At 33.7% G+C, this 72,089-nt stretch overlaps 6 protein-coding genes and 1 pseudogene across 7 annotated transcripts; 3 read left to right on the top strand and 4 right to left on the bottom strand.

The window, feature by feature from the left end:
- Window positions 1-7,388: 7,388 nt before the first annotated feature.
- Window positions 7,389-10,890, top strand: LOC125592698. The gene is made up of 3 exons (XM_048768061.1): window positions 7,389-7,712; window positions 7,764-8,033; window positions 8,200-10,890. Exons 1-3 carry the CDS (start codon window positions 7,389-7,391, stop codon window positions 10,888-10,890), a joined length of 3,285 nt encoding a protein of 1,094 aa, XP_048624018.1.
- A 1,492-nt stretch (window positions 10,891-12,382) lies between these two features.
- On the bottom strand, window positions 12,383-17,376 carry LOC125592697 (annotated as a pseudogene).
- Window positions 17,377-20,217: 2,841 nt separating this feature from the next.
- Window positions 20,218-21,050, top strand: LOC106399406 (protein GLUTAMINE DUMPER 3-like). The gene has a single exon (XM_013839894.3). It carries the CDS (start codon window positions 20,322-20,324, stop codon window positions 20,763-20,765), a length of 444 nt encoding a protein of 147 aa, XP_013695348.1. The 5' UTR covers window positions 20,218-20,321; the 3' UTR covers window positions 20,766-21,050.
- Window positions 21,051-28,359: 7,309 nt separating this feature from the next.
- LOC106399551 (probable receptor-like serine/threonine-protein kinase At5g57670) lies at window positions 28,360-31,703 on the top strand. The gene is made up of 10 exons (XM_013840023.3): window positions 28,360-28,854; window positions 28,932-29,050; window positions 29,363-29,481; window positions 29,583-29,704; window positions 29,789-30,088; window positions 30,214-30,468; window positions 30,565-30,722; window positions 30,831-31,046; window positions 31,147-31,296; window positions 31,405-31,703. The coding sequence occupies exons 1-10, from the start codon at window positions 28,713-28,715 to the stop codon at window positions 31,555-31,557; spliced, it is 1,734 nt and encodes a 577-aa protein (XP_013695477.2). The 5' UTR covers window positions 28,360-28,712; the 3' UTR covers window positions 31,558-31,703.
- Window positions 31,704-38,117: 6,414 nt separating this feature from the next.
- LOC106401454 (zinc finger protein CONSTANS-LIKE 5-like) lies at window positions 38,118-39,680 on the bottom strand. The gene is made up of 2 exons (XM_048768833.1): window positions 38,823-39,680; window positions 38,118-38,740 (listed from the first exon to the last, which is right to left on the bottom strand). Exons 1-2 carry the CDS (start codon window positions 39,543-39,545, stop codon window positions 38,717-38,719), a joined length of 747 nt encoding a protein of 248 aa, XP_048624790.1. The 5' UTR covers window positions 39,546-39,680; the 3' UTR covers window positions 38,118-38,716.
- A 16,214-nt stretch (window positions 39,681-55,894) lies between these two features.
- On the bottom strand, window positions 55,895-59,663 carry LOC106397956. Its single transcript, XM_048768060.1, has 4 exons — window positions 59,560-59,663; window positions 57,082-57,187; window positions 56,700-57,031; window positions 55,895-56,591 (listed from the first exon to the last, which is right to left on the bottom strand). Exons 1-4 carry the CDS (start codon window positions 59,661-59,663, stop codon window positions 55,895-55,897), a joined length of 1,239 nt encoding a protein of 412 aa, XP_048624017.1.
- Window positions 59,664-63,689: 4,026 nt separating this feature from the next.
- Window positions 63,690-65,082, bottom strand: LOC106401589. Of its 2 annotated transcripts, XM_048768831.1 has the most exons (4): window positions 64,992-65,082; window positions 64,219-64,311; window positions 63,993-64,131; window positions 63,690-63,928 (listed from the first exon to the last, which is right to left on the bottom strand). In XM_048768831.1, exons 2-4 carry the CDS (start codon window positions 64,287-64,289, stop codon window positions 63,818-63,820), a joined length of 321 nt encoding a protein of 106 aa, XP_048624788.1. In that variant the 5' UTR covers window positions 64,290-64,311; window positions 64,992-65,082; the 3' UTR covers window positions 63,690-63,817. The 2 variants fall into 2 exon arrangements, with proteins under 2 accessions (XP_048624788.1, XP_048624787.1); XM_048768830.1 differs by having other exon boundaries at window positions 64,219-65,077.
- Between the last annotated feature and the right edge of the window lie 7,007 nt (window positions 65,083-72,089).

The raw sequence follows: 72,089 nt of genomic DNA, 5'->3' as shown, positions 1-72,089 counted from the left end.
TCATGCTATCTATCGTGGTGAACTATGATTTGAAATTAGAACAGCTTGATGTGAAAACAGCTTTTCCACATGGAGTTCTTGATGAAGAAATCTATATGGAACAACCAGAGGAATTTATAGAAAGGGGAAAAGAGGGAATGGTGTGCCTTCTAAAGAAATCCCTATACGGACTTAAACAGTCCCCAAGACAGTGGAACCAAAAGTTTAATGAGTTCATGAAGTCTCAGGGATTTACACGCTGTTCTAAGGATCCGTGTGTCTACACTAAAGGTACGACTGTGGAGAATATGATCTACTTATTACTCTATGTTGATGATATGCTCGTGGCAGCTAAAGACATTGGAAAAATAAACAGTCTTAAGAAGAATTTGAACAAGATGTTTGAGATGAAATATCTTGGACCAGCATCCAGAATTCTTGGAATGGATATCAGAAGAGATAGAAAGAATGGAGAGCTAAAACTTTCACAGGAAAAATACATCAAGCAAGTTCTAAGAACATTCAACATGGAAAAGAGTAAAGCAGTCGTGACACCTAGCAACCCTCTGTTTAAACTAAGAAGTCTAAGACCTGAAGAGACAGAAACAGAGAGAGATGCGATGGATACAGTTCCCTATGCAAGCGCAGTAGGGAGCTTGATGTACGCAATGGTCGGCTCAAGACCAGATTTGGGATATAACATAGGAGTGGTGAGTAGGTTCATGGCAAATCCAGGAAGTAGTCACTGGGAAGCTGTAAAATGGATCCTAAAATATTTAAATGGTGCTTCTAATGTGTGTATAACGTTTACTAAATCAGAGGAGTTTGATATAGAAGGTTTTTCAGATTCGGACTACTCTGCGTACTTAGACAAAAGAAGATCCGTGTCAGCTTATGTGTTCAGAGTTGGTGACAATACGGCCAGTTGGAGATCATGTCTACAACAAGTAGTTGCCCTATCTACTACTGAAGCAGAGTACATGCACCTAGCTGAAGCTACTAAAGAAGGCATCTGGCTAAAGGCTATATGCGAAGAACTAGGATTCAAAACAGATGCATTCAAACTAAATTGTGACTCACAGAGTGCAATATGCTTTGCAAAGAACAGTGTGCATCATGACAGAACTAAACACATTGCAAGGATATATCATTTCATACGAGACATTGTGGAGGAGGGTTCAGTCAAGGTTCAAAAGTTCACACTACAGAGAATGCAGCAGATATGTTGACAAAAAGTTTACCTGGAAAGAGTTTCAAGAAGTGTCTCGGACTTCTCAAGGTAATCCGGTAGTCAGCTTGAAGCATCCCGAGGTTCCTAGTTAGTTGATTGAAGGACCTCGCAAAAGGGATATAAACAGATACAAAGGTTGATCAGTATCGGTAAGAGGAAATCAACACAAATCCCGTTTTGAATGGTCAAATTTGAAAGAGGCTTAATCTACGGTTTCAGAAGATTAACAGATTATTAATGGCGATTACGGATTCAGACGGAGTTAACAGTTTTATAAGTGATCTGAGCGGTCAAGTTCGAAACTTAACAGTAAACTGATGGTTTACTACAAAGAAGCTTACCTTGCGAATCTGAAGGATTTTAGGAGCACGAAGGTCTTGAAGTCTTTATCAGCTGCAGAGGAAACAAAGACATTAAGATACTTCGTGAGTTATTAAATCACAGATAAGGAAACTAAAAGGAGTCTAGATTATTACCTATTGATTGTATGATAGCAGGGGGCTTCTGATGAGGACACACGAAAGGGGGATTAGTCGACGAATCTCGTTTCCTTTCGCAATGCCTTCAGGGAACAGAAGCAAAGTCATCTTGTTGGAAAAGACAATCAGGCACATGTAAGGGTATCTACAGTGAAGCTGATCAGTTATCGGTCACCGGAGGTGACTGTTGGAAGTCGCGAATCTAAGGAAAAGAGCCAGCTGAAACAGTTCACATCACCGGTTGCATGAGTGATGAGAAGCTCAGGAAAGAAAGAGTAAGTACTCAGAAGAGTTATAGAGGCGAATCGGTAGAGATTCACCGGTGATAAGTTCCGTTTTGAGAGAGAGAGAGAGAGAGACAGGGAGTCGGCGAAGAAAGAGACTGAGGAGGTTTCGCGAAGACTCGGACAGAGACAAAGGTGGAGTTTGTCGGGCTGTTGTCTCTATTCCTCTCTTCAGTGGGCCTAAGCCTAAAGCCCATAACAAAGAGGTTGAGTGTATCGGGCCTGCAGAGTTAACAAGAGCTCGAGCCCATGACGTCTAGGGCATTACGCTTTACACCTGAGTATAAAACAGGAGCTTGTTTTTACTTGGAGACGACGGAATCAGATAGAAGATTGTGATGATCAGGTGGTTACAGATTGTCTTGGTTGAGAGATCGTTTGAGCATACCTGATAAGTGGAGCAGTCGGTATAAGAACTAAGAGTGTTAGTTCTTGGTCTTGCTACGGTCTTGTAGTAGCTTGACTATCATCTCTTGTACTACTATCTTTATACTTGAGATAGTGAATTGGAAGCGTAGTTCTTCCCCCAGACGTACCGCAAGGGAACTAGGTAACCAAAGCTTTGTGTCTTGTCTCCTATACAACAAACAAACAAATCGTATCAAGGTCAGTTGATCAAGCATTAGCTAAACAAATCTAGCTAAGGAACTAAGGTTTAAGACAATCAATACAATCTAAAACCTTACAGAGAAAGCTAAAGTGAGCTTTGATAAAACCAAACAAGATGTCAAAAAAAAAAAGATAAGTTTTTTTTTTTTGTCACTAAATATGGTAGCTAACGCTTTCGATTTCTTCACGCTAATAAATCTCAAATACTTTTTGTATAAACTGATATATATATATATATATATATATATTGAATAATTAAAGAAAATTACCAATAGAAAAGTTAAAAAATAACAAAAATTAAACTTACCTTTATATTGTACACTTTTATTATTTGACTCTTTTTAATGTGTTTTAACTTTTATCCTCCTCTCTTTTAGATTACTTGTGCGTTAGAAAAAAATTCCGTAGTTTTGGAAGTGTGTCAACAACTATTCACTTATAGCTAGCTGTAGTCCGTAGATTAACCGATTAACAAAGAAACACAACTTCTTACATTTTATATGTACGTGTAAATTATAATACATGTGGGGGTCAAAATTAAGTTGTTCCAGAAAGATTGATATCAAATTATTAAGACGTGGGACTATATTTCTTGTAAGAAAACAATCAAAATTATTCATGTCTCCCAAATAATTGTACTTTCATCTCTGAAAAGAAGGACACACTTTTCATCTTTTTGTTTTCTATTGATAAACAATATATTACTACATGATAACATATTCGCATGCAAGGAATGAATCTTCTTATACTAACGTTTATTCATTAAATGGTTTTAACATTTTGCAACACTACCATTTTTATCGATTGTAAAATGGCGAATGCAAATGTTGGTCTCAAATGTATCATCGTAGTTGAAGAGTTAACGTACAACTGATTTTAATTATTTTTAAAACTTCATTTGCACAAAAAGAAATTATAGTTTTGCGGCTAACAAAAATTACAAAACCTAGATAGGCAACATCAATTGTAAAATGACTAAAGAGGATTAGATTTTCTGCTATCAATTTGCTTACTATTGACTCTGCATAAGTGATTTCATTTTGTACCTCTATAAAATTGTGTTTTCGTTTTCGTTTCTGTTTCATTGATATGAGTTTTATTTTTTCTTTTAACTTCTTATGTGAATTCAGTGAATTGCATAAGTATCAATTTAAAAAGATGGATATATGTAAAAATTAGTTTCACTCTAGATACATATCTAAGAATCAAAAATTTGAAGAAAATCACCTACAAACTCTATTCACAGATTAGTGTTCAAATCTAATATATCAACCTGTTATATAATATAAGTGCAGACTCGAAATATAAATGTTTGTCTAGTATATGTTCACAACTTCGGTCTAAAATCATATAATTCTAAGAACAACAAAACAAATTATTTATTTTATTATCTTACGCTTTTGAAGTTTAGTTACTTAAGCGTATATCGATAAAAATATATATAAAACTTTACCATTCTAGTATATGTAAACTATGCATAAACTAATAACTGTTTGATTTATTAAATGATAAACCAGAAAAATTATAATAAATAGTTTAAATCTCTCATTCTTACAATTATAATAGCTAGTTAGGATATTAGGGAGAAACAAATATTAGACGAATGATCAAATCTTTCATTATTCGAACAAACTCAAAAGGAGGTGTTTAGAATCCTTTCATGATCTCCAATATATTAAAAAAAAAAAAGCATTACAACATTTGATGTATCTACGTGTTATCACCACAATGATTATTATAATCTTTAGAGAAATATGTTGGTCCATCTAAATATTTAATAATTTTTTTACTAAACTAACCATAAATTAATTATTGATGTCTCAATAATTTCCTTGAATAAAAATTACGGAATTGCCTAATGAGGCTAGATTATATATAAAAATTAATAATTTTGGATAATAAAGGTTTGATACAAATTAGTGTATTTTCTATCATTTTTAACTTTAAATTATTAAAATAAATTAAATAACAACAGTAACCATATAATAAAATTTTATATTTTTCCGTATGTGTTATATTTTGAATATTTTAAAAAGTCTCACATAGAAACTTTTATGATCCATGATTTAATTTTTTTTTATGACAAGATACAAATAATTACAAAATCGTGTAAGTAGGAAGTCTAACTTAATAAATATTAATATTAATATATATATATTTACATGTTTATGTTAATATATTTTAAATTAAACTATATACCATAGAAAATACATAAATATTTTAATTTTGAAATTTTCTTTGAACTTTTTTTTTTGATAAAAGCTTTGAACAAATACTGACAACTTAATATTTAAATTTTAAAAATTTTACTGATTTTTTTTTAAAAAAATTGTAAATTACTAAAACTTTTAAACATCGCACAATGAAATTTTTGTTATCAGTGATTTAAAAATTTTATTATAAAAAGATACAAATCATCAAAAAAACTAATGAGTAGAACGCATCATTTAACCCTCATATATCTATGTATATATTATTTAAATTTATTATATACAAATATAAAATAGAAAAATTAATTGTTTGGATTAATAACATTTATTTACGTATTCATTAATTATCTACGTAATAGTTACTGACTTTTTAATTACCCAATATATATAAATATATAAATTTATATATTATTTTATAATATATAAAAGAACATAATACGTGAAAATAATTTATATATACAATATTCATCATGCGCAAGGCGCGAGTCTTAACTAGTATTTCATTAAAAGCTTATTAGGAATAAAAATCAAGATTAAAATATTTAATCTGAATGAAATAATATGTATATATATATATATATATATAATTTTTCCAATATTAAAAATCACTTTGATTTGAAGAACTGTATTTTTCGGATTGTCAGGATCATATAATATATTAGAAACCACCTACTTAAAAAACAATTTGTATACATAAAAGTATATACATTAGAGTAAGCACATAAATCAAAATCAATACATTTTGTTTATTTACAGTCATATTTTTGGTAAATAAATCAGAAAAATATATTTATTTTATATGGTATATAATTAAACTTTAGTGATATTGACATATATATTGTATATTTTAATATAAATATTTATTACTAAAACTTCTTACTCATATGATTTCATTAACATTTGTATATTTGCTGTAACAAAAATTTAAAATGTTAATCACAAAACTTTTAATGTGAGATTTATCAATACAAATTTTAAAATTAAAATATTAAGATCTCAATAATATTTCATTGCAAATTTTGAAATTAGCATTGTTATATATTTTTATATGGTATATAATTTAATTTTAAATGATATTAATATATATATAATATGAATATCTATTAATGAGACTTCATATTCATATGATTTATGATCATTTTTATCTTGATTGAAAAAAAAATTAAACCTTTGATCACAAATTTTCGTTGTGAATTTTTTCCATTTTTAGTAATTTATAGTCGTTTTACAAAATCTAAAATATAACATATAAGAAAATATTTTTTTTAGTTATATGCTTAATGTGATTATTTAATTTTTTTAGTAATATAAAATTAAATTAAAAAAAGAGAGAGAATACAAAAGTTGTTATCAAATATGTATTATTTATAATCGTGCGGATTTCGAAGATTTTCTAGGCCTGGGGAAGCATGGAAAATCCCCAACACCACAACTGATCACGCTAGTTGATAAAAGAGTTCGCAAATGAACTTAGTTATATGTTATTTTATAATTGTGAATCCTCTTAAACACTGTTATGATTGGCATAATACACCCATCGAATCCAGAACCTATGGGTTTTATTCGCATATACAATTAGTAGTGAAAATAATCCCAATAGATTAATGAAGGAGTGGGATTTGGTTGGAACCTTACTGATCTTGACTTAGCCCATGTGAAGATTGAAGCAGACTTATCTAAGCCACTGCTAGAATTGATAGAATTGAGAAGAACCAATGGTAATATTATGTCAGTGGAAGTCACTTACCCTTGGGTTCCTCCGACATGCTCCAACTGTCGGGAACTTGGTCACATCATGAAAGATTGCCTCCACGCAAACCCAACTTGGATAGAAAAGGAGAAATCCGCACCTACTGTCCCTGAGGTTCCTAAAGATGTAGACAAAAACAACAACTCAAAAGATGCAGCAGTTAGCGATAACTCCGGAACTGATGAGGCAGCAATAAAGACCCTTACTAGTGCTACTGAGCCCCCACTTGCTGATCCGGTAGACTTGTCGTTTGAGAAAGACCTTCAAGAAATTCTATCCCCTTCTCTCCCATCCACTTCCCACCCAGCAATCTCTCCTGACCCATTCCTCCCCTCCACATCTAATCCACCTGAACCTTCTGACTCTGTTCCCTTTGTAACCATCTCCTCCAACCCTGACCGCAGAACCATCCCTTTCAAACCAAAATCCTCCTTAAAGAGACCATCCCCCTTATCTCCTCCTGCCCTAACCATTTTCAATCCCTTCGCTTTGCTCGATGCCCCCCACAACAAATCCATCAAACTCACTGAAACTTCAGATCCTTCCAACCTCTCGAAATTCCCTTTCTCAGCTTTCTCCCCCTCCCCCACTAAAGTCTCCCCTCCTCCTATCCTTCCTTCATTACCCCTCCCTCTGCTTTTATCTTCTACTGCTGATGAGCTTTCCCTTCCTTTCGAGGAAGCCTCTCATCAATTCCTATGAGTGCTAAAGCATTTTTTTTGGAATGTCTGTGGCCTAAATGACCCGGATAAGCACCAACCTGTAAATAATTGGATAGCTAGTCATCAAGTATTTTTTGGAGCTCTCTTGGAGACTCATATCAAAGAAGTGCAATTGAACCACGTAATGTCGAAGGTCTGTAAGGATTGGAGCTTTACCTCAAACCATGCTTCTGATCCAGATGGACGCATTATCATTATTTGGAAAAACCCTACGTCTGTCTCTATTCTCCACCAATCTAGACAGTCTCTAACCTGCGAGGTCAACATTGCTGGAACCATAAAATTCATATTTACAGCCATCTACCCTGCAAACCTTGCATCAGACCGTGCGGATCTTTGGGTAGATCTTCTTTCTATCCAACAGCTCCATCAGTTAGACATCTGCCCTTGGGTCGTTGGAGGCGACTTCAATCAGATCACCCACTTTGCTGAACACTCTAGCCCAACTGTGAACCATCTTGACCCTCCCATGACTGAATTCTGAAACACTCTAACCCAGCTTGGCCTCTTTGACTTACGCTACCTCGGCCCCCTCTTCACCTGGTCCAACAAATGTCCTAACTACCCTGTAGCCAAGAAACTTGACCGTTTCCTTGTCAACCACCCGTGGATTGCTTCCCACCCTCACAGCCAAGCAAATTTCCTAGCCCCTGAAGTCTCAGATCATAGCCCAGCTATCCTTGACCTTGCTGTGGACCTTCCTAGAGCAGGAACCAAACCCTTCAAGTTCTATAACTTCCTAACCAAACACCCAGATTTCTGCCAATTGGTTGGTCCGGAATGGAATCAACTCGGAGGAGCAGGATTGGATCTTTCTCATCTCTGTTGGAAACTTAAGCAAATAAAAAGAGTGTTAAAAAAAAATAAATAGAGATAACTTTTCCAATATTCAAGAGAGAGTGAGAGAAACTAACTTGTTGCTTCAAACTGTGCAGGTGAAAGCTCTAACAGACCCGACCAGTGCCAACTTTCAGGAAGAGATAACAGTCATGGCAAAGCTAGTCTTCTTACGATCCATAGAGGAGAGCTATTTCCGGCAAAGGTCTCGCATTTGTTGGTTAAAAGAGGGTGATCACAACACTTCTTTCTTCCACCGCCTTACTCAAGTCCGCAACTCCAATAATTCCATCCGCTCATTCTGCCTAGCCAATGGAGACATCATTTTGGACCCTATAGCGATGGGCCAAATCGCTATATCTCACTTCGAAAACATCCTTGCTCCCCCATTCCTTCCTATCACTACTTCTTCCCCGCTCTGGATACAGAACCTAACTGACTACCGTTGCCCCCAAGAGCTTCACAACTCCTTAATCTCCTTCCCGGTAGCAGAAGACATTACTTCAACTTTATTCAAAATCAACCCCAACAAATCCTCGGGCCCTGATGGACTCACTTCGGGGTTTTTCAAAGCAGCATGGCCAATTGTGGGGATTGATGTTCTGTCTGGGATCAGCTCTTTCTTCCGCACATGTCACTTACCACCAGCCTCTAACGCCACCATCCTCTCTCTCCTACCTAAACATTTGGGTGCCTCTGCCATTGGAGACTATCGACCTATCTCCTGCTGCAACACCATCTACAAACTCATCTCCAAGCTCTGGGTGAAGCGCCTCAAGCCCCTTCTTCCCAACATGATCCTCCCCAACCAGACTGCATTTGTTCAGGTTCGCTTGCTAGTGGAGAACACGGTATTAGCCTCGGAGATAGTCCATGGTTACCACAGAGATAAAGGTCCGAGTAGAATTACCTTGAAGGTGGATATTGCCAAAGCATTTGATACAGTCAACTGGAGATTCATTTTCAGCTGCCTTCAGGGGATGGGGTTACCGCAAACTCTTATCCAGTGGATCCAAGTGTGTATCTCTACTCCTAGCTTTATGATTGGCTTCAACGGGACAGTTCAAGGCTACTTCAAAAGCAATAGAGGACTCAGGCAGGGAGATCCTTTATCGCCATACCTATTTGTCATTGCAATGAATTGTCTATCACTTATGTTAGATAAAGCTGCTGAAGAAGGTAAATTTGGCTATCACCATGCTTGTAAAGACACAAAACTAACGCACCTGTGCTTCGCCGACGACCTTCTTATCTTTTGCGACGGCTCTCTCCAGTCTGTTAAGAATGTGCTTGAAGTCCTAGAAGCTTTCAAGCAGGCATCAGGGCTAACGGTAAGCATTACCAAAACATGCTTCTTCACAACCGGTGTCCACCAGGCTGAAATCGAACAAATTGAAGAGGAGTGTGGGCTTTCTAGAGGGATGTTGCCTGTTCGCTACTTGGGCGTCCCTCTCTGCACAAGGAAACTGTCATTAGCTAACTGCGAGCCCCTTATTCAACAGGTCAAGAACAAAATTAATAGCTGGACTGCAAAAACACTATCTTTTGCGGGAAGGTTATTACTGATCAATACAGTGATAGCAGGAATATCGAATTTCTGGTGCTCAACATTCACAATCCCTAAGAAGTGCATAGAAATCATAAATTCTCTGTGTGGGGCTTACCTTTGGAAAGGATCATCGGAAGGCTCTCACTCTGCAAGAGTATCTTGGGAAACGGTCACACTGTCAAAAGATGAAGGAGGGCTTGGGATCAGGAACTTGGTGTGGTGGAATAAAGCTTGCTCCATCAAGCTGTTGTGGGTACTATTCTTCAGAGCGGGTTCCATTTGGGTGGCCTGGTTCATTCAAAATGTTCTCTCAGGTGATCTGAGCAACCTGTGGACACTAAGAGAAAAGCAAACTCATTCCTCATCCACCAAAAATATCCTAAGAGTAAGAGATTATGTCTATAATTGGATCAAAATTGTACCTGGCAGTGGGAAGAATTGTCGGTTCTGGTCAGATAATTGGAGTCCCTATGGCAACCTGCGACAATACTTTGGTTTGGCGCCTACTACTAGCCTCGGTATCAGAGCATCTGCCACCCTCCATGATCTCTTCCAGCAAGGTAGGTGGCTTCTTCCTCAACCCCGATCAGAAGCCCAACTTAACCTCCACATTCACCTCTCTACTATCACCCTCTCAGAAGTGAATGATGAATACACTTGGTCTCCCCTTGGCTCGCCGCTATCAACTTTCTCAACAGGTCAGGTTTATAATGAGATCAGGCCCCATCAACAAAGGGTCCTTTGGCATGCTTCTATCTGGTCATCCAGAGGTATACCTAGACATAACTTTCTCGCCTGGCTCATTACTTTGAATCGCTGCCCCACGAAAGACAGGATGCAAAACTGGGGGATCCCAACAGACCCAGCTTGTATTCTATGTAATAGCGCTTCAGAATCAAGAAACCACCTGTTTTTTGAATGCTCCTACTCGTGGAATCTATGGTCGGGTCTGGCAAGAAAGACAAACTGGACGCCTTCTAGGAATTGGGATACTGGTCTATGCAGCCTACAGGCATCCTCCCTCCCAAAATTCCATCGATCACTCATCCTCATCGCATGGAAAGCCTCCATATACCTCCTCTGGACTGAACGCAACAACCGTCTCCATCGGCAGCAGTTTCGGTCAACTGCGTCTCTCGAAAGGCAAGCCGACTTGCTCATCAGAAACCGCATCTCAGGCTTCCGAGATGAAAACCCCCGACTCTCCTCCTCAATGCTCCGGCTTTGGTTTGATCGATGATCATCTCTCGGTGACTCTCTGTTTTTCTCTGTCACTAACTGCCTCTTCATTTTCGGTTCAATTGCAATTCGAATAGGGCTAGGTCCATAGGTCCTTTTTGGTTAGTATCTTTATGTATTGGGTTCAAACCCAAAACAATTGCTTTAAAGGCCATTTAGTTTATAAAAGTAAAGTCTTTTCTCAAAAAAAAAAAACATTGTTTGCTTTGTAAGTTTTTAATATATAAATGTTCCATTATATAGACACATATTAAATATAAGTGGACTCATTAAATATAACTATTATATCTTAAATCTCTATCATTGATGGTAAAATTAAATAAAAAGAACAATAGTGCGGAAATGAGGACGTAACGCAAGTGATTGGAATAGACAAAACATTTTAAGTGATTGGAGATGGAATTATCGTTCTCCTTGACGTGTACCTCTGAGTGGAAGCTGACGCTGAGAAATGGACCCTTTAGTCAATTATCTATTCAAATATTTCCAACAAATCATTATTCTGTTACATATTTATTCATACGAATAGTACGAAATTTCGCACGGCGACAAGAATAAACACAACAAACATTCCTTTCAAATTCACTGCCAGGAAACCTCGAGAAGATGTATGGCTTGGAATAAATTTTCCACGTAACAAATAAAATAGCACTTATTTTCAGAATTTAAAGAAATATAGTATCATAATAGAGGAATGATTTACCGTAAAAATAATATATAGAAAATAGTTTGTAGTTTTTTCTCGAGCAAAAACAGATACTACTTTGAGTGAATTTGGGTGATCAAAATGTTCTTTTTTTTTTTAGCAACGATCAAAATGTTCTGTTGTTCACAATCACATGGTTTCCGCTATATGTGGGAATGTGAGTGAATTTGCTGTGAATAACATCAAAATATAGAAAATCCAAAAATGCTTGCAACTACAGATTTGTCATTTGAATGATTTATATAGGACGAATTTGATTTTTTAAAATGTGAAAATAAAAGATTACTGGTGATTATGCTGGTTTAGATAGATAAGTTTTAATGTGAGTAGCGGAAAATAATTTCCTGTCAAAATTTTAAAATTTTCTACTGTTAGTTGGTACTAGTTGCTAATTCTGTTTGGGTACCGGAAAAATGTAGTCAGTTATTTTTAACTATAGTATCAGACAGTAAACACACAAAGTTTAACATTTTTTCTTAAAATATACATTATTATGATGTCTTAAAACGAGTTGAGTAAAACTTGAACGGTAGCTTTTAACATTTTTTAGAACCGAAACAAGCTGATGATGTGGAAGATATGAACATCTTAAAGACAGAGTTGTGTTGTTTTCAGTTGTTCTAATCGTTTTCTCAATTTGTTTGACTAAACAGGAAAATGCAAATGATAGGAACTTGACCAAATAAAGTAGGTCTGGGCGTTCGGGTATCCGTTGGCGTTCGGATCGGGTTTTTTGGATTTTGGTTCTCTTTTATAACACTTCTTAGGTCCCATTCTACTAAATTTACAATTACGGGTTGGGTTTGGATATAACACATCGGGTTTAGGTCGGTTTTGCATCACATCATAGAACCCATAAAGTAATCATATATCATTCGGATTCGGGTTATATCGGATCGGTTCGGATATGCCCGAAATAAAATCTAAAATTTAAAAGTAAAACATAAGAAATATATATTTATTTATATATAATTAAGTATTTAAGGTAATTATTTAAATTTTAAATACTTATTGTTAGATAACATATCAAAATAAATATGAAATTGAATATTTGAAGTATATATTCATGTTTCATATAATTATATTGTATATTATTTTGGACACTCGTATTGGTTTCTTAGGATATTTTTCGGATTTTTCGGTTTTTTTGGTTTTTTGGGTTACCCGTTCGGGTTTGGTTAATAACACTTCGGGTTCGGATATGTTTTGTACCACCTTACAAGATCCATTCGCATTTTTTTTACATTTCGGACCGGATACGGATCGGGTTTTTCGTTTCGGGTTCGATTCGGATTTCGGGTTATGGATATTATGTGCATGTCTAAAATAAATTTTGATCCAAATAGACTGTGCAACAATGTGGGGGACCCTTTTAGTTTTCTCACAATATTTTTCAAGTTATATATTTAGTTAGCATTGATGAGATAGTTGACCCCTGAGGGATATGGTTTGATATATGTTGTTTCCAGCTTTCTCCGTTTGGTTTTGCACTTTCCCTTTTTAATGTGTATATACCTATATATTGTATTCCTTTAATTACACTAAAATAATATTTAAACGTAATTTTTTTTAACGTCTGATTAATTATGTTATTACAGCGATGAGAAATATTACATAAACGATTTTACAGCCGGCAATTCTACCATCATATGAGAATGCACGTCTGACTGCATCACTTCGAGCCATCCTATGAGATCCATGTTCGATGATACGCCATGCACCATGTTGAAGACCTCTTGTAACTATTTTTTTCCATAATCTGCATAATTTGCGTTTTCTGGGATTTGAGCCCCAGACCTTCCGGTGTAAAAGCATTAATGAACTCTTAGTCAAACTATTGGAATAAGGGGGCTTCGAGGTCGTAAAATTTGGTATGGTCTTTTTTCCTTTTTAATATTAGGTATGTTCTTGTTAGAGTGATCATTCTGCTACATAAGATTTTCTTAATCATAAAACCGATAGTCACTTGTTGAAGCATACAATGGTGTTGGGTGAGCTGCCATATGCGTTTTTCATCAACAAAGTTTTTCGTTCTACGTGATCTATGGTAACAAAAAAATACAATTGGGGAAATTGGATGGTTATCCGATAAGTAAATACATTTTAAATTAGGTTTGAATTCTAGTTCTTGGAAATTACAAAAATAGTTTAATGAGGTTTTAATTCAATTTTACATCATCTTTGTTAGATTATATCGATTTGATTTATAAATTTAAAACAGTTTCGTTCATTCATTCTGTTTTTAGGATTAAATTGATCTGGCTTGAAGTAAACAATTTAAAATGTTTCAATCATAACAGTTGAATAAAATAAACTGAGGCTTGCGTTTTATGTTGATATTTATTAAATAGGGTAAATTTGATGAATGACTATATTGGAGAAAATATTAGATTTGTAGTAAGAAGGCAGGGAGAGATAGGAAGAAAAAGAAAAGGAGGGAAGTTGGTGAAATATTTGTTTTTTTAATTACTGGATCAAAATTCCCTATTAAATATACTAGATTATTTTTCTGCGCTACGCGCGGATAATATACTTTTAATTTTTTCATATTTTATCACATGTAAATTATCATCTTAATTTAAGATTAATTGTGTTTATTTGATCAATTGCAACTTACTATTTTTACTTTCATGGTAAATCTTTTGTATAAATGAGGAAATTTAGTTTTAAAATTCTATTTCTCGTTTTAAATTTTTATTTATATTAATCTCAAATAAGTTTCTATTATATGAAATGAAAAAGAGTAACCTGACTTTCACAGTAAAATTAGGAAGATAGTTTGAATTACTTTTCTTTTATTATGTTTGGCAAACTTTACTTCTGTATAAGATTTGAAACATTTTAGGGATCAAAATTTCATATAAGTAAAACACATCAGAACAAAAAAAATTTGTTTAATAATGCACCGGCATTTATTATTATTGTTTTACGTAAATTTTATAAAATCGATGATTGATAACCGTTTTAGAACTGAAACCGTTTAAAATTTGTCTATGCATTATTAAATCGTAAAAATATTAAATTATAAAATAATATTAATATTTATTGGAAGTGAAGTAATAATACTATTATTAGTGACCAATAATTTAAATATAGAAAAATTATTGATAAGTACTTTGATATTTCTTAGAAAAATTATTTATTCACCGACCAATAAAAGTCTGCGAGCTCATATTCAGTAGTTGAAAAAAAAAGAAACAAAATAATAAGAATTCGCCAAATTATATTATGTTTTTAAAATAAAAAAAAAGTAAAAAAAAAAAAATAGTACAAATTTTTTTTAACCATTGTTAACGCAGTTATCAAAACAATAAACCCTAAATCCTAAACATTAAACCGTAAAAACTAAATCTTAAATTTTTGGGTAAATTCTAAACCCTTGGGTAAACCCTTAATCTTTGGGTAAACCCTAAATCTTTGGGTAAACTCTAAACCCTTGGGTAAACCCTAAACTATAGGGTAAATCCTAAACCCTAGGGTTTAGGGCTAAGATTTAGAGTTTTAATGACGGCGTTTAGGATTTAGTGTTTAGGATTTATTGTTTAATGTTTATGATTTAGAGTTTATGATTTACCCAATGGTTTAGGGTTTAATGGTTAGACTTTAGGATTTAGTGTAATTTTATTGACAGCGTTAATAATGTTTTAAAAAAAACTCATTCTTTGTAGCTAGTACTATTTTTTTAATTTATTTTTTACTTTTTTTTATTTTAAAAGCACAATATAACTTAACAAAATTTTGTTATTTTGCTTTTTCTAAAAAAATTAAATATGATATGACATGCTATAATTGGCTGGTGAATCTACGCCTTCTGGGGTAAACCAAAAAAAAAAAGTTTTCTTAGAATGCGTAGATGTTGTTTTTGTAAATTTGTTCTAATATAATTTTGATAACATTATATTAAATAAGTCTTATTTGGCGTTGGACTTCTGTAAATTGAAACACAATTATGGATAAACTGTTTTCTAATTAAATACAACGCATAATAGTGTATGAACCAAAATTTCTTTTGAAAAAATAAATTTAAATATATGGAAGGAATAAACATTAGAAGCTCCAATTAGACATGAACATCCTTTTTTAGAATTTTTGGAGAAACAAATGTATGTTATGATTTCCGAAAGAATTTTAATTTTAGCTTTTACCCCAAATTTGATATCATTATTTAAATTTATCTTTAAGAGATAACCATTTTCATAAATACTTTAAATTTCCAAAAACTAAAACTGACATTATAAATCATTTAAAAATGTTTAAAATCATTTATAAAATATTTATAAAGGTTCATAAATTCAAACCCAATCCATAAATAATCTACTAAGGCAACATAAAACAAAAACTGATAATATACTTTTATCAGCCGTGACCATGACTGGAGCAACATCATGACCATGACTCTTTCTCTCTGTATCTTCAACAGTGCTCTGAAATCGTTTATCCTCAAAGATGATGTTATTGTCATCAGAAACATAGCTTGTGTGTGAACTCGATGATGCCAAGCTTGACTGTTTCTTGAGCTGAACATCTTCTGAACAGCTATCGTTGACATCATCTTTAATTGGCTGCTGCTTCGCTCTGCCTACTTTAGCAAAGGAATCACTCTGCCTCATCTCCAATGAGTTATCTCGAGAATGACCTCTCTTCCATGAAGCATTTTCTGATTGTTCATCAACATTTTTCTTAGAAAGCTCTGCCCTGGTAGTAGATTGATCTTCTTCTTCCCTATAAATGCTTCTTGGCATTTCTTCTTTAACAAAACCTCCGCTTTGCACTTTGAGCTACTATGTCTATGTGAAGGTTCGTTTCTTATATTATCATAAGAGGATGAGTTTGGCGACTCTGTGGAACTCTGCATCGTCATCCTCATCCTTTCTTTACTTGAAAGCTCAGCAGCTGCACGTGCAGCAAAACTCACTCTTTCAGCAGATTCATCAGCTGCATGTGCAGCAGTCGTAGCATCAGAAAATTTTGTTTCGTATGGAGATGAATCCACATAACCTGGATGAGGGTATGTGCTCTCTGCCACCATTCTTATCTCATGTATAAAAGAAGAAACGATTTGTTACATCTAACGCTTCAACACAGATAGAACAAACATTAAACAAAAAGTTTTTTTTTATGAAAAAAAACTAACCAGAAGGTCTTGGATCTTGACGATAGTGATCAGTAGAAGCAGTGCGGCTGGAAGATATTCTGCCAGTTTCATAAAAGTTCTGCTCCACGTTAGCAGTAGATGGAGCTTGAAACTCTTGAGGTTCATTGTTTGGATTCTTGAAGAATATGAGTTTATTCCACTCACGGACTGAGAGGAACTTGCTCCACTCTGCTCAAAGAAATTGAAAATGCCATTGAGGAAACTTATACTAAAGAAACAGACTGGTGAAGCTTAGGCTATGAAATGAAGATGTAGTTACTGACCATCAATACAGTCTCCTTTGGATCTGGCTCAACCAAAGATTCTGGTTCCCATGTTACATTATGCTCCGTAGCAATTTCTTTCAAAATTTTGTTCTTCGTTGGACCATCAGGAGCTTTAACCGACAGTTTATCCACCAACTAAGCATACATAGAGAGAGAGAGAATCATCATCATCATCATCAAGAATGATGCCTCTCTCCTACGAACATCAGAGAAAAGAAAACAACAACACAAGCAACCAAAACTCACCAAACGGCTCACACAAGAATCTGTCTGCAACCCAACAGCAGCTGAAACAAAATCTTTGCCATACTTAGCAGAGAAATGCTTAACGACATCAGCTAACTCTGCGACATCAGGAAATTATAAGCTTCTGGGTATATAAAGAAGGTGGAAAAAAGGAGCTGAAACGAAACCATAAAGAAGGAGTATTGATGGATCGATTAAAACTCAGTCGAAATGGTTTAGGGGGAGAAGCCGAAGTGGCAGAGGAGAAGAGAGAAGACGAAGTGGTAGAGGAGGCGAGAAGAGACACGCGACTTCAGCTCCGCATCGTAGACCTATGTCTAATTATTAGATGATCTAAAAGCCCAATACCAAATCAAAAGAAGCCCACACGCATAAGTCAATTCAGGAAAAAATTTAAGCCCAGCCCGAAAACAAAATGTTCTGATTGGAGGATTATTTATGCTGACGTGGACAGGCTAGAATTAGATATTATCCCCCTTTTAGTATTGTGATACTTTTATTTTGTTAAAGAAAAAATATCTACAAAAAATACATGTGAGTGTTTGATCTTTAGACAAGGTCTAATCCGTATTTCGTTTGATTGTGTTTTTCTATTCCCTTTTCTGTAGAATCATGCATATATGTTATCAATGTATAGATAGTTCAGAGGATCACTAGTTATCTATCATCGATAAAAAATTTCCCCTTCTAATTAGAATCTATCTTCATGCCTCGTTGATTTTAAGCTGCTTAAAAAGTGCGACTATTTATAGCATAACATACTACTACGCAGATATTAGCATACAGTCATGCCATAGTTTATTCGAGGTTGCTTCAGTGGATTCGACACTATCTAAATGGTTGGTTGCTATTTATCTATTACATAACAGTGCTTAGGTGTTATAATTAGTGATTACATATATTACAATTCCCTTGTTGTTGGGTATGGGTCTGACCTCCCAAAAGGTTCACATGATGATTGTCCTGACACATGATCAAAACAGATGAGCTCGTCTCGTCGACTCGCGAGCCAGTAGTCGACTCGACTTCGGACTACTTTTAGCCGGTAGAACGAACGACCGAAAGTCTTCGGCTCGACGACTCGGTTCAACGGCCCGACACCTCGGCCCAATCGTCGAGAATGCCCGTTACGTCAAGTCGAATTAGGTCAATAGAAGACCGTCTATAAAAGAAGGAAGAGAGACAACGATGAAGTGATCCGCAAATCACCACACACTTACTTTCGGCTAGAAACTAGGGTTTTACATCTTATTCTCGCCGACTTGTATTCTCCGGCAAACCAGCTTTTGCCGGTTCATTTCCTTGTTTTCCCCTTCTTGTAATACGACTGAGCGTTCACTTGATCTAATAAAACACGTCTTTGTCTTGATCCACTGACGATAACTCGTCCTTTTCTCTTTACTAGTTTATCGACGGTCTCGGTTCAAACAATTGTTTATCTTTAAAAAAATGATTGATACTAAGATATTTTCGGAAAACATCCACTAATTAAGCTGAAAAGCAGTAAGGAATACTGATTAAGAAACACACCACCTTAATTTGGGTCCCAACTAATCACCTAACTAACTAACCAACGCAAACTCATACCTAGACGGCTCGCTATATACACATGCATAACCTTATCTATACGCATAAAATTAGAATCTCTGCATACACTTTAGGTGTCACATGGATATTTCTTATTGGATACGAATGTAAATACAAAGAAGTCACTAATTTGATGTCATAATTTTATATATTAATTGTTGATGTGAATTTTTCTTATAATCATATCTTTTCATAACTCTAGAAAAAGATAAATTAACAATTAACATGTGATATATTTCAAGCATGTAAGTAAATTTAGAAACTGAGGAAATAGCTGTATGTTTTAGAAACTGACAAACTGTAAATGAATTTAAAATCTCTACAACCGCAAATGTTACAGAAAAAATTACTACTCGATTAAGAGTGTTTGCTGATACATCAAATATAAATCTCCATTAATAGCAAAACTTATTTTATCTAAACTTCTTGAGTTCATATAAAATTTTGTTGATGTTTATACATTCTTTTACATCGCCTCAATTACTTTAGCAAACGGGACAGAAGAATACAAAGCATAGTTATGACGTCACGACTCCACACAATCATCATAAACGTAAACGGAATTCGTTTTTTTTTTTTCTTTTTCACATCAAAGCATCTCCAACCCATTTCTTTTTTTAATACTTAATAAAGAAACTGTAAATAGAAATAGAGAAGTGTTTTTGCCAAATATATTATCTACTAAATAATGCTATATTTTCTTCTACTGTATAACAATGCTAATTTTTATCTTTAAACATAGAAGAAAAAATAACATTATTTTAGTATAAAAAATATAGCAGTCCTCTATTATAAAAAAAAAATACATTGGAACAAAAGTCTATTTCTATTTTATGATTTTTATTATAAAACAATAAAGATTGAAAACAATAAAGATGGATGGGAGAGTGGTCTTCCAAAACACTCAAAATGAAAAGAAAAAAAACTAATGAACCAAAAAGAATCCAATACGCAAAATAATAAAATGGATTATACGTTACACACAATCCACAACGTTAACTCCCTTGCTCTCTCTTTAGTAAGGGTTATTGGTTGTTGTATTTTAATGGATTTGAAAATCCAAACTAAATTTAGTGTTATTGGTTCTATGATTTTCAAATATGTATTAAAATCATGTGTTATTAGTTTAATGATTCATAAATTCTATATCAAATCAAATGTTATTCAATCGTACGGATTTACTAATATATTTGATTTAATAATAGATTTGTTTGGATTTTTTAGTTAAAAATACAAAGACTCAAATCCGAGGAAAAACCTCCGGATTTGCATATTTTACTTGGATTTATAAATACTATATGGATTTCTAAATCAATTAAAATATATAAAACAAAAACAACTTTCGTCTTCTATAAATCCTTTCGTCACATTTCTCCTCCTCTAACCAAAACATTTTCTATTAGGTAAAAAAAAAAAATCTCAAAACCACTTATTTTGAAGTTCTTTCTTTCTCTTTCTCTCGGTGTAAGAAAATGGAAGGGAGACAATATTACGCTCCAAGAGAAAACGTAGACGGGAACAGAACAGCCATGGGAGGACCTCACTCGCCGTGGCATTCACCGGTTCCTTATCTCTTCGGTGGTTTAGCTGCGATGCTTGGTCTCATCGCCTTTGCTCTTCTAATCCTCGCTTGCTCTTATTGGCGTCTCTCCGGTTATCTCGACGGTGAGGAAAACCAGAGCAGGGATAGAGATCTTGAAGCTGGAGATGCGAAACCTGAGAAGGAGGTGAAGGCTGTAGCTTTGCCAGAGAAGTTCTTGGTGATTATGGCCGGAGACGTGAACCCCACTTACTTGGCGACGCCGGTAGAAAAAAGCTGTACGTGTGACGATGATGAAAATGAAGATGGTGATGACGTGGAGGGTAATGATCAGGTGGTGCGGCAGAGTAGTGAAAGTAACGGTGCGACACATTGAGAAACAGAGTATGTAAAAGGACAAACAGAGGATCATCTATTTTGAACAGTTCTGAAGAACCTGTATGCATCTGACCCGGTTGCTTCTGTTAACCGGGTCAGGCCAGAGCTCTGCATGATGAGTCTGGCAAATGGAATTGGGTTGTATTCTGATTAACAATGTTTATTTAATCTAAGCTTTTGCATCATTAATTTGTTTAGCCTTTTTATTTGTAAGTTATTATGGAAAATTCCGGAAAATGTAAAATTCCTGAGACTCAAATTTCAATGGAACATTTATTTTATATGTTTGTGATTTTTCTAACTACAAATGTAAAAATAAAATAAAATTGTGACAATATGATAAAAAAGTGTACTGTTATGGTCAAGTCTACTTCATGTTTTTCCGTGGGATTAATGTGACAAGTGGTTCGGCTGAGTCTTCAGGTTAGAAAATTGAAGGCAACACCAAAAACACGTGTGAAGATAGACTGAAGTAAATTCTCATAGGTGTCTCTGATGCGGCGAGGTGAAGCAGTTAGCTTCAAGCCTTCAATCAATGGCCTTTAGAGCGAGTGCATTAATGAACCCCCGGTTGGAGTTCACAATTTGATTTTTTTATTATTTTTTTATTTATCTTTCGTTTGATTTTTTTTTTTTTTAAACTGACCAATAGTGGACCGCCACGTGGCGTGGACCCCGCTAAACAGTAACGATCTGGGTTCATGCGGAAGGAGCGTGGCAAGACGAGTTCACCAGCTTTTATTATTATAATTTTTTTTTTTTGGGATGTGTGAGAACTTCCCTTTTAAACCTTTGATGCTTATGCTTTTACTAATTACTAGTTGTGTAACTTATTTCATTTTTAGCATATTTCTATATGTTAATTATAAGGATATTTATAGGTTTTGAGAAAGACGTTAATATCCCTGGGTTTTTTTTTTCCTATGACATCTTATCTTGTAGTCTTAGCTCCCCGGCTAGGTTTCTACTTTCTTTTACTTCCTAGCTATGCCTTTTTTAAATGTCCATTGATTTGCAATTTCAAATCCCGTATGTATTACGAATAAACCAGAGAAATAGTTTGATTTATATACGCACACCGATTTATTACTTAATAGTAATTAATATTTTAGTTATTTAATATATAATTATTATTTTATTATTTCATAATGTGCAGAAAAATATAAAATAAGTAATAAATATAAAATATTTATTCGGCACAAGGCGCAGATCTTAACCTAAGTATGTATCTCTTTAATAATTTTAAATCTTAAACATTTTCTAAATCTGAGGCCAAAACAAAATAACAAAATAAGAATAAACTCAAAAATCAATATTTATATCGAGCAATAACCAAAATGAAAAAAACGACACAAAAATGAGAAAAATATTGAAGATAGATAGGATTGGCACGTGAACGTAAACTTCTCGTAACCATAATTAACTTTTAAATTGCTAAATCGTGATCTAAAACCGAACTGGCATAGTTTCATTGTAACCAAATAGTAGACCTAAGATTCTTCGGTCTAAACGTTAGGTTCTTATGCGATAAGTGATTTTTTTACTTAAAATATTTTAAAAAATGAGATCAGCTCATCAGTAAAAAATTATGTAATTAACAATAAAGTTTTTAAAAAATTGTTTAAGGGCAAAAAATATTAATTTGATGAAGAATATAAATTTTATTTAACTATACGATATTTCTTAATAATTTTCATATAAATTCACTTTGTGTAAGACGTATGTCTTATCCTAGTCAATATATTAAAACAGGAGCACAGAGTTGGACCAAACTTGATTCTAGGTAAAAAATTTAAAAATATTATATAATATATCTAGTACAACTACAATCTATATATTAATAACAACTTATTCTATAATTTAGTATATGGTAAGATTTTAATTAAAGGAAGATATAATCCAAGATTCGTTTATATCCAGGACATTACGTTGATTTTATTTACAAGAAACAAATCACGGTGCTTAATTAAATAAATTTTGGTTTTCTCTAACATCTTTAAACATATTACTCAAGCAATAGAAATAACAAAATTAAACTAATACTGATATATAAATAAATTTGGTTTTCTCTAATATCATTTTCTTCATTATTTTGAATAGTAAAAGTTTCATTAAAGTCTAAAATAAAAATTTGTTTAATTTTATGTAATATTTAAGAGAATATAAAATCTTTAATCAAAAGCTTTTAGAATATTATCAAATTTCTTTGGGTCTGGATCAACCTGTGTCAAGTCACATGTTAATGACAGGTTTTAAGATTCTTATTGGCTTTTATTGAATTTTTAATTAATAGATTGTCATTAAATTCAAACCGGATTATATATTATATACGGGTCATTAGGTTTACCGTCCTAAACGGCGGATCCGGATCCGGACCAACACTAAATAAAACTAAGGGGACACATATAATTATCTTTATAACCTAAATATGTGGATGATAATTCAAAAAGAGTAGTTAATATCAACTAATATTTTTTACCCAACAATCAAATCCGTGCTTTCAAAGCGCGAATCAAAATCTAGTCACGATAACTAAAATGTATTACAAACTATAATAGTGAATTATCCACACATGTTGATTAATAAAAAAGTATCATCATCACAATTGTTCCACACATGAAAATGGAACAAATTTAATTAGATTTAACTTTAAGGCCCAACACACAAAGTATCAGCAGGAAACACTACACATGTTGAGGGTGGATGTTAAATGTTACAGTGTTTCTGAACCATCTTGTAATATATCGCACTTAATTGGTTATTAGATCGTGAAAGAAGCTGCGTCTCGATACTTTGTGGCTTCGGCTGTGACAGTTGAAACTCTTGCGATTAAAGCTGCTTTTTTGGAGGCAATATCTTCTCAGTACAGTGAATTAGAATTTTTCTTAGATTGCAAAAACTTTATCACCATGATCAAGTCTAATGGATCAACATTTGAATTGCAAGGAATCCTTCACGACATTCGAGTGTTGAGTAGCTTTTTCCCTTCTGTCTTGATCTCTTTTACTCTTCTTTTGAAAATGTTGTAGCAGGTAAACTTTCGAAAACTTGACTCTCTCTAACTCTATGGGAGTGAGAAAACTCTCTCCCTTTATTAAAGTTCCCAAAAATGCCGTGGAAGAAGTTGGCTCAAATTGAGTTTCAATTGGGCCGACTCTAGTTGTATTCACTTTGTCGCTAACAATAATTTTGGATCAACATTGATCTAACCATAACTAAACTAAATTTTCAATAATCGGGTATTTCAAAACGAAACTTAAAACTAGATTCTAAGGTTTGTGGAAGAATTAGCGGATATTCTTATTATTTAATGAACCCACAAAAATTTATATATGTTTGAAATCATATTGAGAGAACTCTAACATAGTTCCTCAACTTTTTGTGATAAACATTTCAACTAGTGAACAACAAACCAGTCAACCATGACTCAATGAGTGATTTTTAATATAACTATCTTACAATATTTTTTTTTTATCTTGAAAACATTTCCAATTGTGTGAAGCATGAAATAAAAAATAGTCAATAAGTCAGTTATATTGTATACTAGTGGTATTCTTATATTGTATACTAGTGGTATTCCCGCGCTTCGCGCGGGATGTATTATATTCGGTTAAACATAAGTTTTCTTTGTATATACTTATTGGTTTAGTTATTTTATAAATTTATTGTTTATTCTTTTAAAACTTCTACTGTATATACTATTTATCATTAAGTATAATTTATGTCTTTTTAGATATGTGCTGAATTGGTCCCAAGCACTTGAAACCATCCATGAATGTTCAGTTTTCAGTTCAATTCCTATTTGTTTTTCTCGGTTTTTTGTTTTTTTTTTGTTCTAGAAAATAGGAACAATTCAGTTATTTATGAAACTTTCTTTAGTTTTGGTTTCATTATTTTAGTCTTTGGTTAAGTTCAGTTCGGGTACCAATCGTAAGAACCAACTAATTTCCAATAAACTTTTGGTTCCAAATCGGTTCTGATTTTTGGTTAATTTTAGATAATTCGCGTAAAAATCCACATAAATTTGGGATTTAATATCGGATAATCCACATAAATTTTAATATTGAAACAAAAATTATTTGGATAATTCTTTTATTTCGGGGAACACAAATAATTTTAAATATTTTGGATAAATAAATATTCGGATATTTCATATTTTAGTAATATTATTTTTTGGTAATTTTAAAACTAGATATAATTTATATTTTAAGTACTCATTCGGTTCTTTGTTCGGTTCTAACACGATTTTAATTTTTCAGTTTCAGAAATATATGAACCGCTCGGTTATTTGTGAAATTTTTCAGATTCATTTTATTTGTCGACTTAGATTCGTTTTTTTTTCTTAATTAATATGCCGAGGCATAGTTGAAACCATAGTGATAGCGCATGTTTTTTTTTTTTTTTTTTTGCACATTTTTATTGTATTTATTTGTTGCACATGTTCACTGGTGGCACATGTTTTTCTATTTCATATTTTCGGGTATTTGGTTTATGAATAATATTTTAATTTTTTGGTAATTTTATAACTAAATAGAATTACTATTTTAGGTTCTTATTTGGTTCTATGATACGATTTCGATTTTTCATCTTCAAAAATATATTAACCGCTCGATTGTTTATGAATTTCTGTTTAGTTTTGGATTGTCTTTTTTGTTGCATTCAATTCGATTTTCAGTTCTTAATTTATATGCACGCATAGTTGAAAAGTAAGTGGTGTCACATATTTTGTTATTTTTTGTTTGCATAATTTTTTATTGTAATTTTTTATTTGTTGCGTAATATTGTTATGCAAATAGTGTGTGTTGAGAGGCACGCAACTTAACCCTCTTTGTAAATATCTTTTGAAAAATTATGTGTGATTGTGTTTTTTTTGTGTTGTGCCCTCATTTTGAGAGTGAATGTTTATGATATCTGGGAAGCCGTGTTATGGAAATTGTTTTATGGGGTTGATGTTATTGCATGTGATACTTCATACTTGCCATGGTCCATGAATCGCGAGTCACCATAGAGCCTCCTGAAATTACCAACCATCCATCTCACCTTCTTTGCATTTACCTTTCATCTACCAAGAGCATGTCAACACCCATGAGTTCACCTTCTTTCTTCGCATTCCAAGCCTCCCCAACAGGAGCAATCGCACATCGACTGGTTTAGGACAACGTTCGGCTTTCAATTCAGTTAGAAGTAAGTCACTGTGGCCACTGAAGATAGCTGAACTGCTGAGAGAGGATGTGAATTTTTATTTTTTTGATAAGAAGAGAGAATGTGAAATGATTTGATGGGATTTGTGATTTTTAGTGAATCCAACTATGGTATTTATAGTTATAGGTGTAGTTTTCAAACGTTTCCATGGCGGTGTGAGTGAACTAATGAATGCGAGAGAGTGGAGGTAGTGATGAGAACGACATTAATGAGATCATTATAGTGGTTGACTGAATTAAGGGGGAATGCGTTATGTAAACCAACAGTTTTTGTTGGATAATTTGTTCCGACCATACATGATCGAAGAAGAAAGACTTTCGGGCTGAGATTCTGGAATAATGATAGGACCAAACAAATAAATCAAATGCAACATGAGAGTTTCATAAGTAGACAACCCATTTTTCAGAAACAAAAAGTGAGAAAACAACACCACGTGTCACATTTTGGAATAGCCTTCGTTAAGGTGTCATATTGTGGAGCATTTCAGTCAACTTTATTAGTATAGATATAAATTAATGACAGAAGAAAATAGATGGGGGGGGGTGTCAATTAGAATTTATTAAAATGAATTAAATGATACTATTAATAGAGTAGATGCTACATTTTCAATTAAAAGATGGTTTATTTGTGTAAAAAATTTAAAATATTCCAATGCCATAGAACGATCAGGCCGAAGGACAATCCAAAAATGATTTAGCCCCAAAATATCAAGTATTAAATCGTTAAAATTATATTTTAATGTTGGCCTAACTATATGACCCTGAGTTTGAGAGATCAAATACACGTGTGTGTGATGTGTACGGAGGTTAGTGTTGTGTAGTATAAGTCAAACAAAGCCAAGTAATCTCGTGTCCATAATTTCACATGTAATTATATGATTCAACGTCTTGTTTGTTGATAGTACCTTTTGGTTCATTTCTATTATTACCATTTAATTCATTTTTGCATACTACATATTATTATAGTGTTGTACTTGTAGTTGGGGCTTGACTGGTTTAAACGCAACGGTTGCGGTTGCGGTTGCGGGAGTTTGCGGATGCGAGTGGTTGCGGTTTCTAGCGGCTTTAAGAGATTTGTACGACTGGTTCTGTGGTTAGAAATTTGTGCGTTTGCGGGATACTTATGACTGGCTAACAGCCAAATACAGAAGCGGTTAAATAATAAATTAACAATATTTATATTTTATATAATTATAAAATATCAAAAATCATAATATTATAATAAATATAAAAATTATATTTAGAAAGTTATAGTTTTAATTTTTTAAAAATTATAGAAAATATTTTTATTTTAAGTTTTTATAATATTAATTAAAGTATAATAGATAAATTTTAGTATTTTTATAATTTCAATTTAAAATTTTTATTGAATATTTTTTATTTTTGTATTTATATTGTTTTAAGAAAAAATTATCCTCCCGCAAACGCAAACGCTAGCTGGAACCAGCTTTTGAATTTATGAGGTTTATAGCGGTTTGAAACGGTTTGGAACGGTTTGAAGCGGTTTGGAGCGGTTTGAAGCGGTTTGGAGCGGTTTGAGCGATTGTTGCCAAACGCCAACAACCGCTACCAACCGCAAAAGCTGCGTTTGCGGGTGGTAGCGGGAAAACCAGTCATACCTTAATGTCTTCTCAAAGTCTATTTCATTGTAAAAAGTTAAATATATATCTTCCCTCTTTTGGATTGCCTTCTATGGCTCACACTTTCCTCTACCAACTCTTTGAAAACAATTTTTCATTTCACTTTTTTCGCTACCTATTTTTTAATCATTGATCCCAAACTACCATCTAATCATCCTTTATATGATTTATAAACAAGCTCAGCTGATATAATAAGGTAACGGCCAAAGAGCAACAATGGCTTTGTCAGGAAGACAGAATCAATAGCATGAGATGAGACCACTGAGAACCAAGAACAAGAAACATCCTTTTGCCACTTCACCTTTGCTTACATCACAAATCATCCAACCACATTCACTTCAGAGTCCATCATTGTCTCTAATAATCTACATATTGTTTATATAATACATATTATTAAAGCATATATATGTTTTTAGCTTTAGACTAGAATTAATTTGATTGGTGACTTACCCTAACGGTATAGTTTAGATTAACATTTTGTTGATTTTTCTGACCTATAAATTTTTTTTCCAAGTTTGTAAACCGTTTATGATATTTTAGTTTATTTTATGCTTTGTTCAAAACATTTAATTTCTCTTAATATATTAATTAATGGCTTCTTAAGAAATACTCTAACAAGCCACTCTTATTATATCAATCACATTCATGACTGAACTCTAAACTATTTTGAAAACAACTAGACAAGCATCATATCAAATTTTAACTCCAAATTACTATTTTTTGAACAAACTCCAAATTAAGAATCTAAATTAAAATACAGAAAATGACCCACTAAAATAAATTATTTTTAACCCTCAACCCTAATTAAACTTTCCTTTTTAGCATCTTTTATGCCAATAAATAACTAAATATAAGTTGATTAAAATATCATTGGGCTTATTGCGCTTTATGCTTCTTCGTCAAGACTCATATAGACAGCTAATGATTATCTCATGCAATGATCATCCCTTTTCCACACTCTTTATTAATCTCGAAACGACTCTGTTTTTCTTACTATCTCCTCAAGAAAGAAAAACATTTTGTTCTTCTTCAAGTGTATAAAAGAATTATTGTGTTCTCAAATATTCCAACCTTTACTAGAGTGAGACAACGTAACAAATACAAATGATAACTTCTTCAGAAGAGGGTAGTAACAAGATCCTTGTGGCAATCTCGTTGGATCGCGACGAGAGCCAAAACGCTCTATCTTGGGCCATCAATGTTCTTGCTAAACCAAATGATACAATTGTTGCTCTTCATCTTCTTGGTAAGTGTGTATATACCTGATTTCCTCTGTTTTTTTTTCACCTCCTAATAACTTGTAAACTATTGTCCTTGTTGCAGTTGGTGAAGAGCCAAAAAAGATTCCGATGAAAAAGAAGAAGAGGATTCAGATTCGCCGTGCCAAAGCTCATGTTATCTCCATGCTTGGAGAGTTCGCTTACACTTGTTGCCAAAACCAAGTACGACCAAATTTTATTTATTTTCCTTATTTGGCGCATAAAAGGATTTTAAACCGAAACAAACCGGATTTGGATAGACTTACCATAAACAAAACCCGGATTACGTTATAATTTTCAAAATTCAGAGAACTGAAACTTCAAATCCTTTAGAAAATTTATAAAGTTAAAAACATCGGTTTTGAACAACGTTAATTACTTAATTATGATATCACAACGTTAGCAATATATATTACAAACGGGTATATTAATTCTTCTTCTTTTTCTGGTCAAAACAAACTGGTCAAATCAAAATTTATTTTTCCTAATTAATAGGTGAACTTGGAAGCCAAGGTAGGGTTTTGCTCAAAAATCGGAAGAGGACTAATCAATGAAGTCAAGTCAATTTCTGCTCACTATCTTGTTCTTTCCCGACCAACCAGTCACGCATTCAGGTAATGAACCGGACATTTTCCGGTTAAGTTTAGAAACTCATGGTTCCAATTCACAACCTTGTAGTTGTAGTAATAACTCGTTTCTGTTTTTCTTGATTTAGGATATGGAATGAGATCACAAGGTATGTCTCGGACTTTGCTCCGTCAAGTTGCTCTATTGTTTTTGTCGGAAACCAAAGAAAACAGCATAAAGATTGCTACTCTGACTCTGATATTTCTCGAGGTTAGATTATAATAATATATGGTTTATGTTTGGTACTAAGATTTATTCATAGGATGCAAAGACTAACAACTGTGTTATTATCAGACATAAAGAGTGAGAAGTATTCACCGCGCAGCGTACTAAGCATTCTATCAAGAGATCTGATTAGCTCCTCAGGCGATGATGCTTCAAGTTTCAGCAGTTCAATGGTTTCTTCTAGCGTCGCTTCTCCTTCAGACAAACCCAAACATAGGCCGATGTCTCCCTATAGATTAATATCTTCACTTATCATGAACTCTCCTTTGAGGAAATGGAGAAGAAACGAGATTAAGAACAACCCTAAACCTCTAATTCAATGCTTTACTTACAACGAGATCTCTAAAGCCACAAAAGATTTTGATCAAGGTGCATATTTAAGGGACCAAAAAATTTAAAATTTTTGGAGCAAATGTATCAAACCCATGACAAAAGAGGTTGAAACTTTTTTTTTTAGTAAAATAACATAATCTATGTTTTTGGCTGAATTGTAGAGAACATAGTAGGTATAGGAGGATACTCTGAAGTGTACAGAGGAGATCTATGTGATGGGAGAAGAATCGCAGTGAAGAGATTAACGAAAGAGAGTGGTGACATGATCAAGGAAAAAGAGTTCCTTACGGAACTCGGCATCATAAGTCATGTCTCTCATCCCAACACTGCCCTTCTCTTAGGTTGTTGTGTTGAGAGAGGTCTCTATCTTGTCTTCAGGTTCTCTGAGAACGGAAACTTGTACTCCGCCTTACACGGTAATCTAACTTCATATAAATTTCATGTTGCAATTAAATTATCATCATATTCTAAAGACAATATTAGTTTTAACATTGAATAATTAATCGGAACAGAGAAGGAAAACGGGTCGTTGGATTGGCCTATACGGTACAAGATTGCAGTTGGAGTTGCTAGAGGGCTTCATTATCTTCACAAACGCTGCAACCATCGGATCATTCACCGTGATATCAAATCTTCCAACGTTTTACTTGGACCTGATTTTGAACCGCAGGTGAGCTTTCTTGTCATGCAAGCAACTCGGTTTTGGTATATATATATATGTGTGTGTGTGTGTGTGTGTGTGTGTGTGTGAAAACTGGATGTGATTATGGTTGAGCAGATAACTGATTTTGGATTGGCGAAATGGCTGCCTAACAAATGGACTCACCATGCGGTTATACCTGTTGAAGGAACGTTCGGTTATCTAGCACCAGAGTCCTTAATGCAAGGAACCGTAGACGAGAAAACTGATATCTACGCATTTGGTATTCTCCTTCTTGAAATCATAAGTGGACGAAGACCGGTGAATCCCTCTCATAATCACATTCTCTTATGGGTATGATTCTACTCATACTTACTTACTTGCCTTAGAAGACAAGAAACATAACTCTCTCGTTGACTTACAGATTTCATCGTTGACTTTTTATCACTAACAGGCCAAGCCGGCGTTGGAGACATGTAACACAAGAGAGTTGGTTGATCCGAAACTGCAAGAAAAGTATGATGATCAGCAGATGAATAGGCTTGTCCTTACAGCTTCACATTGTGTCCAACAATCACCGATATTACGACCAACCATGACTCAGGTTGGTTACATGCATATTTAATATCAAATCTTATATATTAGGGGCCAAACGATCCAAAAAGTGGATTTAAATGGATTTGGATTTGTGATTTTGTATCGTGTAATTAAGGTATTAGAATTGCTCACAAATGGGAACGAGGCTGAGGTTGCAAAGAGCTGGAGAATGCCTAAGGATATGACTAATGGCGATGAGAATAATAATGAATGGGATGACTACTCTATGTTACTCGGATATGATGTTCCTTTGGATTCTTCCATTTAATATTTGTTTTTTTTTAATCTAATAGTATCTACTATCTCTCTTCATAGATTTTTTTCTTCTGTTAATTCTTTGTATCATTATGAAAATTGAGGGGATCATCCATCATGTACCAAATTTCACAACTAATAGAAATAAATTACTAATCATATACCTTCTTAAGTTTGAATAATAGAATAACCATTTGATGTTAAAAAAACTAATTAAATATGAAAAACCATTATATTTTATTTTCCTTTTTGAAGAAATTTTAGTAACAGAATTACACACAAAACTTAGAAAATACTCTATTTTCACTTTTTAATATAAAGAACTAAAGCAACTCCAAATACAAGGACTAAAGAGTACTATAAAATCAATTAACAGTTAGCCAAAACGAATCCCAACACCTTTCTTTAGAAAAAAATCTCTTTTAGATTAAGAAAATATCATATTACATTTGTTATGTGTGTATAGAATAAGATACATGATTTTTTTGTCGTTATCGGAAACAAGTGATTTGATAAAAGAAAATAAAAGCAGTGGCACTTTAATCCAATAAGAAAAGAAAGCAATAGCATGGATCTAAACAGAGACAGTTTTCTGGGTGGGATTTGTAACATAAAATTCAATAAGAAAAGAAAGCTATGTATGGACGTAAATAGTGACAGTTTCCTTGGTGGAATTTTTTTTGTTTTTTTCTGTTGGTAATCTCGTTGATGGAATTTGTAATAACATGTATATAATCAGGACCCGCCCAATCTAAATTATTGACTAAAGCAAAAATAAATTTTGGCGCTCCATGTACTTCAAACCAAGCACTTTTAACTCGGTTAAACAGCACACAACCACTAGGGTACATGCAATTTTTGGTATTTGTGATGCCTATATATGTATAGTATAATTTGGCGCCTAAAATTTATTTTTTTCCAGCTTTAGATCAGGGCTGGCACTGTATATAATAATGACATAGTTTGATACATTAGTTTAGATTAAATATAACTATATATTTTTAGCAAAAAAAAAATATAATTATATTGGCATTGAAGCCAAAAGATAGTTTGGCTTTTTCTTGTCCTGATTTCTACTTTCAAGTAAAATTCTTAACAGAAATAAGCTAGACATGTGAAAACAATTTCGCCAGGGTATGCTAATTCACTTTATTAGCCTTTTGCATTAACAGTATGTTCATCAAGTGGAAGATGGGAACTGTTAGGATATGGGATACGGTGCAGAAGTGGACCACGAGACAAGCACTTGGGCCGGCGATGCACGTGGTTAGGGTGTGGTCGGACCCTCCACTTGTCCCCTCTTCGACCACGCCATGTCGAACCCTCTTTGGGCCACGCAGGTCCCACTTTCAAGGAGCCAACAAATAATTATCTTTTTCATCCCAATTTACTGGTTCAACTGTTACCAAGTTTTTTCCCTTTAAACGTGTGACATTGTGCGTCTTTATTACTTCTTCTTTTTTGTATAATACTGGTGGGAGTTTACATGATTTAAAGATTGCTTGGTTTGACAAAAGAAAAGTTTTCCAAAACTCATGAGTCATGAATATAAAGTTATTATTACTTATTTGTTAATATTTTATATACATGTCATCTGAAATATGAGTCTGAATGGCAATATGCAAGACAACTGCGGTGCAGTCATAATAATAACAAAAATATATATATCCATAGGTATATATATAAAGAAATTTTTGTTACTACTAACTACGGTGCAGTGCGGCTTATAACATTCAGAGTCTATATATAAGTATTTTGTTATAGAGAATATAGTGTCGCCAATCTTGTAAAGTAAATAATCGATAAAAATTTATGAACTTTCAATATGATTGAGATGTAAATTCATTCGAATCTCGCTAAATATAGTGAGATATTCAGATTGCATTTTCAAAAGTAACTGTGTAACCACAGCTTTCTTAGAGAGACTTCAGCTGAATAATAATTTCATTTATATTGCCATGGTCCTATAATTCGAAATTGACTGTTTACAAATATTAATATTTTATGTCAACCCATTCTATATTAATACATGCGCTGTTGTTTACTTCGTTTCACTTATCTCAGGTATAATATAAGGGCACGTCCAACGGAAGATTATAATGGGGTTATTAAAGCCAAAAAATATAAAAATAATGATAAAACAGAAAGAAAAGTAAGAGGCAATTCTAAAAATAGACCTGTAAAAAGCGACTCTAATACTCATTTTGCCACTTGTCAATCTTTAACTGGTTTGCTTTTTTAAACTAAAAAAAAGTTTGACAAAAAAGTTATAGATGAATAAAATTATTATTATTATTATTATTAGGATTAGAAACTGTCTTTTAGATGTTGCCTGTTGAGGATGCTTTTTGTACATTGTCCACGTAGTTTAACAAAGATGATTGATCTAAGAGTACCTCCGACAATGAGTACGAAGAGGGATTTTAAGTATTTAAAAAAAATAAGAGAGAAGACAAAAAGTTTTAAACTTAGAGGTTTTTAGAACCTATTAATAACTCCAAGCAAAATACACATATCATCATGTAAAAAAAAAATTAGTGTTTTTATTGACTTAAAAAAAATATATAATTTACTAACTATAATAGTAATATTCTTGTTCTTTTAGAAACTTATATGGTTTCTCATTGTTGGAGTTGCTATAAGACAACTACAATGAAATATACATTTACACAGGAGTTATAAGAGCATCTGCATTGAAGGTTCAATGCAGAAGTTCACACTTTTCCCAAAAAAAAAAAATTAAAATACTCTCTTTTTTGTGAACTCAACTCTTGCAGGTTCAGTGGAATGAACCTGGTTCATCACTGTAGCGCGGACCCCACGCTACGTGGTGGCCCGCTATTGGTCTGTTTAATTTTTTTTTTTTTTTTAAATCAAACGAAAAAGTAAAAAAAAAGTAATAAAAAATTAAAATTATGAACCCCATTCAAGGTTCATTGGTGCTGATGCCCTAAGAGCTATCATGAAGACTTAAACATGTGTGAACAAAACCAGATTGAAACTGAATTGGAACTAATAAGCTTAATTAATATATAAGCATAAGATTAATATATAATAGACAATGAGTTTGGTAGAATTCACCTAACAAGCTTAATCCAAGATTAGTTGTGGGAAAACCCACCGTACTTACCCAATTTATTCGTGACACTCAACATCAAACTTTTAATTATTTGATTTCTGTTTGCTTTAGTTATATGTATTGTCATAACTTTGTTCTAATGCACTATTATTAACGTTATTATGATTTTATATATGTGGCTCCAAAGCCAAAGCATTTCCTACCCACTACTTGCATATCTTAAGCTGACTTCCTATAAAAATATCATGCCTAAAATGCCCATTGCATCAAGGTCTCTAACCCCACTTGGACGGCACATGTCTCATTCAACTATTGTAATCCAGATTACTAATCATGGGTATTTTCACTTTCACGAAACTTGATATAGATTTTATAGATGTAACTATCTGCTTACAAGAATGCAAGTGTACATGTAGTTAGCAAATTCATTATGATATGTATACAGAAGTCATAAACTAATTGCAAGGAAGCTACGACATAACTTTTAAACTATGAAAACTCAAATTAATGATGCAACATCATATGAGACGTATAAAATCATTATACTAACTGAAAATATCGACTACTTCGCATTTTAATAGAATCAAATATATAATCACTGTTGGAGATAGCACAAATCAGAAAATCACCGATCACTTACGACAAAACATCATAGTTCCAACTGACTTTGACTTTATCTGACAATAATGAATAATCACGTTATTGCATAGAGATAAGATTGGCTCTACAGAAACTCAAAAGGCAAAGTCTATGAAGTTTCGGACAAAACCATTAACTGCATTTTTCACCACTTTTCTACCCATTCCCGAAAAATCGAACTTTTTCGCCCGACTCTTATCACTCTGCGAAAGTTCCAGAGATATTGGAATATGCAATATGTAGCACTAGTATATACGAATCTCAAATTATTGTAGTTAACTCAACGGGAGAAGACAACATATATCTTTGAACTGTATAGACTGGATCGTCCGTTTTACATATACGTAAAGATTGCATGAAAGGCAACGTAAATAATTAAGCTAACCAAGATTGTATTATGTACAAGTCTTATCGACCTCCAAATTCCGGTTATCGTTATATTTATTGGCAAATCTCCAAAATAGCACATTTCTAAGTTTATGTCACGAAAATAGCCCTCAAAAACTAAAATGACCAAAATAGCATTTTATCTTTTGAAAAATTTAAATTATTTTTATTTTTCAAAATTTGAAATTTTATCCCAAAACCCCACTCCTCAACTCTAAACCCTAAAACCTAAACTCTAAACCCTAAACCCTAAACTCTAAACTCTAAACCCTAAATCCTAAACCCTAAATCATAAATCTTAAACCCCACCCCTTAACTCTAAACTCTAAACCCTAAACCCCACCCATAAACTCTAAACCCTAAACCATAATCTCTAAACCCTAAACCCTAAACCCTAAATCCTAAACCCACCCCTTAACTCTAAACCCTAATGTCTAAATTAATTTACCATTGGGGTATAAGTGTATATTTATCTCTTTTGATAAAACATTAAGTGCTATTTTGGTCATTTTTATTCTTATAGGCTATATTTGTGACAAAAACTTTTTTAGTGTTATCCTAGTCATTTTCTCTATATTTAATTTAATTTAATTATAAAATAAAATACTTAATAAACCACGTCGTGGTGGCCTATTGGTTTACACTAGAGGAGGATTTGCCATGTTGGTCCAGACCAGGGATCGACTCTCTTCTAGTCGAAATTATTAGCTCCACATGTGGCCACGCGGATATGGGTCCATGCTTACGGTCCATTTGAATATCCGGAAGAGGATCCATCCGTGGGTTGCACCTCCCACCCGGGGGTGAGGTATGTGTCTTTAATATATCCGGATTTAACCCTTTTAGTTTACAAAAAAAAAATACATAATAAGGATTTGAGGTACAGGTAAACAATTAAAAAGCCAAACTCCACCTAATCTCCGTTAACAAATATAGCGACAAGACAAGAGAAAAGTGCCAATGTCGACCCCAACAAGTTAGGTCGTGCCAAATACGGCCTGAACAATTGATCAGTGCCAAATACAACTTCAACTCAATTATAATTCGAAAAAACTACCCAAACTTCTTAAAATGTGCTTAAATCTACATTGACTCTAACAGAAGTTAGTCAATCGTTAACAAGATAAAACGACATCGTTTTGATATACGAGGAAATGTGTCAATTTCGACCCCAACACTCTCAGTCGTGCCAAATAGAACCCGAACAAATGGTCAATGCCAAAACCGACCTCAACTTAATTATAATTTAAGAAAACCTACATGAACTTCTTAAAACGTGCATAAATCTACATTGACTCCAACAGAAGTTAGTCCACCGTTAACAAGATACGGCGACGTCGCTTTGATATATATATATATTTTTAAAAGAAAAAAATATGTTCATTCCGGGACTCAAACCGTGTTGTGGTACCCTTTTAAAGAGGCACACTAACAACTAGATAAAAATAACTTTTTGAAATATTATTAAAATTTTAAAATTATATAAACTAGTATTCTTCTTCATCTTATCAATTTAAAATTTTGGTGATATTTGTTTCTGATTTATATAAATACATTAACATATTTTTTATTTATCATATATGTGATAAACTTATATCTTACTAAAATATAAATAATAAAATATTTATTATTATACGATCTTAAATATACTTAAAACTTTGAATTTATTTATAAACTTTTCTTATATAAGTTACTTTTTTAAACTTAAGTGGACATTTTTTTTATTTGTCAAGGTTAATATTATATATTTTTGATATTTTGTTCAAAAATGTTAAGAGGCTTTTTACCTTTCTTTCACTAAGATATCTTGTACAAAATATTATACATATTAAACAATAACTAAAATATATAAAAGCAATCACCAATGTTTTAAATTGGATAAGATGAAGAAGAATAGTAGTTTATATAATGGAGAATTTCAATTTTTAATAATATTTCAAAAAGTTACTTTAGTTTAGTTGTTAGCGTCCCCCTTTAAAAGGGTATCCCGACCCGGTTTTGAGTTTCGGAATGAACATATTTAATATATATATAAAAGACGTCGTCTTATCTTGTTAGTTGTTGATAACTTCTGTTAGAGTTAATGTAGATTTAGACATATTTTAAGAAGTTTAGATAGTTTTTCTTAAATTATAATTGAGTTGAGGTCGTTTTTGGCACTGACCATTTGTTTGGGTCTTATTTGGCACGACTGAAATTGTTGGGGTCGAAATTGACACTTTTCAAAACGACGTCGTTTTATCTTGTTAACAGTTAACTAATTTCTGTTAAAGTCAATGTAGATTTAGGCACGTTTTAAGAAGTTAATATACTTTTCACAAAAAAAAAAGAAGTTAAAATAGTTTTTTTGAATTATAATTTGAATTGAGATCGCATTTGACACTAAATAATTGTTCGAATCGTATTCGACACGACCAGAATTGTTAGAGTCGAAATTGACATTTTTCCCACGAGACAACATCGGCCAATAGAGAAATTCTAATTACCAAATTATATTATTTTATAAAACTTTTGCTACAGCATTCATAAACGGAGAGGAAAGTTACGGTCTTACAGTGGCAGTGAGAGAGACGGTAAAATAAAAAGTAAACCGACGAAGCTGTAGAAAGGATAAATTGTTTGTCTAGGGTAAGAGGCTCACTATATGATAAGACAATACAATACACCAAACGGTAAAATCGACGGTAGAAGGAAGGGGAGTTTCCAGGTGATGATTCGTTAAGACTTCCAACGTAGATTAGAATCAGAACGTTGGTACGACGCCGTACTGTGCGGCTGAAGCGTAAACATGGCTCAAGAAAACGTTGTCGTTTTCAGTCTCTGTACGTTTCGCGAACCGGCCTTTGATCCTTGGCCGTGACTCCGCGTAAGCTTTCCTTGAAGCGTAACGGATCGTCTTCTCGAACTTCCTGTTCTTTCGCTTCTCTCTGTACCTTAAAACCCTAGCCTCCCTGTTCATGGAGCTCGCTTGATCGCCGGTGGTCGCCGTCGAGGCCGTGATCGTGGTGGTGCTCCGGTTAAACGGAATCGAGATTTCCGACGAGGTGTTTCCGTCGGGAACCACGCCTTATTCCAGAGACGAAGTCGAAACCTGAAAGCAAAGATCGAAGTTAAGTGCAAGTTTCAGACTTTAAGCAAGTTTCAGAGGAGTTTAACGGAGGGGAGCTGCTTACACTGTGGCTGATTGATTGAGTTGGGTAGGTGAAAGCAGAGAGCTTTGATCTGCAGAAATCTATGTCGAAGCAGTGATCGTTTTTACTTAACGGAAGAGGCTCTGTTTTTGTCTGAACGGGGACAAGGCTGTCTGCTCCTGCGTTGTTATGCGGCTGCTGATGATTGAAGGAGTTTGGGTACTCGAAGTCGATGAGTCGATCGAAATCAGAAAACATGAACTCAGAAGATTTCATTTCGGTTTTTGCCGGTTCGCTGAAGTCGTTAGGAAGCAGCAACGGGCACAAACCGAGTTCGTCGGAGTTACCCATCACCGGAACGGCGGTTAAATCCACGGTGGCAGACGACCCGAGGGCCCCAAACGTCGAAGCTGAGATTTTGGCGACGGCGGTTTCAGCTGAGTCGAAGAACGACTCGACGGGGACGCGTTCATGGCGGCTAGCGAGTGGGTTAGCGGAGTGGATGTCGGAGTCGCAGGTGACGCAGAGAGAGGCGGCGTCGGCTTTGCAGGTGACGGCGGCGGGAGCTTGTTCGCAGACTTCGCAGAGAAACACGCGCTCGTGGCGCGTGTAGGAGTGGATTCGTGTGTCGCAAGTGAGGCATAAGAAAGCTGAGTCAACTCGGCAGAACACGGCGGCGGATACTGATTGACAAGCGTCACAGGAACGCGCCGCCGCGCCCCACTCGCCGGAGATTGATTTGATGTTCTCTAAGCCGAATCCCATTAACTTCTCTCTCTAATATTCTTTTCGTTCTTTCTTTCACGAGAAAAAAAATCTCTCTTTGAAGTTTTTGGAACTCAAGCTTTGAGAATGTGTGAGAGAATTGGGTATTTGATTTGCTTGGATGATTTGTCATGTCCAGTCAGACAGAGCAGCCACAGTATGTCTTAACGAATTGTTACTTGACACGTGGGTTAATCTCATCCACATGAAAATACGTTTTAATTTTAATTAAGAGAAAAAAACAAAAACAGCACTAAATCAAGTTTTTGTTGCCAAATTAGCACTCAAGGTCAAAAGTCACAAAAATAACACTTAATGTTTTATCAAAAGTCACAAACTTAGGGTTTAGAGTTAAATGGTGGAGTTTAGGGTTTAGCGGTTAGGGTTTAGAGTTTAGGGTTTAGGGTTTAGAGTTTAGGGTTTAGGGTTTAGAGTTTAGAGTTTAGAGTTTAGGGTTTAGGGTTTAGGGTTTAGGGTTTAGGGTTTAGAGTTTAGAGTTTAGGGTTTAGGGTTTAGAGTTGAGAAATGAGGTTTTGGGGATAAGATTTCAAATTTTGAAAAATAAAAAAATTAAAATTTTCAAAGGATAAACTTAGAAATGTGCTATTTTGGTCATTTTAGTTTTTGAGTGCTATTTTTGTGATATAAACTTAAAAAAGTGCTATTTTGGAGATTTGCCCTTTAATTAATAACTTAATTTTTGTTTCCTTACGCATGAGAAATCGTATAAACGAAAATTATAGGCTGAATAATGCAACTCAGAAAAGGAAGAAATTGTGCTAAACATTTTCGTTTTTGTTAATCTTAAATTCTAAATCGTTAACTTCAGATTAAAAACCAACAGTTTTTTACTTTTGGTTACCGATTGAACTAACCGTGGTTGTGTTGTTGTAGTGATAACTGATAAGTTAATTCTTTTTTTTTTTTTTAACCACAATAACTTTATTAACTAAACTGTAAAAGGTGAGTACAAGTACTGAATCAACCAAACAGGAGGAAAATCAAAGAATTGATATAAACTATTATGATCCCTACTATGTCTTGACATAGCATTTGCAGCTTGATTCTTCTCTCGGTTTACATACTCCAATGAACATTCAGGTAACAAAGTCATCCAATGCCTTATGTCGCACAAGTAATTCCCCAGATCAATATGTTCTTTAACTTGATTAATGATAAGACAAAGTTCCTGATTATCACCTTCAAACCACACTCTTCTCCAGCCACGAGCCCATATTTGTTGTAAAGCAAAAATAAAGCTCATGGCCTCACCTATAAGAGATGATTGAACTTTCCCAATTTTAGCATTTCCGGCTCCCAAGAACACTCCATTATGATCTCTTACTATCCATCCAATACCTTCCTCCATACTGTCAGATCGTGAACTATAATCGAAATTGCATTTTACCCAGTTAGCCAGGGGCGGTTCCCATTTCGCTGATCTAATACCATTACCTCTCCTTTGCTGACCAGTTTGAGTGACATTTCTATACCATTCAATATTCGAATCCATTGCTCTTCTAATATCTTCAGTGGGATGAACATTTCTTTTGTTGAAAATGAATTCATTTCTTGACTTCCAAATCATCCACAGAATCCAGAAGACCAATAATTTATTTTGCTCCACATCCGGTAAAGACTCCATTATACTAAACAAAAGTCGAACATTATCTTCCAAGTTATTTGAAAAAAGTTGAACTGAGATTATACCTGAACATCTCCATATAGCTGTGGCATGAGGACAAAGGAAAAGAACATGATTAATGGATTCCTCTTCTATACAACATCTCTGACATGTAGGATCAATATTAATCCCACGAGTACACAGATTTGTATAAGTAGCTAAAGCACCTGATATCACTCTCCATAGAAACTGTTTTATCTTTGGCAAAATGTTCAACTTCCAAATTTTCCTTTTTATTTCTAAAGAGCCTGCAGGTCTTAAGATCTCTTCACCCTCATAATAATAATGAGTAGCAGCCCAATAACCCGACTTTACCGTATACTTCATATCTTTTGTAAAATGCCATATTAACTGGTCTTCTGGAGCAAATCGTGATAGCTTGATCTTTACCACTTGTTCCACATCAATGGGCTGTAGATAGAGTTGCAGTTTCTGAAGATTCCATGTTGATGTGTCCCGATCAATAAACTCTTCCACTTTCATGTTTCGATTGTATGAAACTTGTACTGCACGTCTAGGCGGGATAACCGGTATCCAGTGATCCATCCAAACATTGGTCTTGCTTCCATCACCAATCATAGTGCGAAGTCCTTTTCGAAGTAATTCCTTTCCTACTTGAATTGATTTCCAGCCATAAGAGGCTTGCGTAGTATTCGACGACTGAATGAAAGTCGACGAATGATGATATCTTCCCTTATAAATTCTACTCAAAAGGGAATTTGGATTATGCCAAATCCGCCATGCTTGCTTTGCAAGTAAAGCCTTGTTAAAACTATATAAATCTCGAAAACCCATACCTCCTTCTTTTTTGGGTAAACATAGCCTTTTCCAAGAAATCCAAGAGATCTTCCTTCGTTCCTCACCCTTTCCCCACCAAAATTCTGATAGAATTGCATTGATTTCATCACAAGTAGTCTTAGGAAGAAGAAAACAGCTCATAGGGTATACTGGTTTAGCCTGCAAAACCGATTTAATCAACACTTCCTTACCTGCCTGCGAAAGTGATTGATTATACCATTGAGATGTCACAGATTTGATATGAGAAACAATGCCTTCAAAATCTTTTACTTTGCTTTTTCCAAATTGTTCCGGAAGACCTAGATATTTTCCTCCTCCACCCACAACATTAATATTCAGAATCTGTTGAATTTGTGACCTCTGCTGATCCACTCTCATACCAAATATTATCGAAGATTTCTCCAAATTTACCTTTTGGCCAGATACTCTTTCATATGAATCTAAAATTTCTGTCATGCATGTTGCGTTGTTCTGATTAGCTCGACAAAAAAAGAGTGAATCATCAGCAAATAACAAGTGAGAAACCTTTGGACAACGTCGAGCTAACTTCATTCCTTGAAATTTATCACCTTCCTGAGCTTGATCAATCATTTGGCTTAGAGCTTCAGCACAGAGTAGAAATAAGTATGGGGATAACGTGTCACCTTGTCTGATACCTCTAGTAGGCTTTATCTCACCAAACGGAGCTCCATTTATCAAGACAAAATAGCTTACAGATGTTACACACGTCATAATCCATGAAATACAAATCGGATGAAACTCAAGTTTTCTCAAAATATTCTCAAGAAATTTCCATTCAACACGATCATAAGCTTTGCTAATATCTGTCTTAATAGCCATATACTGCTCAGAGCAATCCTTTTTTGATTTCAAAGCACTAATTAATTCGTGAGCCACCAAGATATTATCCGATATCTGCCTACCAGGAACAAATGCAGCTTGTGATTCAGAGATAACCACTTCCAAGCACTTCTGTAGACGCAAGCCCAACACTTTTGATATTAATTTATAAGCCACCGTACAAAGACTTATAGGACGGTAATCTCCCATTGTAGCAGCCTCTGAGAATTTCGGGATTAAACAAATGTTAGTGTGATTAATCCCTGTCTCCATGACTCCTGTCTCAAAGAAACTCTTTATCATTTTGCAAACATCCATCCCTATTGAGTCCCAAAATTGATGATAAAACGCAGCAGTAAATCCATCAGGACCAGGTGCTCTGTCCAAACCAATTAAATCCAATGCCTCTTTTATTTCTTTATCAGTAACTGGAGCAATCAGTCTATCATTCATTTCCCTTGTTACCTTAGGCTGAATATTAGGCAAAACATCATCCAAAGAAGTTGTAGGATTAAAGGAAAACATATTCTGAAAATAATCCTCAGCAACCTTTGCAATGGTCTCCTCCTGAGTATGAACAACCCCATTCATATCTCGTATTTTACAGATTTTATTTTTGCTTTTCTTCATCTTTGTAAGACCATGATAGAATGGTGTGTTACGATCTCCCAGATTTAACCATCTATTCCTACTTTTCAGCTTCCAATATTCTTCTTCTTCTCGATATGCTTTATTAAGATTTCCTCGGAGTTCATGAATGTATTCAATAGAAACAGAGCTATCTGTCATTGCTTGATCCAGTACACCTCTGATCTCCTTAATGCGAATGGCTGAATTAGTCTGATGCCTCCTTTTCCACCTAACTATCTCTCCACGACAGTGACCAAGCTTTTGATTCCATCCTCTAATAAATTCTGTTTGATCCCAGGCATTAGAAACTGTGTCAATAAAATTCGGATCATCAAACAATCTTTTATCATAACAAAAGAAACCCTTCTTTCTTCTCTGTTTGTAGTCAATTGTAACAATCATGGGTCTATGATCTGATTCAACCAAGAGGAGTTTACCATTACTCTGTCCAAACAACATTCAATAATATCATGTCTTCTACGGCCAACCCAACTGAACTGATTCCCTATGTGCTTCAAGTCCTTCATATCACAAATATGTAGCATAGTGTTAAAACTCTGGAAGCTTGATAATGCCCTTATACGACCTCCCTTCTTTTCTTCAGGTTTAGTAATCTCATTACAATCACCACACAACATCCATGGACCTAAACGAGAAGTAGCAATCCTTTGTAATTTTTCCCATAATAAATGTCTATGCTTAGGTATAGGATGACCATAAACACAGGACAAATAAAACTGAAAACATTGATATTCAATATGCAAATCTACAAGTCTTTCATCACTAGAAATGCAGGAAACAGAAACAAAGGACTTCCAAAATACAGCTAATCCACCACTAAGACCCATAGGTGGTACAAGGATCATATGATCATAACCGAGATACACTCCTATATCTCTTACATAATCATTTTGTTGCTTAGTTTCAATCAGGAACAACAAGTCGGGGAGATACAACCTTTGCATCTCCTTTAGACGTCGAACTGTCAGGCGTTGCCCCAAGCCTCGACAGTTCCACACCTCAACTCTCATGGAACCTCTGGTGGAACCGGGCCCACCGCGCCTCTGTCTATTATAACCACATTCTCCATCTCATTATCACTCACATAATCTGCTTGAAGCTTCTTCAATCCATTGCATTCCGCAGATATCTTCAGCGTTCCAACTGGATACTTATCAACCACTTCTCTACCATTTCGAGATCGCTTGGACGACACGCTTCCCATCTGGTCATTCTCCAAAGAGACATGTATCTCATCTGGTCGTACCTCCTTCTCACGTGCTGAAGCCATTGGAGTCTTCTCAACTCCCCAGCGGTCCCTCATCATACAAGGACCTACCGGACCCATACGAAACTCTGAGTCCCATCTCTCTTCCATCTCCAGAATGATATGATCTTCATCCTCATCAGTCAGCATGACACCCTTACCCCTATTCATAGCATCCTTATCTCCAGTACTCTGTAGAGCCTTATCACCACCAAACTTACGCTTCCTAGATGATCGCTCCACACCCATAGGCGTATCATACTCCGCATGGACCACATCCATAGGAACCTGAGCCCAAATATGCTCCAACAGCTCCATATTCGATCCATAAGGGTTAATCACCGGTAGGATCGCATTGCCTTCCTGATCTTCATGACCACCGGCTTCATTCACCTCCAGGTTTTCCTGCTGAACCTCAGGATGCTCTTCATGTTGCATTTCATCTCCATCATCACCTTGATCATCATTATGATCATCCCCACCCTGGCCTTCTTCCACCATCGGTAAACACTCACCCGAGTCATGAGTAAGCATACCACAGTCCTCGCAGAAGCCCCTTAGCCTCTCATATCGAAACTTAAGGAGCGTATTGATTCCCGGAGAGAATTGAAAGTTTCTCTAAAACCGGAGTGGTTTTGAGACATCCCAATTGAGTTGGATCCTCACAAACTCCACATCACCAGAGGTCTCTGGTTTGAAGTCCACCAACATGACTTCACCAATCCTGTCTCCAACATTCCGAATCAAATCAGAAGTCAGAAGCTCCAATGGAATACCCCTTATCTGAACCCACAAGGGAATATGATTCAGTTGAGCATCTCCAAAATCCGGATTCCAGTGGGTGAGGATCAGCATTCGCTCATTGTAGGCCCAAGGACCTCGACTTAACACCGATTGAAGCAACTCCTCAGAAGGGAAAACAAATTGGAACTTCTTCTTCTCCACAATACGACCGGAGATCACACCAGATAGCCCCCACATACGAGGGAGAGACGTCAACATATACCTTAAGTTTTGCTTGCGCAAAATTGTTGGACGGCCCATCAACGAGAACTGGGTAGCGCGCCTAGCCTCAGCGCAAACATCAAGCGAAAGTGCCACCGGCTCATCATCAACACCCAGGGTAAGATCCTGGATTGCCCGTCGCAGATTATCAGCCATGCTTAAGAGAGAGGAATCAAATCGAATTAAGAAGAGGATCTGAGAAAGAGAGTTCGTATTATGATCTTTTCCAATAATCGGAAAGAAGTATTTATACTGAACCCCTAAACAATCATCATAGTGGGATAGTCCCACTACGGACATGGAAGACTCTTGTAACGGAACCGCCGAGAACCACCCCATTATTGAGTCAATCATGGAAGAAACTGCACGTAGAGGGGCAGTTTCTGAAAGGAAACCTTCGGAAAAACATACCCGACAGATCGCACTCAAGATCGCCAAAATTGCCATTGATAAGTTAATTCTAATTACCGTTTCAACCCAAATAAAAATGTCAAATACATATGTCTACATATATTATATGCAGAAAAAATTCTACAAATTAAGAATGTTGGGACTTTGGTATTTTATTAATTTATAGAGTTATTAATTTACAAAAAAAAAATCATTTTTAGATTTTTCTATTTTAAGATATATTTTTATAAAATAAAAAATATATTTGATTTTAGTGTATATACATTAATTAACTTTTTGAAATGTGTCTCTTACATTAGTTTTATTCTATCATTTGGTATACATAATATATATCTCATATACTTTAAATGCGGGTTTAGATATAATTTTACTAAATCTCATCAAAATATATTAAGTATTAAGAAATATAATGGTGATTCCATTATGAATGTAAAACAAACAATAAACTGGTTTGTTTATACTTATATAAAATGTATATACATATAAATTATTAATTTATAATTTTAATGTGATCATATATTTACATAGGTTTTTCTAAAAAAATATTATCTTATTATTTTATCGATTTGTGTCAAATTTTGAACCAATCCAACTTGGGACCAGAAAAATTTATTAATTTATGATGTTTATTAATTTATAGAGTTTCTACTGTATTATATATATAATAAAAGATCTATAAATTAATGATATTGGAACTATGATAATTTCTTAATTTATAGAGTTTCTACTGTATTATATATATAATAAAAGATCTATAAATTAATGATATTGGGACTATGATAATTTCTTAATTTATAGAGTTATTAATTTAAGAAAAAATTTCCTTTTTACATTTCTAGTTTTGCAATATAGTTTCTTAAAAGGTTGAAAGTATTTTATTTCACAATATTATATATATTATTTAAACTTAACAGATTTGAATTTATTTTATTTTAATTAGATTGTTAAATATATTTATGTATGTTAAATATGTATTATAGAATACAAATGAGTTATATAAATAATTAGATAAAGTAACATCAAAATATTGAAATGAAAAAATAAAATTAGAGATGAAATTCATTTTGAATACAAATAAACAATAAAATCCTTTATATATATATATATATATCTACATATATGGTAATTATTAATTTATAATTTTAATGGGACCATATATTTAGTTAAAAGTTTTGAAAAATATTATTATTTTATTGAATAATGTCATATTTTACAATGGCCCAGTTTAGAATCAGAGAAATTTATTAATTTATCGAGTATTAATTTATAGAGTTTCTAATATATATATATATATTTTATGTTACGTGTATACTATTGATAAAAATTGTGACAAACAACTTTCAAATAATGTATCAAAAGTTTTTCAATTCACAAAAATATATAATCCAGTGTCTATGTAGGACATAAGTAAATAAGTAATTTAAAGACTATAATCATAGGCTCGTAGCATTTGTTATCTTCTCCACTCCCCAACATTCACCAGATCATATTTTTCTTTTCACCAGCTCATTTTCTTTCACCAACTCCTATTTGTTTCAAAATTAAACTCATACATGAATTTTCATTAAAAACTCATATATGAAATATAGTAAATGGCAAATATATAAAAGATATGTATATATAATGCTTATCTGCTTCTTCTTATTGATGTTTCCGACTGTATACTTATCTATAGTGATAACTCCGTAGTTGTGAATCGTCTTCTTTAATAGATTCGAGGGGATACTATTGGAAATTTGAGAGACGGAAAAGGGACACGATGGTCGGTGTGTTTTAGCTTTCTTTATCATGCCGACCATGAAAGCAAAGTTCATTTTTTCCTTTCTAATTTCAGAAAGCAAAATATATCTTTGCTCAAGATTATGGTTTCAGTTTTAGTAATGAAGTTTCGGTAATATGTTATTACTCCCTCCGTTTTATATTAAGTGTCATTGTAGAAAAAAAATTTCGTTGCAAAATAAGTGTTGTTTTAGCTTTTCGATGCAGAATTTATTGATTTTATTCTGCAGATTATTTTTCTATTGGTTGAAATACGAGTAAGTGTATGGATAATAGTGTTTTTATATAGAAAACATACAAAATTAAATTATTTCTTAATTGGGTACAAAAGTCTCAGAGGACACTTATTTAGAAACATAATGAGTATTAATTAAGCAAGATCCGTTTGTACTGTATCATAAAGCAGCTTGTTCGATATTCAATTCTCATAATACCTTATTTTGCATGGACAACTACCGTATATATTTTTAGCAAAAAAAAACTACCGTATCTACATTCTGAAAAAAAATCGTATAAAGTATAAACTATGACGATCACTGCCTAAAATTAGTTTGAAAAGAAACAATAACAATAATGAAATATACAGATTGGATTAAAACAGGCCGGATAAATCAATAATCTTAAGTGATGTACTATACTTTACAATGTGTTCTTTTAAATCGGTTGCATACTACAGAGTACAGACTACACATATCCAAAACAAATATGATTATTAAGATTTTTATCTGACAGGTCGATGACATATCTTCACACGTATCTTTTGAAGGGGTTGCTTACATTTACAATGATATCTATCTTTATGGCATCTTCCGACATAAGATAAATGCAAAAAGTTTTGCTGTTTTTGGCACTGAATGCCTGTACATTACTCGATTTGACCCCATCTCCATATTTTATTTAAAACCATTTGGCCATTTTCAATGAAAGTATCTTATAGTTTTTTTCATTAAAAATACAAAAAACTCTTAAAAAGAAAAGAGCGATAAAAAACGGTTTATTAAAGAAGAAATTCCACTCTAGATGGTGCCTATCACCATGTTGGCTTATGGCTCCGGAAAAGTTCAACACCTTTGCTGGCTTTGTGTACTACCTTGTGCAAGTTAATATTAACCCTCTAGATGACAAAAAAAGAAGAAGAAACTCCACTAATTCATTTTTGAAACCCAAATAACACATGCATCTTTTGCAATGGTTTTTTTTATGATCAAAGCAATGGTTTAATGTACAAAAATAAATAAAATACAACATTAAAACTTATTGTTGAGAAACTTAGACAACCTTTCACTATTGTGGATGCTCTTACTATTCAAAAAGTTTATACGTGCTCTCTATAATATATATATATATGTATGTTTGTGTGTGTTGATCAATTTGGATATATACAAAATTATATAATGTATATATATTTAGAACATTACATAATTATATATTTAGAATTTAGCTATCGTCGGTCACAGTTTGGACCACCAATATTTTGGAAAGGATTCAACCACAATTCGAAGATGTATATATCGCATATATCAATAATTCAATATTAAAGTATACTCTGTTTCGTAATAAGTATCATTCTAACATTTTTTTGTTACACAAAAAATGTCATTTTACAATTCCAATGCAAATTATACATATTTTCAGCTGAAAATTAATTGCAAACTAAATTAATTTTATAAATAATTTTATTTATCTCAAATATTATTAGTCAGAAAGGTGTAATTAATAACAACTTACATATATTTCAATAATTTTCTTAATTTGTGTGAAAAATGTCATTGTGACACTTATTCAGAAACAGAAGAAATATAATTTTGAAACAGTTTTATAAACAACATATCAGTTGATGTAAAAAACATCGGTTGGGCGTTAATGGTGTCAGAATCAACGTACGCGGTAATTGGATTATTTAGCTAATCACACGATTGAATCATTTAATAATGAAATTAAGATGCGGAATTGTCAGAATCAATATAAGCAGTGGTAAGTAAAATATGTTAGATATGTTGTTAGCGAAATGGGTCTTGTACTCTTGTTTAAATAAAAAAAATTAGTCACTTCCGATCCATCCGGTTTAGAAAGTAGAACCGCGTCTTGGCATCAGAACCATCAACATCGAACAAGTTAATTTATAGTCCCTAAACCCTTTGATTCACGTCACCTTGCGTCTCAATTCATGCAGAAAGCGTCACGCCTTGCGTCGGCTAAAATACACGTATTCCACGTTTATAGTATATGATAAACAGTTGAAATTTCTGTATGAAAAGCAGTTACTTGTTTCAATGAACCTTAATTTGATTTACAACAGATCCTTATATATTCTGAAGTTTAAATTAGTATAGGTCGCAATGTCAGATGCCCACCCAAACATATGATACAATTACATCCAAAGTCTAGCAAAACAAACCATACAATCACATGCATTTGTAATTAAGTTTGTAACGCATGCATTTGTAACAAAGCTTTTAGGGTCCCCTATTTTTTTTAGTACCATGGTTGTATTGCCAAGTTTAACTCGGATCTAGATGTTGTGTGAGCCTTCACAAAAAAGTATACTAAACATAAATTCAAAAAGATTAAAATATTAATTTCTAACTAGTAATGCTAGCCGTTTATAGACGTAATAAATCTCAATATTCTTTATATATATTGATAATGATTTCATGAATGAAAAGCTAACAAATTGATAAACAAAATGTGTTAACCCAAAGGAAAAATGATTAGCGAAATGTTTTTTTTTTTGAAGAAATGATTAGCGAAATGTTTCTGTAAGATAGTATACAATCTTAACAAGTATCGTAGGTTTTAACTATAAGCAATCGTTGACACATACACACATAAATTCTTGACCATAACTTGGGCGAGCTATGCCATGTAAGTAAGAAATGAATTGCAAATCGACGAACAACGTAGATAGCGGTCATTTTAAGCTGTTTTCGTTTATAAAGCGATAGAGAAATAATTAAATGAGCCCATTTTTGTTATGAATGATTGCTCGTTTTGACTGTTGACTGTAGCGTGGTCCGATGGAAATAAATTTTCATAGCGGTCCACACACAGCGCTCAATTATTGTCAAACGTGGAAATAAGTACTAGTATAAAAACACTTTGGTAGAGTCTAATCAGAGCCGTGCGAGCAATAGCTGCCCAAAGCGATAGAAAAATACATGTTTTTATGAATCTAAAATTATAAAAGCTACTGTGGTTTAGTTTAGCAGAACCATAGAACACATCATTTTTCATCTAAAATGTAACAAAACCATAGAACAAATCATTTACCCGGATTTTAGGGAAAACAATTGTTTCCATATTTTGTTTGGTTTCTTAAAAAACCATGCATGTTTTCATTCTAATATATGTTTTTGGCTTTTTGGTTACCCATAAAACTATTAATGAGACTATGTTAAATAGTTTTTTTATATAATATCTAACTAGATCATGATCCGCACGACCGTGCGGATTTTCTTTAATAATAAAATATTTTAGATTATGAAATACAATATATCAATAAATTAATATAATTTGGTGTTATATATTATCTAATTTATAATAATATTATTATTATAAAATCTATATTTTATTTTTGTAACAAAATTTATTTTGAAAACATTATTATGTAACAATACTGATTTACATAATTTTTGTTTTATTCTAAATTTGAAACATATGTGGAAACTAAATTAAGTTGAACCTACATAATAGAGAATTTGGTATATAATTATTAATTAAACCAATTTAGTATAGATGTTTAAATAATAAACCAAATTGTTTTTTTTAACTTAGGAGAATACACAGACGTTAATAATAGTAGAGCAAAATCTTATACATACGATATGAATAAAGATCAAATGTTTCATCTATGAAAGAAGGTGTAAATTATTTGTATTACATAGTAAAAACATTTAAAGGTGAGACTTCTAAGTGGTCTAAATTAAAAAAAAAAATCACATATGAAATAAATCATAATTTTCGTGCTAAATAGATAACAATTTTTATTTTTAAATTAGAAATAGAAATGAATATTTATTTTTTAAAAATCCTTTAAAATACTTCTTAAATTTAATTTTGAAAATTAAATCAATTTTTTAAAATTGTTATTATCATTAAAATATTATTAAAAGTATTTTATATAATTATTAAAAAATTACGATCAAAACTAAACTAAAATTTAGTTTCTAATTATACTTTGTGATAATTAAAATTTTAATTAACTAATTTCGAAAATATATTTTAAAAAGATTCTAAAAGATATTTGAAAGATTTTGTTAGACATTTCTTTAAGATATTTATTAGTATTTGAAATAAAAATAAAGATATTAAAATATATTAAAATTAAGTTATGTAAATTTAATAATTTTTTCAAGGATGGTCCAAATAAAAAAACTCACGCATTAAATAAGTCATGACTTCTATTTTAATAGTATAGATTAAGCGAAATAAAACATAAGAAATGCTTTTAAAATTTTTAAATATACATGCCCTTAAGCCAAGCTACAAAAAGAAATTGATGCCCTGGATCAATGTTTATTTTTTCCTCATGTGAGCATGGCTCTGAGTCTAATTAGTCTGATTCTACCAAAATATATAGTGGTAACTTTTGTTTGTTACTGTTTTTTTCTTAAAGAAAAGGTCTCGTTTGTTACTATTATAAGCTTTGGATTGGTCGATTGATGTGAAGTTTTAAACCATAGATCTAAAATATTTAAAAAATAGCAGGTGATCTTTTTTTTTGGAGAGAACTTAGAACTTTTAAATTCATCTCACACTTTAGGACCAATCAAAATGACACATAGATTATTAATTAAAAAATATTAAATTAAATAAAAAATAGCTACAAAAAATAAAAACGCTAATTTTAACGACGCTAACATTTTCAGCTAAACCCTAAACCCTAAATCTTAAATTCTAAAACCTATACCCTAAATTCTAAACCCAAATCCAAACCCCTAAACCCAAACTTTATACCCTAAACCTTAATCCTAGACCCTAAACCCAAATAATGTACCCTAAACCCAAAAACTAGACTATAAACCTAAACTCTATACCCTAAAGCCAAGTCCTAGACCCTAAAACCAAACCGTAAACCTTAAACACAAACCCTATAGCATCTAAGTTTGGAGTTTGGGTTTAGGGTTTACCGTTTGGGTTTTAGGTCTAGGATTTGGGTTTAGGGTATGGGTTTTGGGTTTAGGATTTACGGTTTTGGGTTTAGGATTTACGGTTTGGGTTTAGGATTTACCGTTTGGGTCAAGGTTTACGGTTTGGGTTTAGGGTCTAAGACTTGGGTTTAGGGTATAGGGTTTAGGTTTATAGTCTATTTTTGGGTTTAAGGTATATAATTTGGGTTTAGGGTATAGGGTTTGGATTTGGGTTTAGAATTTAGGGTATATGGTTTAGAATTTAAGATTTAGGGTTTAGGGTTTCGCTGGAAGCGTTAGCGTCGTTAAAATTAGCGCTTTTTATTTTTGTAGCTATTTTTTATTTAATTTAATGTTTTTTAATTAATAATCTATGTGTCACTTTGATTGGTCATAAAAGGGTGGGGTGAATTTAAAGGTTCACCCTAGGGGGTGAACCTAAGTTTTGTTCTTTTTTTTTTGTCAACAGCAGGTGATCTATTATCTAGGTCTGAGATTTCGGATATTCGGATCGAGTTCAGGTAAAATCCATTCGAGTCCAGATCTTTCAAATAAATGAATTCTCTATCCAATAGATACTTGGTAGATTTTGGTTCGGATTTCGGATCAGATACCACCGGTTCCGAATACCCATTTATTATGTAAATCATATACATATTTACTAACTAAAATAATTTACGTGTAAATTGAAGTGGTTCAGTAGTTACATACTCTATTTTTAGTGTGACCAATCCGGGTTCGAGTCCCTAAAATGTTAATTTTATAAAAAAAATAATAATATTGAAATACTATATATATATTTACAATATATAAAAATAGATATAAGTTGAATTGGTCTGGTGGTAACATAGCCATTTTTCTACCTATCCAATATGGGTTCGAGTTGTGGTGATGACATTTTTTCTAATATTATGGGTTTTAGGCTATATCCATTTTTGTTTAAATGGGTACCCGATCGGGTTTCAGGTAATAACCGGAACCGATCCGATACCCATGGGTATTAGAAGCAATGACCCATCTGATAATATGACCATATCCGAAACCGAACCAAACCGGTCTATTTCGGGTCGGATCCGGTTCGGGTAAACGGTTCCGATTAAAAGTCTCAGCCCTACTATTATCCATGACATGTTTTAATTATTTACATAGGGGGAGATATTTCAGTTCTCAGAGATCTCTAGAAACAAAAGAATTATAAAGAACAATTTTTCTTTATTGCTTTAGAAACTATTTAAAACTAAAGCTCTCAATATTTCTCTTAGAACTCTTATCTCAATCTTATGGAACACCTCTCCATTAGATATCTATTTATATGAAAGATAATTTCCTTTAACATGTGGAATATGTAAAACACAAACCTAATCTAAATAGAAAACTTCTTTTTTCTATTTCTAGGTTTTCTTATTATGTTTATCTTAACATATTAAACATCTAATATTATGTTAAGTTTGCACAAGCTTGGAATTATTCAGCATTCACCCCTTAATTTCAACTTGAATTAGGGAGATCAATTTCTTGAACGCCGATTAAGCTTCTTATTTACTTGAACTTAATCATCAAGTAATCCTTCTTCACCACACCATGGTGTGAATCCACCCATTGGAATCACATCTTTCTCAAGGTTAGACTGGATGCTCTCCTCGCTTCCATACCACCTCTTCTTAGAATTGACCCAGTTCTTGTAGAACCTTCTCCTGACCTCTTCACTTAAGTTGCGATAACCTCTTCTTAGACTGAAGCTCACTGCAACGATAACTCTGACCACGTCCGCCATCTTGCGTATGTGAGCTCTGGTAAGGATGCCGGCCTTCTGCTCAACACCCGACGCATTTACCTCTGCTTCTTCTTCAATATTTGAGATCTTCAAATTTGCTTCCATTGGAATTTGAGTTGCGTTACACGCTTCCATCTTTGTGTCACACATGATTCCTTGAGCATACCTCTCTTTTTTTATTCTGATTCCGTCTGCACCTTGAATCACCTCTATGCCAAGGTAGTACGTTAGCTTACCTAGATCAGACATCTAGAACTTCTTAGACATCTCCTCCTTCAATTGCTTAATCACCTTAAGCGAAGTTTCTGTCACAATTAGATCATCAACGTAGATGGCTATGATCAAGATGTCTCCTCCTTCAGTCTTGCGGTACACTGATGGTTCCTTCATACACTTCTTAAATCTCATCTTCTTGAGAACCTGGTCGAGTTTCACATTCCATGCCCTGGGTGTTTGGCGTAACACATACAACGTCTTGTGTAACACAAAAACTCGATCCTCTTCTCCTTTCTTCCCAGAGCCAGTCGGGTCTATCTACAAGCTACCATATCTTGTTTCTTGTGATATATTTCAACTCGGCTGCCATAGCTTCAACCCAATTTTCTTCACAAAAAAGATTGAGCTCATCTGAGGTAAACTTTCCTCCTTATCGGTGCGAAAGGTTTTGATGGTTGACCCGGTCTTCTTCTCTAAAGTCTCTTTAAACCTTTTGAATCGATCGAATACCTCACTCTTCTCCTTCAATAGCATAACCCATATATACCTAGAGAAGTCATCGATCAAGACAAAGACATACTTATTATTTGCTGGTGTTGGTGGTGTGATTGGTCCACAAAAATATCTATGCAATAACACTAATGGCTTTGTCGCACGAAACATGGCCTTGGTCAGGAATGAATGTCTGATCTGCTTCTCTGCGAGACATGCGTCACACACGTTTTCTTTGTGTGTTACACACGACATTCCTACGACCATCTCCTTCCTTACCACGTTGTTCATCACTCCATAGCTTATATGTCCTAGTCGAGCATGTCACCTCCATGTAGCATCTTCATCCCTTACATGTAAACACTCCGGGTAGCTTATCTCCATAGGGGTCTTGTAGAGATGGTTTGGAGATATTGTGACATGAATTAGCAACCTTCCATGCAAATCTGTGAGCGTTAAGTAGACATCTTTCATGTTAACCTCACATCCATTTTCTCTTGCTTGCCCAAGACTCAATATGCTGTACTTCAGGTCGGGTATGTAGTATATGTCTTTGAGTGTCTTCTTCTCTACAGTCTTGTACACAGAGGTAACCACACCCTTTCCTACAATGTCGACACACGATCCATCACCAAACTTCACATTCCCTTTGGTGTTGAGATTCAAACTCGAAAAGAACTTCTTGTTTCCCGCCATGTGATTACTCGCTCCATTATCCAAATACCAGACACTTGCATTGCCTTTGTCGATATCAAGATTCTTCGGAATCACCTTATCTTTGTTCAAGAACACCACCTCGTGTACATATAGTGCATCGGTCTCTTCTGTCTCGTTTAGGTTGGTTTCTTGGTTCTTTTCTGTCTTCTCAGGACAGACAGTTGCGTAGTGACCATGCTTGTCACATCTCCAACATATCAGCTTTGAAAGATTCTTCTTCGAGTTGTTATCTTCGATGTGTGTCGCATAGTTTTGGTTGTGTAACCTACCTCGACCTCTGCCTCTACCGTTATGTCCTCTTCCTCTACCACGGGAATTTTCATAGCCAATCTGACTATGCTCTTAATTGTTCGAAAACATCAGCTTCTCTTGGTCTTCTTTCTGAGTTTTTTTTCCTATACACTCCTCGTACGCCTTAAGCCTTCCAACTATATCCTCAAAACCCGTCGAGTTGAGGTCTAGGACTTGCTCAATTGATGCTACGATCTGGATGTACTTATGTCTCATAAGATCCTTCAAGAACTTCTTAACCATCTTGGATTCTTCTATGTTCTCTCCCAACGAGGCTGCTTTGGATGATAGGCCCGATATCTTCCCCGTGAAGTCATCGACCGTATCGTTATCGTCCATCTTTAACCTATCAAACTCCGTCATCAACATCTGAACCTTCCTTACACGATCAGCTCCTAGGTGTCGTGACTTGATGGCGTTCAAGATCTCTTTTGATGTGGTTTGTTCTCCCACCTGGAGAATCAAAGTCTCTGGACATATTGAAACAAAAGAGCTATCGTAACATCGTTCTTCTTTTGATCATCTGAACCGGGTTCGATCGTGTCCCACACTGCATGAACACGAAGTAGAACCTTCATCCTCACAGCCTGTCCTAGAGGTGTGGGGGCCCTATTCAAATTTCTTTTTAATTTAAAATTAAAGATATTTTTTAGTGATTTTTAGTAAAAATTAATGTAAATTTCTTTAAAATATAAAGTTTGAAGTTTACTAAAATATTTTATTTTAATTATATTATTAAACTTGTACATATTATATAACATAGATACATTAACAATTTTATTATTATATAAACTATTTCTTACTTTATATATTTAACACTATTTAATAATATAAATACACCTATATATTCAAATAATTTTTTTTAAAAAGGGGGCCCCATTCAAATGTTTCGAAAGCATACCAACAAGCCCGACTATGTTCATCCTCATCGACCAAAATGTGTAGTTCGATGTCAACATCGGATATTGGATGGATGCAGATCCAAGGTCCTTCGTGCGTGGAGCCCTAGTCACGTCCGCTATCTTGTTTACCCAATCTCTTGTTCACAAGCACCATGATCTTAAGATAGAACTTAAACTTAGATCGAGTCTCCAACCTGAGACTCTGATACCAATTCAAATCTTAGAGATCTCTAGAAACAAAAGAATTATAAAGAACAACTTTTCTTTATTGCTTTAGAAACTACTCAAAATTAAAGCTCTCAATATTTCTCTTAGAACTCTTATCTAAATCTTATGGAACACATATCCATTATATCTCTATTTATATGAAAAATAATTCTCTTTAACATTTGAGATATGGAAAACACAAACATAACCTAAATAAAAAATTTTATTTTTCTATTTTAAGGTTTCCTTATTATATTTATATTAACATATTAAACATCTAATAATATGTTAAGTTTTCACGAATTTGGAATTATCCAATAATAGTCTACTCATCTCACAAAAAAAAAAGAGATGATGATGAATCCACTGAATACTGAACAATTACATGTCAATTCGTCTAAAAAGGTGATTTAAAAAAGAAATTCCAAGAAAGAAAAAAAAGATCTAGCCAACTTAAAAGTAAGAAAAATTAACTAAATAAGAGAACATGTTGTTAAAGAAATTTATCCACTACTTTGGACAAAACCTAAGAGATAAATCATTATGAACTCTTCGGCTTTTATTTTTAGAATTTTTATTCGTTTTCCATTTAATTTTGTTTTCGGCCGGACTAATTTTTCTCCCTCTTTTCAGTTAATATTTTATTAACAAAATCTCGTAAACCTAATCTAAGTTCAACAGTATAGTTCACAGGTTTATTTGCAGAGTTGAGTTATTGATGGTACATAGATGTTGTATGACCGTATGGATTGAAATGGGCCAATGGCGACACCTAATTTAGGTGAGCCAGCTCTAGTACCGCATTAAACATAAACAAGTAATTAATAGAGAAAAAGACAAAAATAACACTAAATCAAGTTTTTGTTCCCAAACTAGTACTCAAGGTCAAAAGTCACAAAAATAGCACTTAATGTTTTATCAAAAGTCACAAATTTAGGGTTTAGAGTTAAAGGGTGGGGTTTACGATTTAGGGTTTAGGGTTTAGGGTTTAGAGTTTAGGGTTTAGGGTTTAGGGTTTAGGGTTTAGAGTTTAGGGTTTAGGGTTTAGAGTTTAGGGTTTAGAGTTGAGAAATGAGGTTTTGGAGTTAAGATTTCAAATTTTGAAAAATAAAAAAATTAAAATTTTCAAAGGATAAACTTAGAAATGTGCTATTTTGGTCATTTTAGTTTTGGAGTGCTATTTTTGTGATATAAACTTAGAAATGTGCTATTTTTGAGATTTGCCTTAATTAATACCACATTTTTATGCATTTAATTAATAATGAGACTAAATGCTGACTCTAATATAGTGATGATCAACTTATTTTTAACTGTACATTGAACGTTGACCTAATCATTCACATCACGATTCCATCAAAAACTTGCTATTATGAGAGATTCAGCGAAGCAAATATTTAAAATTCATCAATTTAAAATGGCAAAACTTTCCATCAAAGGAAAGTTGGTGATCTGTCTTTGCCAGTCTAGCAAAGAATCCGATACGTGTAAGCATCTTCTGATTTTGGGCACGTGTGAGAGTTGGAAGGTCGTGTATTAGACTATTTATTATTATTATCAGTTAGTCATCAAAGCGATAACTTGTCAGAAAACTTAACAAATCCACTAATTTTGATTCTTATTTTTTAATTCATTTTAAACTTCAGTTATTTATTCTAATTAGTTTTTTTTTGCCATCTATTATTTTATTAAGGGACTAAATCCAAAGAGAGCTTACCTACATTCATAAAGTCCAAAACAAAAGGCCAAACTAAAGAAAAAACATTGGGCCAAGCCCAACCCGTTAAACGATCGGCGCCATCCATCGCCACGCGTCCTGAAACGCGCATGGACGCCCATGTGTTGAAACCCACCCCTTCCAGAGACACGCGTTACCTGGTCACATCACTGTGACCGACACCGAGAAGACATCGCCGGCGAAGACGAAACCACCTATAGTTTCGCCGGAACACGCCGGAGTCTGAGACCATCTCACCCATCTGTTTCGCCTGGACTCTTCAACGGAAAGCTTCATCGAGACTATCTCGAGATCTCCTCTAGAGCCATCGAAACTACCACTAAACAAATTAAGAACCGCATCCAACTCATCCTCCTTCACCGCTTGAAACCCTACGACGGTGAGCTTTCATCAATCCATAGCCGAACCAATCGAGGAATCCGAACGGCCTTCAAACAGATTCAAGTTATGGAACCAAAACGATAAGATCAAAACCACTACAAGGGTAGTCAAATCGACATCAATCGAATCACAACTGCGAGATTCGAGAGTCAATTGAGCAAAAGAAGCACATAAGGCCTTGATCGGACATAACCGGGAAAAGGACCAGGAGAAAGCGAAGCAAACGCTTCCCGGAAACAAAAGTCGGCGAAGAAGAACTGGAGAAATTTCTTCTTCCCAGAGTCGACAGCCCGATGAACGGAAACAACTAGGCCGGAGAAGATCCGGCGAACCAAACCCAAATCTTTTTCTCTCCTCTGTGTAAGATTTTTAGAGAGGGAACAGAGCTGAGAGAAAAAACTAATTTTGTTTATTCTAATTATTTGTCATCCTTCATCATCGACCTTTGTATTATCATTTATATAATAAAATAGGATATTTATATAGAGAATATCTTAAACTACTCTTCGGACTATATTCAGGCTTCGAATAGGTAACACAGATCAAAAAATGCAGATCAAACAAAAATGCATATCAAACAGAAAAAATGCAGATCGTGCAGATTAACCAGAACAAATGCAGATCATGCAGATCAAGCAGAACAAATGCAAATCAATCTAATATAATAAATTATTGTATTTAATTAAATATTTGATTTTTTTCATGAAATTAAACATCTAAACAAAAATAAAACTTAATATATATAAGCAATAAATATCATGTTGACAAAAATAACAAAAAGTATTTTTGTTTTGTTCTTATTTTTTGTATCTTTATTTGATTTTTTTGTTTTTTCTTACCATTTGGTTCAACTATAAAACTGACATTGTCAAGTTTTATATATGTTATTTCATTGATATTAAGTAATTATGAATAAAATTTATAATTATGTGCAGTTAAATATGAATTATCAAATATGAAAGTATATGAATAAATTTATTAAACTAATTTATATAAAAAATTAATTACTTTTTTAATATATAATACAAGATTTTTATTGATCATATATTTTACTATGATGCAAAATAACATGTATACTGCAACTAAATTATAAAAAAAATATAAATACAAAAACCAAATATATGTAACTTTTAAGAAACCGCAGTATATGGATATGGTTTCGGTATATAGACCGATCCAACCGACTTTGTTTTAAAATTAAAAATGTTATTTTGTTTATCTGATATTCATCAAATTAATTAAAACATAGTTTTATTGGTAAATATTTGTGCTAAATATATTTATTTAATATTTTTTTGATATTGTTATTTTCTTATTTTTATTTAGTAGTTAAACAAAATAGAAAATATTATACTTAAAAGTTAGAATAAGAAATATATATATTTATGTTCTTATATATCTGATTTCTAATCATATAAACAAGACTATACAAAGCAAATGTAAAAGTTAGAATAAGAAGTATATATTTATGTTTTAATAAATCTGATTTCTAATCATATAAACAAGACTGTACAAAAAAATGTAAATTTATTTGATAAAGAAACTTACTAAATTATCATATTTTTTTAAATACTTAAAAATAAAAACAATAAAAATGAAATATCTAAACTGGAAATACAAGTTCTTAAATACTGATAATAAATTTTAAATTACCAAATATTATACTAAGTTTAATAAAATAACGATTTATAAATAAGTATTAATTTTCTAAAGTATATTACTTATTATCAAGTACAAAAATAATATGATCTATAGTATATATGCTTTTATATCAATGTAAATACTATGCATGATTTTTATTGAAGTAAAAAAAAGATTATCTGCATAAATCCCAACATTTTTTCTTAGTTTTTGCAGATCAGTAAATTCCTTTGCATTAGTAATCTGCATGCAGTTTGAACTGCATATGTATTTAATTGTTGAATGGCAAACAATTACAGTATAATCTGCATGTTAGTTATCCTGCATGTTCTCCTGCATTTATTCTGCATGTCATTCCAACTCTCAGGGAAATCCTCCATTTGAACTGCTAGAGGAATATCCAGTAAAAAATAAGATAGGAAACTTCCACATTTTATAGTTATTTTTAAATAGCTGAGACCCTGAGAGTTTTACCGGGTTATACTATCGTCACGTGACAAAATGAAAATATCACCAAATTATCTATTGTGTGAGTCAAATTATTTATCACGTTGCAAAAGAATATGTTTATATTAATATCATCTTCTAGTCAGTAGACTTTTTTCTTCATGGGAAACCAATAAATCACTTCGCTTCTTAGCACTATATATTATGATTTACAAGCTCGACTAGTGTGTTAATGGTTTATACAGTCACATGAAACTTACTCCATCTGAGAATGAATGGGTATTGTATTGAGAAGAAGAATCATCCACAGCTACCTATCCATGCTTGATCATCCAGCAAGCTATCTCCACTGTCACCAATTCACGGAAACGTATCCATTCGACCGTTGGAGACATGCAAATGACTTTGGAAGTTGTGCCTTCTCCCTTTACTCAAGAAGCTTGCATGTTGTCTGTATTTATTATTATGTCCAGATCTAGATTAGTTTAAATATGTGTTGTAACTAAAATTTACAAGTTAAAGAATTAAGTTTTTCCTTCTTTACTCTCTCTCTCTTTTACTTTCTGGATTCACAACTCTCTCTCTCTCTCTCTCTCTCTCTCTCTCTCTCTCTCTCTCTCTCTTTCTCTCTCTCTTGTTCTTGAGCTGTTCATCCTGATTTCTTATTTTCTTACATGGTATCAGAGCTTCTAAGCTTCTAAAACATCTTTCTACTTTCGCAAATCTCTTACTCATTTCACTATTTTCCTCACTTGGTTCAAAATGGAGCAACACAGACCTATCAACATTCCAATTGTTCTTAAAGGATTAAACTATCTACTCTGGTCAAGATTGACCAAGACAGCTCTTGGTCGAAGAGGTCTATGGGAGCACATCACTTCAAGTGGAGCACCAAGACAAACCACTCAAGGAGAAGATGGAAAGGATATTATAGTAATAGATGAAGGCAAATGGAGTCAGGAGGACCTTATGGTGCTGTCTGTTTTACAAAGCTCGCTTGACTCTTCTATTATGGAGGCATATTCTCACTGTGAAAACGCAAAGGAATTGTGGGATACCTTACACAAGGTGTATGACAACACTTTAAACCTTACCATAATTTTTGAAGTGAAGAAGGCAATCAACAACTTACAGCAAGAAGATATGAACTTTACCAAGCACCTTGGGAAGTTCAGTCAACTATGGTCTGAGCTTGAAATGCTAAGGCCAAGCACCACTGATCCAAACATCCTCAATGAAAGGTGTGATCAAGACAAGGTCTTTGGGTTACTTCTCACACTCAATCCAACCTTCAATGATGTTATCAAACATATCCTGAGAGCTAAGGAGCTTCCAAGCATGGATGATGTTTGTTCTCAACTACAAAAGGAACTTGGCTCAGATGGATTGTTTGGAGGAAAAGGAGAGCTGTCTATGGCAAGCAAAGCTGAGAAGGTGGAGACTGCTGCAACAAACAAAGTTGCGTACACTACAAGAAATGTGGGTATTAATAGCTGGCGCTAAACGCTATTAGTTTGATATAATAGCGTTCCCTAAAACGCTCTGACATCGCCTGTTATAATAGGTCTGACACTTTTGATAGCGGATCGTTAGTATGCTATAGTTAAATATACAACGATAGCATTAATTTCTTTGCAATTGTTAATATTTATAATAACGTGATACAAATGTTATTAAACCAATTAATTTGATTTTTACTATTGCAGTTTGTCATCCATTTTACAGATTTGGCTTTTTTAATTATAGCTTTTGTGATTCCATTTAATTTTATAAACGCCATTTAATTTAGAAAAGCAAAAATGAAATTGCAAATTTTACATTAAACATGAAAAGTTTACAAATCTACTTCCATCCAAACATATCAAGTTCAACAAACACCAACAACATAAATTTCCCCATGATCATAACACCAACAACAAAATATCCTCATGTCCACTGATCAGTGTTTTCTTCATATTCATCCTCTGAATTAACCTCATCTTCACACAGATCATGAACTGTGCTCACAAACTCAAGAACCTTGTGCAGCCTGTCACTCTACCAACACGTTAGCTACACATCATCTCCATTGCTTGAGATGTCACAGCTAAAGTTTTTGTACCTCTCTTTCTGGAAAGTTCAGCATTAGCATCAGACAAGGTCTGAAGAAGCTTGGCTCGAGACTTGGCAGCCTGTTCAACCTTTCTCTTGTAAACAAGACACTCTTGCTCATCGCTCTCACCAACTTCATCCAAGATTTCCTGTTGTAAAAAAATTTTCACGCCACACAAGAACTAATAAAAGCCCGGCAACTTCAGTAAAAAAAAAGAGATGGTTGAGAGATTAACCTCAACTTTTGCAGTAAAGTTCCACAAGTAATCTCCCCAAGAAGAGGACCTACAGCATCTGTGAACACCATTGTCGTGAGCTCACAAGGTTACCTGCAGAAAATATCAAAACAAAAGAAGATCATAACTAAACTAAGAGTATGAAAGACAGAACTTGACAGTGATTAATGGACATTACGCATCATATTGCAATGAAATCTTAATTAAGAACACAAAGCTAGGAGCAAAGCAAGAAACTCACATAGCTTTTCTTAATCAAAATTGAAAACTTTTTCCAAATCCAAAAACACATCCTAATGCTCTTATAAATGATTTAACTTCAGAGACAAAACAATCAAACCAGCCAGACACTCAGAAATAAACACAGCACATAATCATTGCAGGTTTTTTATTTTTAAAACATAACAGTTTTGAGGAAACTTTTACAGTGTCAGAAACTGATCAAATCAAAACTCAGATCCTAAGTAGCTCAGGTTAATTTCGAAATTGTCTTAAACTTAACAGTATCAATTGAAATAAGATCAATCATAAACAGAAAACAGATTAGTCACTCTTCTCAAACCCAAACAGAAACAGCTAACACAGATTCTACAAAAGCAAACACATATCTGATTTCTCTGCGAGAATATGAAAAGTCTAAAACTCAAAATTGTGATCAAAGAACTCTATTTTATCAGATTTCAACACCACAAACAACAGAACGATCAAATCTCAGCAGAATATGGAAAGACCAAACAAAAATCAGAGAGAAAGATGAAGAGCACTCCCTTTACCGAGTTGCTCTGACACGAAAATGAGAGTGAGGTGTTGGCAGTGACGAGAGCCTCCTAGCAGACAGCGACTGAAAAACAACTTTCAATCAATCCGTCGGGAGAGATTTCGAACCTTGACTGTGAAATCATGGACGGATTTTGGGGAGGAGGAAGTAGCAGCCGCCATCTCGAAATTTTAGTTAATGGAAGCGAAGGAATTCGATTCGTTGATGAGAGCTGAAAAAGAATCGAGTTTCAATGAAATCAGAGATATCGATCGATGATTGATTCTTACTTATATAGCTAGCACATTCTTTTCTCGTAAAATTATATATTTATTTTTATTTGTTATTCAGCAGCTTCTTTCTCCATGTCAGTGGTTGGAGGATCGGTGGTACACGTGGACGCTTGTAGAGCAGCCACGTAGGAGCCAATGAGTATGTGCTTACGTCATATCAGTTGTGCTGTCGCAATGTGAACGCTAACGAGATATTTTTTTGTAACTTCAACGCATTAGGGAATATTATTCTACACATTGTGCCGTCAATACTATAATTTTCAAACATGTCAGCATAGTTATCTAAAGATAAATTCTAATTAAAAATATTATTATTTTAATTTTTTCATTTGTTTTTTATTTATAATAATAGTTAATTATTTCTTACATATTCATGTTGAAAACATTGTAATGAAGTTGCGCTAAAGATATAATTTCCGGTTGCTCACGACCCACCTTTCTGTACCAAAATCAAAACAAAATAAGAGAGAGAGAGAGAGAGAGAGAGAGCTTGACTGGCGAGGTTCATTGCAAAGAGAGGACCCCATCTATTCTCTATTCTCTCGGTCTCCTCTCTCTCTCTCTCTCTCCCTCTCTCTCTATGGCTTTGAGTCATCCTGTCCACCGTGGTATGCGCTGGTGAAGATACAGATTCCCGTGACGGCACCGGAGCGGGGGCTGGGCAGAAGGAGTCGGTCATAATCATCGATAGAGAAGATGATGTGCGTCGCTTACCCAATCGCCTCACTCTCTGTCTCTCTCTCTCTCTTCAAAAACGCGAGATCTGTTCAGATCTCAGAAAATATATTTTTTTAAAATAATTAATCTCAATCTTTGATTCAATATTATCCGAGGGTGCAAATGGTGATCCGTGCCAAACCAATAGAAAAAAATGTGAGGATAGGTAAAAGATTGATTTTGGGCCTTTGATTTTGAATGAATCAATGGCTCAAACAAAAAACAATATAAATTGTCTTTTTTGTATTTATAATTTTTATAAAATTATTGAAATTTTGAATAATTTGATATCATAATTTAAAATTTATGTATAAATGATATTAAATGTTTGAAAATAGTATATGGGGTTAAGATAAATAGTGTTAAATTTTAGATTTAGGGTTAAGATAAATGGTTTAAAATGTTAAATGGTTCTATATTTAGAAGATTAACTAAAACTTTTATTTTGTTAAGCAATTGAGTTATACATTTACATTTATAAAAATAATGATACAAGGTTAACAAAATGATTAGATTTCACTTTGTATAAGCAATTTTAAATTAAGTAAAACTAGTGATAGTGATGTAAGATTTTAACAAAATGATTAGTGAGTTTAGGGTTTGGAATATATTATGATTAGTGAGTTTAGGGTTTGGAATATAGTGTGTTGGGTTTAGATTTAGAGTTATGTATATGGTTTGATTTTTTAGAATAGACTTGGAGTTTAAGTTTTAAAATTTATATTATAAGTTTGAAAATATTAGATTTACGACTTAGAGGTTGATAGTTTGTGGTTTTTGCTTTAGTTTTTTGTTTTTGTAAAAACAATTTTTATCCAATCAAGTTTTAGCTTTTAGTTTTTGTTTTTGTAAAAACCATTTCACTTGCCAATCAAGTTTTTTAAGAAATAGATTCCCTAAAATTTAGGGAAACTAGTTTTTCAAATTTCAATCAATTTGTGAAGAAAAACCAAAAATCAACTTTTGTGGGTTTTCAATATAAAAACGATTTTTTTATAAAACACTATATTTTAATTAATTAATAATAAAATAAATAATATTTTCATAAAGATAAAATTCCCATACAATTTTTTATCATTTAAACATCAATATAAAATAATATATTTGTGTTTCATATATGTAAATAAATATAGAACCAATTAGTTATTAATTTCTATAAATTAAATTATTGAATAATTTTAATAATTATTATACACACTAAACAACAACTAAAAATTATAAAACATAAAATATTTTATTAATAAAATATATAATATTAATTTTAAAATAGCCATTCAAGTTCTAAAAAACAAAAAAAATATTTTATGTAATAATGTAAATAGTTTCAACATATTTCTTATTTATTGCTACTTTTTATTATTTTAAAATAATATATTGCTTATTTTATATAAAAAAGCTAAGGATACAGCAAAACCAAAATCTAAAAACTAAAAACTAAAACCAAAAGCTGAAAATCAAAAACCAAAATCTAAAAGTTAAAAATCTAAAACCAAAATCTAAAACCAAAAACTAAAAACTAAAACCAAAAACTAAAACTAAAAACTAATAGAAACAATCATCACCTTAGTATGTAGGGTTTAAGTTTGGGGTTTAAGTTTGGGGTTTAAGGTATGAGATTTATGGTGTAGATTTAAGATTTAGTGTTTGAGGTTCAAAATATAAATCTGAGATTACATTTTTTAAATGATTAAATTTTGAGTATAAGTTTAAGATTGAAGTTTTAAAAGTTTTTTTTTTGACATAGAAGTTTTAAAAGTTTATGTTTAGGGGTTTAAACCCTATGGTTTTATATATATCTAAAGTTTATTTAGTTAGGTACTTTTTAAATATAAATGATAAAATTTTTTTTTAACATAATATTTATAAATATCAATCTTTTGGGGTTTGAGATTTATAATGAAATTTGAGGATAAAAATTTAAAAGATTAAACCTTTAGCCTTTGGAGTTTGTACTCTAATAAAATAAAAATAAATAATAAAATACCATATGTTTTTCATTAAAGATCCAAAACATATAAGGATTTGAGATAACCAGTAAATATTTCTAAGTACATTTTTTTATGGCTAACTCTACATTCAACTTCTCAAGAGCTGCATACATTAACATTCAATCTCAAACTCTAATCTTTGCTCCCATCTCATCTTGTCCAACCAGCTTCTCATCTTCTTCAATATCAAAACTCGGGTCAGCTCCTATGGACCATCATCCTCAATAATGAACTTCTCCATTTAAATCTTCACGAGCTCCTCTGCCTCATGTTCTGCTTCTCACTCCGCCTTGGACATGTCTCAATGCCGCTCTATCTCCGACTCGTCGCTGAAACCAGAAGTCACATGATCAGTGGTGTGACCTTATCCAAGAACCGCTGCTTTAACAGCCTTCTCCTCTCTTCTTGATTCTCTCGTGATATCCCTCCTAGGTGTAGTCGTTATCTTCTCCCTGTTAACAAAACCAAGACCACCAAACATTCAGACCCAACAGAATAATAGTAACTAGTACCAAACAGCTTCTGAAAGAAGACCAATCTTGTCTTAAGAGCAAGTTTCCTCATCTGAATACACATCTGAGTCATTTTAGTCAGTCTCTTTGTTTGATCTTGTGCTGTAATAACTTAGGCTAATACAACTACCACACACACAACCAAAAGAAACAGAATAAAACCTCCACTCTTGTTGCATCAATATATGACACGGTGAGCTCACTTACCAAGTGCTTGTCAATGGTTTCAAGGGCTTTCTCGTAGTTTCTAGGCAGCTTCACCCTCTCCACAATTTCTTAGGCATATGGACTCTCTCTATATACTTCATAGACAAATAAAAAACACTTTTTTTGCAAACACAGAGACAAAATTCATAAGAAAATGTTTCACACTAGGATGGTAAAATTAGATACATTACAAAGCAAAACGTATAGAGTCACGTTAGCAATTTGAGAAGAACCCAAATCATGTAAGCAACACATGAGAACAAAATCAGAGAGAGAGAACTTGACCGGCGAGGTTCATTGCAAAGAGAGACTGACCGGCCGAACTCCATCTCTTCTCTATTCTCTCTGTCTCCTCTCTCTCTCTCTGATTGGCTTCGAGAAGGCAAACCTTCGCACTTAAAGTTGTAACATAGAGCATAGAGGTGAAACAAGATTAGGGAAAAAGTCAAACTTTAGCCAAGAAAAGGGCAAAAAAATAAATCTTTAGCCAAGAACAGAGCAAAGACAGAGACTTTGGTGTTTCTAAGACTTGGAAAAGGATTCGAATTGAGATATGGAAGATGAGAGAACAAACCATGATCATTGTCTTCTGGCCAGACTTATTCCCAACACTGCTTCTCAAAAACCTACTTGTCCCAACTCCACCTTTGCAGCCTGTGTGCATAGTTATCTCTCAAAACTGGTTCACATTACAAAAAAAATGACATGAAGTAGAGAATGAAGCTAACCTTATTGAAGCTTCGATTCAAGAGAACTATTTGTATTTTCTGAGAAACAATGAAGACAAAGAGGGTTTCGTTTATGAGAAAGAGTTAAATTGGGATGTAAATAAAGCCTGGTCAAATATCAACTTAAAGTATTTTGACTAAAAATGGAGATATTTTACATTTATGATAGCGTTTAATTTTGGATCTGCAACGGTAAGACGCCTACCCTTAGTAAATTTAGGCGGCTAAATTTTTTTATTTTCCCGCGATAACAAATATAGCATTTTAAATTAACAAACGCTATAAAAAAAAGCAAGTGTTGGTATATAATAGCAGAACTGTCTTAAACGCTATAATTTGATGCTATTAATACCCACATTTCCTGTAGTGGTACAAACAAGGGGGTGATAGGTGTGTGACTTGTGAACATTGCAAGAAACAAGGACACTCCAAGAACAACTGTTGGGTCCTTCATCCTCACCCCATGCCACCTTCAACATCAAAGTTCAGCCAAACTAGAGCTCATGAAGCTGTGCACAACCATGAGGCTGGAAAGGCTATGGTGTCTACTTCTCATTATGTGGGGGCTACCTCTCAGATTCCTAATGGTGATGCCTTCATCCGCAATTCAGACATTGAAGCCCTTATCAAGGCTCTCAAAGCAAACTCTGGTAACATCAGTATCAATGCTCTAAACTCTATTCATAATGCATCTCACACTGCTAGGCCTTTAATCATTGATTCAGGAGCTTCTCATCATATGATTAGAGATGCTAAACTGATTAGTGATGTTAAAACTGCTCTACAAAGTGTAGTGATTGCAAATGGAAATAAAATATCCATTGAGAGAGTAGGAAATCAGAAACTATTTGATAAGGAGTCTCAAGCTTTTTATATGCCTACTTTCACATCTAACTTATAATCTGTTAAGAGAGCAACTATTGATCTGAATTGCAATGTTATTTTCAGTCCTAATGATGTTTACTTTCAGGATATTAAGACCATCAAGATGCTGGGAAAAGGTGTGAGCAATGAAGAGCTTTATTTGCTTGAAGACACCAAAGCTTTTTATTTATCTTGTGCTTTTAATTCTGCTTCTGTTTTAGCTAGTGATGTGTTATGGCATGCTAGACTAGGCCATCCTCATTCTCGTGCTTTAAGCTTGATGTTACCTAATATGTCTTTCAAAAATGAAACTTGCGAGGCTTGTATTCTTGGTAAACATTGCAAATCGGTTTTTCCTAAATCTATGACTATTTATGAGAAGTGTTTTGATCTAGTTCACTCTAATGTTTGGACAGCACCTTGTGCATCTAGAGAAAACCATAAATATTTTGTGACATTCATAGATGAGAAATAAAAATATACATGGCTCACTCTGATTCAAAGTAAATATATAGTTTTTGAAGCTTTTATTAACTTTCAGAGCTATGTATCTAACCATTTCAATGCCAAGATCAAAATTTCAAGATCTGATAATGGTGGAGAATACACTAGCCATGTTTTCAAACAACACCTAGCAAAACATGGAATTATCCATCAAACAAATTGTCCATACACACCACAACAAAATGAAGTTGCTGAAAGGAAGAATCGACATCTTATTGAGGTTGCAAGAAGCATGATGTTTCGTACTAATGTTCCAAAAAGGTTTTGGGGAGATGCTGTTGTATCAGCTTGCTATCTGATCAACAAAATTCCCAGCAAAGTCCTCCAAGATGTCTCTCCCTTTCAGGTATTGAACAAAATTAAACCTCCACTAGATCCTTGCGTGTGTTTGGGTGTATGTGTTATGTATTGACACCGGGAGAACAGAGAAACAAGCTGGAAGCCAAGAGTGTCAAATGCATGTTCATAGGATATTCCCACACACAGAAAGGGCACAAGTGCTAAATACCTGAATCAAGAAGAGTTATGGTCTCAAGGGATGTTAAGTTTGTGGAATCAAAGGGGTACTATGATGAGAAGAGTTAGAAAATCCTTCAGGATCTCTCACAGGGACCTTCAGATAGGGCAAACAACTTGAGAATCATTTTGGAAAGCCTAGACATCAGCCAGCCTCAAACCAGTGGGGTTCCGAGTACTTAAACTATACCTTCAGCTGTTGATGAAGCTGCACCAGTTGTAGAAACAGTCCATCCTGATCATGAGGGGGGAAATCAACCTAATTTACATGTTGTCCATGAGGAGGCTATCCATGAAGAATTTATCCACGAGGAAACTGTCCATGAAGAAATTGTCCACGAGGAAGCTATCTAAAAAGAAGCTATCCACGATTCAGCTGTCCATGATCAAGAAGGAATGCAACAAGAAGTTCAACCATTAAGGAGAAGTACAAGGATGAAGAAACCTTCTCAGTGGCTGCACACCAAAGTATACTTTAACAACAATGTCGTTGCTCATCCTATCCAAGCAACCTATTCTTTAGCAAGTTATCCTCAAGAGCATGTAGTCTTCATCAGCAATCTGGATCAATAGTATATTCCAAAAACTTATGAAGAGGCAATGGAGATAGATGAGTGAAGAGAGTCAATTGGAGATGAAATCGGTGCCATGATCAAGAATGATACTTGGTATGAAACTGAGCTTCCCAAAGGAAGCAGTAACAAGTCGCCTACTCTTTACCATCAAGTATATCAAGTATCTAGCTAATGGGAAACCAGAGAGGAAGAAGACAAGACTAGTTGCAA

This window comes from Brassica napus, chromosome C9 (assembly GCF_020379485.1).
Source record: "Brassica napus cultivar Da-Ae chromosome C9, Da-Ae, whole genome shotgun sequence".
Taxonomy (NCBI): domain Eukaryota; kingdom Viridiplantae; phylum Streptophyta; class Magnoliopsida; order Brassicales; family Brassicaceae; genus Brassica; species Brassica napus.
Note: the sequence above shows the minus strand (reverse complement) of the source record. Positions and strands in the feature narration are given on the sequence as shown.

What these genes read in the sequence shown, in the direction of transcription:
- LOC125592698 (XM_048768061.1), top strand. Translation starts at nt 7,389, where the DNA reads ATGTCGAAGGTCTGTAAGGATTGGAGCTTTACCTCAAACCATGCTTCT. An exon ending in CTGAACACTCTAGCCCAACT is followed by an intron (nt 7,713 to 7,763) that starts GTGAACCATCTT and finishes ACTCTAACCCAG; the next exon opens with CTTGGCCTCTTTGACTTACG. An exon ending in ACCCAGATTTCTGCCAATTG is followed by an intron (nt 8,034 to 8,199) that starts GTTGGTCCGGAA and finishes CAAACTGTGCAG; the next exon opens with GTGAAAGCTCTAACAGACCC.
- LOC106399406 (XM_013839894.3), top strand. Translation starts at nt 20,322, where the DNA reads ATGGAAGGGAGACAATATTACGCTCCAAGAGAAAACGTAGACGGGAAC.
- LOC106399551 (XM_013840023.3), top strand. Translation starts at nt 28,713, where the DNA reads ATGATAACTTCTTCAGAAGAGGGTAGTAACAAGATCCTTGTGGCAATC. An exon ending in CTTGTACTCCGCCTTACACG is followed by an intron (nt 30,469 to 30,564) that starts GTAATCTAACTT and finishes TAATCGGAACAG; the next exon opens with AGAAGGAAAACGGGTCGTTG. An exon ending in TACGACCAACCATGACTCAG is followed by an intron (nt 31,297 to 31,404) that starts GTTGGTTACATG and finishes CGTGTAATTAAG; the next exon opens with GTATTAGAATTGCTCACAAA.
- LOC106401454 (XM_048768833.1), bottom strand. Translation starts at nt 39,545, where the DNA reads ATGGGATTCGGCTTAGAGAACATCAAATCAATCTCCGGCGAGTGGGGC. An exon ending in CTCAATCAATCAGCCACAGT is followed by an intron (nt 38,741 to 38,822) that starts GTAAGCAGCTCC and finishes CTTTGCTTTCAG; the next exon opens with GTTTCGACTTCGTCTCTGGA.
- LOC106397956 (XM_048768060.1), bottom strand. Translation starts at nt 59,663, where the DNA reads ATGGGTGAGATGGTCTCAGACTCCGGCGTGTTCCGGCGAAACTATAGG. An exon ending in GGTCACAGTGATGTGACCAG is followed by an intron (nt 57,188 to 59,559) that starts GTAACGCGTGTC and finishes AAATTTGAATAG; the next exon opens with GGCCCCCACACCTCTAGGAC. An exon ending in ATGATCAAAAGAAGAACGAT is followed by an intron (nt 57,032 to 57,081) that starts GTTACGATAGCT and finishes TTGATTCTCCAG; the next exon opens with GTGGGAGAACAAACCACATC.
- LOC106401589 (XM_048768831.1), bottom strand. Translation starts at nt 64,289, where the DNA reads ATGGTGTTCACAGATGCTGTAGGTCCTCTTCTTGGGGAGATTACTTGT. An exon ending in ACTTTACTGCAAAAGTTGAG is followed by an intron (nt 64,132 to 64,218) that starts GTTAATCTCTCA and finishes TTTTTACAACAG; the next exon opens with GAAATCTTGGATGAAGTTGG. An exon ending in TGAACTTTCCAGAAAGAGAG is followed by an intron (nt 63,929 to 63,992) that starts GTACAAAAACTT and finishes ACGTGTTGGTAG; the next exon opens with AGTGACAGGCTGCACAAGGT.